At 34.4% G+C, this 72089-nt stretch overlaps 4 protein-coding genes and 1 long non-coding RNA gene across 46 annotated transcripts in view; all 5 read left to right on the forward strand.

Moving 5' to 3' along the window:
- Positions 1-14610: 14610 nt before the first annotated feature.
- Positions 14611-24217, forward strand: LOC122295994 (disease resistance protein RPV1-like). Of its 16 annotated transcripts, none has more exons than XM_043105329.1 (13): positions 14614-14817; positions 14992-15232; positions 15928-17023; positions 17351-17632; positions 17711-18694; positions 18832-19288; positions 19388-19731; positions 19864-20099; positions 20176-21830; positions 22360-22453; positions 22596-22719; positions 23301-23407; positions 23514-24217. In XM_043105329.1, the coding sequence occupies exons 1-6, from the start codon at positions 14715-14717 to the stop codon at positions 19252-19254; spliced, it is 3129 nt and encodes a 1042-aa protein (XP_042961263.1). In that variant the 5' UTR covers positions 14614-14714; the 3' UTR covers positions 19255-19288; positions 19388-19731; positions 19864-20099; positions 20176-21830; positions 22360-22453; positions 22596-22719; positions 23301-23407; positions 23514-24217. The 16 variants fall into 16 exon arrangements, with proteins under 16 accessions (XP_042961264.1, XP_042961263.1, XP_042961254.1 ...); XM_043105320.1 differs by having other exon boundaries at positions 14615-15232; positions 20176-21059; positions 21600-21830; XM_043105319.1 differs by having other exon boundaries at positions 14615-15232; positions 20176-21059; positions 21610-21830.
- Positions 24218-27550: 3333 nt separating this feature from the next.
- On the forward strand, positions 27551-40120 carry LOC122295998. 12 transcript variants are annotated; one of them, XR_006238352.1, is made up of 12 exons: positions 27551-27735; positions 28068-28349; positions 28430-29435; positions 29541-29997; positions 30097-30440; positions 30573-30808; positions 30885-30968; positions 31131-32540; positions 33069-33162; positions 33381-33428; positions 39262-39368; positions 39475-40120. XR_006238352.1 is itself a non-coding variant. In XM_043105353.1 (7 exons), the coding sequence occupies exons 3-7, from the start codon at positions 32494-32496 to the stop codon at positions 39523-39525; spliced, it is 423 nt and encodes a 140-aa protein (XP_042961287.1). In that variant the 5' UTR covers positions 30004-30440; positions 30573-30808; positions 30885-32493; the 3' UTR covers positions 39526-40120. The 12 variants fall into 12 exon arrangements, 4 of the variants coding, with proteins under 4 accessions (XP_042961287.1, XP_042961288.1, XP_042961286.1 ...); XR_006238353.1 differs by having other exon boundaries at positions 31606-32540; XR_006238348.1 differs by having other exon boundaries at positions 27552-27735; positions 30885-31769; positions 32320-32540.
- A 6565-nt stretch (positions 40121-46685) lies between these two features.
- Positions 46686-56404, forward strand: LOC122295996 (disease resistance-like protein DSC1). Of its 16 annotated transcripts, none has more exons than XM_043105334.1 (13): positions 46686-47335; positions 48452-48733; positions 48814-49790; positions 49891-50492; positions 50794-51029; positions 51138-51248; positions 51381-51618; positions 51695-52026; positions 52179-52232; positions 54272-54477; positions 54571-55507; positions 55598-55820; positions 55987-56404. In XM_043105334.1, exons 3-4 carry the CDS (start codon positions 49092-49094, stop codon positions 50428-50430), a joined length of 1239 nt encoding a protein of 412 aa, XP_042961268.1. In that variant the 5' UTR covers positions 46686-47335; positions 48452-48733; positions 48814-49091; the 3' UTR covers positions 50431-50492; positions 50794-51029; positions 51138-51248; positions 51381-51618; positions 51695-52026; positions 52179-52232; positions 54272-54477; positions 54571-55507; positions 55598-55820; positions 55987-56404. The 16 variants fall into 16 exon arrangements, with proteins under 16 accessions (XP_042961268.1, XP_042961273.1, XP_042961276.1 ...); XM_043105339.1 differs by adding an exon at positions 53650-53796 and having other exon boundaries at positions 55598-56369; XM_043105342.1 differs by having other exon boundaries at positions 54571-54719; positions 54809-55507; positions 55598-56369.
- On the forward strand, positions 46821-49042 carry LOC122296807 (disease resistance protein RUN1-like). Its single transcript, XM_043106604.1, has 5 exons — positions 46821-47335; positions 48089-48143; positions 48452-48733; positions 48814-48927; positions 48998-49042. Exons 1-5 carry the CDS (start codon positions 46821-46823, stop codon positions 49040-49042), a joined length of 1011 nt encoding a protein of 336 aa, XP_042962538.1.
- An 11783-nt stretch (positions 56405-68187) lies between the features above and the next one.
- Positions 68188-72089, forward strand: part of LOC122296001 — a 10287-nt gene continuing 6385 nt past the window's right edge. The window contains exon 1 of the long non-coding RNA XR_006238358.1: positions 68188-68344. This is a non-coding gene — a long non-coding RNA (uncharacterized LOC122296001). The remainder of the gene's footprint in view (positions 68345-72089) is intronic.

Here is a 72089-nt window from a genome sequence, read left to right on the forward strand (position 1 = left end):
CAATTGTAAGGAAATATTTGGAACCATCATAGGCAACAACTGAGCAAGGTCCCCAAAGGTCGCAGTGTATTATTTCAAAAGGCCTAGAAGTTTTATGTTGACTATGGGGAAAGGGGAGACGATGGAGTTTAGCCAATGGACAAATGTAGCAAGGTTTGCTATTGATAGATGAAATATTTTTCCTTACAATCGGATCTGTAATTAAACTTAAACATGGAAAGGAAAGATGACCTAGGCGACAGTGCCAAAGGTCAGTGACATCCACATTGTGCTGAACAGAGGCTGAAACAGGAAATTTAGAATTTGGAAATTGTGAAAAAGTGTTGACAAGAGTTGAAGGAGAGACTGCAGTTCTTAACAAGTGGTACAGGCCATTCCTTACTTCACCCTTCCCAATCGTTGTCCAAGAGAAAAGGTCCTGAATAAAGCAGCAATCAGACAAAAAAACTAGACAGCAGGTGAGAGAGTTAGCCAGTTTCTTGGCTGAAATTAAATTAAAATAGAATGATGGAATGCATAAAACGTCATGTAGGTAGAGTGAAGGTGTTAGTTGTACGGTGCCAATGTGAGTGACAGGGGCTTCAGTGCCATTTGGCAATTTAACAAAATAGGAAACATGTGCAGTGATTTTAGTGAACAATGAGGTGCAGCAGACCATATGGTCTGTTGCACCTGTGTCTATAATCCAAGAAATATCAATTCAATGGAGTGTGTTGTGTGTGCAGGTAGAGAGACAAAAAAGAGGTACCAGAGAGATGAGAATGTGCGGAAGGCTGATTGACAGAAGTAACATTGGACTGAATCTGATTAGCAGATGGCTGAGCAGCAATGGAGGGCTCCCTTGGCTGGAGTAGAGCTATTATTTGTTGATACTGAAACCTTGTTAGACCCACTCTTTCATCACTAACTTCCTCAAGGTTAGAAGCAGGAGATATTATGGACTAAGTAGCAAAAACAGCAGGGTTATGGGGTTTGTTGAAAATTTTATGGCCTGGTGGGTAGCCATGCAATTTATAACACTTCTCCATTGTGTGTCCAGATAGATGGCAGTGAGAGCACACAGGGGCCTCTGCATTTCCAGCTTTGAAACAAGTTTCAAGACTATGGCTTGAAATTTTACAATGGGTGCAATAGGCACGTTCTTTCTTTGGAGAGGGTCGTGACTGAGTTGAGTATTTGGTATATGGGACAAGAGGTTTTTTGATGGCTAAGGCCATAGAGTCAGGGGATGGGGAATGGGGAATAAGCTGGTGTTGGTGTTCCTATTGCTGGATGAGTGAAAAAACTCTGGTGACAGATGGTAAAGGATCTAGGAGCATTATTTGGTCACGGACATTAGAGTATTTATCATGTAAACCCATAAGAAATTGGAACACACAGTCACGTTGATGTCTATCTAAAAGTGTTTTCATGGTGCCACAATTACAAGCAGGGATTGGGTCATATATCGAAAGCTCATCCCATAGAGTTTTTAGCTTACCATAATAGACACTTACAGAGTCATGATCTTGGAGAAGGCTGGCTAAGTTTTTCTTAAGCTGGAAGATACGTGGGCCATTCTGTTGGGAGAATCGATCCTGAAGGTCCAGCCAGATTTCACGTGCATCGTCAACGAATACAACGCTAGACTTGATGGAGGGACTGATCGAATTTTGGATCCACGACACGACCATGTCGTTGCAACGCTCCCAAAGCTCAAGGACAGGATCTGTTGGGTCAGATGGTGGCAGGATTGTACCCGAGATGAAACCCAATTTGTTCTTAGCCCAGAGTGCTCGTCGCATAGCACGGGACCATGTGGCGTAGTTTTTGGTGGTGAGTAAATCGGTAACTAGAACCACGGCGGGGTTGTCGCCGTTGTCTAGTCGAAAGGGGTTTCCGGGGTCACTCAAGTTCAAGTAGCGAGCCATAATGATGGCACGAGGGGTGTTTGAGGAATTATCTGTGTGAGTAGAGGAGGAATCGGCAGAACCTTCCAGATGGTCCTCCATGAGAGGTTTCTCTCAGGCTCTGTATACCATGTAACAAAGCATAGAAGAAAAGGAAAAAGGCTAAGTTGCAGAGAGCATCATGCACGAAGGGTCTGGAAAGTTTTCTCTGTATTGAATGAATGAAATGCACAATACAAACGAGGACTCATATACACACTCTGCTCTAACAAACTAACAGAATCCTATACCAAAAATAGAAGCCAGCTAATTAAAGTAATACTTTCTGAGAATACAATAAAATACAAGTAAAGCAAATAAGATAAAATGTTTATCCTTTTCCAGAACGACTTGTAGCTGTTGTAGGAATGAGACGACTTGTAGTTGGTGCATACTCAGTGCGTAATACCGTCAACTGATCTTTTATCTTACCGCTGGAACTTAACGTGTGCACCCTGCAATAGTCCACAAGTCATAAACAATCAGTACATAACGTGTCCTGGAACCATACATTACCCAACACCAGCTAGATAATTGGTTAGGAAAAGGAACATAAATGCTCTGCAATACAAACATTGTGTGAGCAATTTACATTCCCAATTGATCATGATTCATTTAATCACTCAATCAAGCGATTACCATTGGATAAGAGGTACTGCATACTCTATATCCACCGTACAACAATCCAACATCACTCATTCCACTAATTCAGTGTGGAATGAGTGAACCACTTGTAACATACCCACCAACGTTGTTTGACCTATGGTTCTCAGATGTACTTGCTAGTAAATCTATAAATATGCTATATGTACTTTATAGCAACATTCATTTAATCACATTTCCAACATATATTCAACCTTCTTTTTGCTCCACCATTCAATTAATTCGACCATATACGCTTATTCCTTTCACCGAGTTTACTTTTCAAATGTGACTTGATCAATGTTCTGAAAACTGACTGTCTTTGGTTATCTAATAAGCTCTCCCATCAAATATACAACCGACCGCACATCAACAGGGGTAGAGTAATTGCGGGATCCAAGCAATATTTCTGGAGCTCTGTGGACTGTACCAGAGAGTTACCACCTAAAAAGAGCCACCAAAAATCATCAACCAGGTACAGAAATAATTGACTGTTTGAAAATTTCATGCCAGAACGTATGATACACTACCAGATTCCCAGAACTTAATTTAGAATCATTTTGACTCTAAATTAATAAAATCCAACAACAAATTAAATTTAAGATCGTTTCAGCACCATATATTTTCCCAAGATTCTACTGTCCATTAAGGGCTCACAGTTGACAAACGCATTTTACTTCTTATTATTTATTCTATAATATTTCAAATATGTTTTGTTTTACTTATAAAATTGGTAGGTTGCAAGAACTCATATTTAATTATATTTTTTGACATGTACTTAACAATATATGCAATAAATTGGTCCTGTCTTATACTTATAACAGTACTTTCCAATCTCTTTCCGTTTTATTTAATTTATTTTTCATGATTACATATACATATGCAATAAACACATTCTCCACCTTTTGATTTTAATCCATTTTCTATTTACTACTTATTGGCTGTTGATATGCATTAGCTTTTGTTGGTTAGGCAAATGCGTGTTTGAGAGTCTGGTGAGTACATTATACTATATGACCGCAATATCATTTGTTAAGGTGTTCAATCATTTATCATTTGTTGAACAGTAGACTGTTATATTAATATACTTTACTATAAATATAATGATTAAAATGTTTTATATATAGACATTTATTAATGATATTAACTTTATTTCAAGAAACTATTGTAGACATCGATCTCGACATCAACTCAAATACAAAGGAAGAAGATTTTAAATCTCAGACTACATCATCTAAGAGGAGAAAAATTCAGAAAAAATATTAATTGAATAATTGTGTCTTTGTTATAAACTATCTTGAATTGTATGACTACATTTATCTAGTCGTCAAATGCATAGTGCTAGCATAGTGCTAGCATAGTACTGGCATAGTGAATGGCCGACATAGTATAGTGCTAGCATAGTACTGCATAGTAACTGGCATAGTTCCCTTTGTACGCCTATATATATCGTTGAATTCTTTAAGAAATTCATAAGTTTCATAACTTCTCTGAGCTCTATCTCTCTATCTCTCTCCTTTAAGAAAGTTTTATAACACGTTATCAGCACGAAAGTTCTGACGATTTTGAAGCTAGTAGTCCTCTACTTCAAGTAAGTTTTTCAATATATTTTTATATTCCTGATTTATATATGTAAAAAATGTCAAATCTTACAAAATTGGAATTCGTTGCTCTTGACATTTCTGGAAAAAATTATTTATCTTGGATCCTTGATGCTGAGATCCATCTGGATGCGATGAACCTGGGAGATACAATTAAAGAAGGAAATCAAGGGTCCCTGTAGGACCGTGCTAAGGCAATGATTTTCCTTCGGCACCATCTTCATGAAGAATTAAAAACTAAGTATCTAACGGTGAAAGATCCACTTATTTTGTGGAATGATTTAAGGGAGAGCTATGAACACCAGAAAACTGTAATCCTCCCAAAAGCTCGTCATGATTGGATGCACCTGAGGTTGCAAGACTTCAAGAGTGTTAGTGAGTATAACTCTACACTCTTTAAAATTAGCTCGCTATTGAAATTATGTGGTGAAAAAGTCACTGATGATGACTTGTTAGAGAAGACATATACTACTTTTCATGCCTCGAATGTGCTCCTGCAGCAGCAGTATCGAGAGCGAAAGTTCAAGAAATATTCTGAACTTATATCTTGTCTTCTATTAGCTGAGCAAAATAATGAGCTTTTATTAAGAAATCACCAGTCACGTCCTACTGGTTCTATATCATTCCCTGAAGTGAATGGTACTAGATTTACATCATTCCCAGAAGCGAATGGTGCATCTTTTCAAAGAAAACGAGGGCGTGGGCGTGGTAGAAAAAACTATGGAAGTGGAGGTCCTAGAAGTGACCACACTAAAAGGGACAATAATAGATATACACCATACCACCAGAAGTGGTTCAACTCAGAAAAGGGCAAAGGTCCCCAAAACAAATTTTTAAAGAAAGATGAAGATGGATGCCATAGATGTGGTATGACTGGACATTGGGCTCGTATCTGTCGTACAGATAAACAATTGGTTGACTTATACCAATCTTCTATAAAAGAAAAAACAAAGAAATTTGAAACAAATTTTACTGAACCATCATATGCTTTAGATTCTATAGATGGAGAAGATATTACAAGTCTTGATGTTTCTGATTTCTTTGAGGATTCTAGTGGTAGAGTTGATCATGAAAGTGTTCCTTTTTAATTAATGTATTTCCTTTATCTTATTATAAAATATTTTTATATTCTGCAATATTTTGTAGTAATGAAAGTTTTATTTATTCTTTTATACTTGTTATAAATTATTGATGATATGATTTATCTGAGAATGGAAATGGAGCATCCCTGAAGGATCGCCCTAAATCAATAATTTTATTGAGTATCTCATATGAGTGATACTTGTACCAAAAACTCATTATGATTTATGTACCTGAAGTTGCATAATTGAAATTGTGGAAAGAATATATATTTGAATGAACGTCTCGAATGTGCTCCTGAAGTAGCAATATCGAGTATGCTCCTGAAGTAGTAATATGAAATGCAAACGTTCACAATATATTCTAAATTTGTGTCAGGTCTTTCAGTGACTGAGCAAAATAATGAGTTTTTGATAAGAATCATTAGTCACGTCTTACTAAATCTACATCATTCCCTGAAGTGAATGATAATAAATTTATATCATTCTATTCCCTGAAGTGAAAAGAATGATGCGTTTCATTCAAAGAAACTAAGAGATTGGACGTGATAATGAATATCTTTTCGGGCCAGAAGCTCGTATTGAAAAAGCTGTAAGCTTTCTCTTTGAGATGATATTATACAAATTATTGAATCAAATATTATGATGCATCAAAAGGTGATATGATTTAAAATATTTGTATCTTTTAATGGTTATCTTGATCATCCAAAATCAATTATGATAAGTCGAATGATTTTCATATGGACGTCCATAAAAGAACCAAAAGATTCTTTTACTATAAAGTCTTACCATCAGAAGTGGAAAGAAAAATTTGCCAGAAGCAAATAAGATGAAATAATTCGACGTTATCTTGATTATCATATGTGAACCAGAAGTTCAGATGATAATTAAATTTTGGATGCAATAAGATAAAAATGTCTCATATTCTAGCTGCTAAAATCCCAGCGAGGATTGAAGTCCCTGTAGGACAATTAAGAAATTCAGCAGTCTAAAGACATGTTTAAAAGCATGTGAGACGTATTGATACAAAGATAGAGCATCTCAAAAGAGAAAAACACAAATAATTTGGTGCTCCTGAAGAGGTCATACCCACAGAACAAGCAATAAAGTCCATCCAAATTTTCTGTATAAAATTCTCCTATATAAACTCTTGAAGAGTATAAATCTCCTGAAGAGTGCCTCCTGAAGAGGTTTTTCATGAAAATGTCTTCCCTTGAAGAGGGACAGGTACCTGAAAATAACGAGATCTCGTTACATTTCATGAATAATGGAGAAATTATGGATAGAAATAAAATCGTTGTCGACAACGTATTTCCATATGAGATGGCAATTGACATTACCAGAAGTAATGATGAAAGTGAATCAAGAATCGTCGAAGAATACGACGTAAAATATTGGCCAAATTTGAAAGAAACAATTCCTGCAGAATTGATTCACTAGTAAAATATGATGTATCGGGACTTATAGTCCAAACACCTAAAAGAGGTGATACTTGTTGAATGTCAGTGGGTATTTATAGAAAGGAAATAAAAGTGTGATATATAAATCACGAGTCAGTTTCTCAATTCCTGCAGAATTGATATCACTAAGTAAAATGTGATGAATATGGACTTGAAGTCCAAACACCTAAAGAGGTGATTTTTGTTAAATATCAGTGGATATTTATATACATGATATAAAAAGCCTGAAGCTTTTAAATGAAAAGGTGATATAGAAATCACAAGTTAGTTTCTTGAAGAAACAATATTGATATGCTTTTAAAGTGGTTGAAATCATATTGAGATTTTTATTAACTTGAAAGTTACCGAGAGTTTGGATTGCATGATTAACTGCATATTTATATGGATCATTGGATCATGATATATATATATATATATATATATGAAAGTCCCTGAAGGATAGAAAATGCCTGAAACTTCTAATCTGAATGCATCAAGAAATATGTATTCTATCAAGTTTCAAAGATCCTTATATGATCTAAAGCAATCCAAATGCAAAGGGGAACAAGTTATTATTGCAGTTTATATATATGATTTAAATGTCATTGAGGCTCCAGAAGAGCTCATGAAAACTGCACATATTTGAAATATAAATCTGAAACCCTTGCGGCTTCAAGGGGAAGATGGATGATATTATTAGTTCTGAAATACCATCTTTTGAATACAATTAGTATTTCAGATTCATATTATAGGTTTAATATGAAGTGTGCATTATTAAAGAAGAGATAAAAAATGAGCACACAGAAATCTACCAGAAGATAGAAACACAAATATGAATATTTGTGAAATATTATTTTATTATCTTGAAGCAAGAATTACAGAAATTTGAGGCACTTTGCCTCATTCTTCAAACGCTCTTGTTCTTCAAGAATTTGCATGGCATCCCTATCTAAAGGGGTGGGCAATCGAAAAGAAGATTTAAGCAAGGATTTTAAATTCCTATTCTCTTGCTTTATTGATTCTATCTTCATGTTGGACTCTAGAAGAAGTCGCTGAAGTATAGCAATATTCTCGTGGAGATTGTCAACTCCACAAGTTCTGGATTGCAGTCGCTGAGAAAATGCGACAATGGATGATGAGTATCGGGTACCGAGACTCACAAGCTCATAGATAGCTTCATTATCTGACCTATGAGTCAGATCATTATATTGCATGATAGCACCTGTGGTAGTAGCAGGTACAGCTGATGAACTAGGTGCAGAGTACCTCATATATTGGCCACGAGAAGATCGCTGAGCCATTGCAGGATAAGAATGCAGAAAGAGATTGCAGAGTAAAAATGCAGTATGATTACAGAAAATTGAAGAAGATGAGATGCGAATGAAGATGAGCTGAATATCTCTTTTCTAGAGAAAATTATGATACAGCATCTCTCGTGAAGCAAGAGAAAATAGACGAAATATAGCTTCATAGCTCTGCGGCGCCTGACAGCACGTCTGACAGCTGCGGTGCCTGACAACACGCCTGACACCTACAGAGGAGTTGAAAATCCGCGGTGCTTGTCTGATCTTAAAAGGCTGGCCACCGTTTTTATTAAAAAATGAGGTTAGCGGTTTAATGTTAATGAATTCTCCACTAACTGTGTTATTTACAATAACTCCAGAAGAGTACAACTCCAGAAGAGTAGTGATGAGCAGAAAGATCCAGTTGTGATTATTTTATCAACATGGATCAAGTCCACAGTTAGTTGGATGTACAGATGCGAATTATCTTTCAGATACACACAAGAAGATCATTGTAATTCATGAGAAGAAAGTTGACATTGATATCAAGAAGGTACGGTCAAGTAAAAATCTGGCAGATTTATTCACTAAAGCATTACCAACTGCAACATTTAAGAAGATTATGCAGAACATTGGAATGCGGAGATTTGAAGACCTGTTATCATGCACTTTTCAGGGGAAGTAATGTCTTGAAGACTTGTGCTGATTGTACTCTTTTTCCTTCGCTAAGGTTTTATCCCACTGGGTTTTCCTTTGCAAGGTTTTAATGAGGCAATCCTAAAGCACTCGGCGATACACATGAATACTGTACTCTTTTTCTTTCGCCATTGGTTTTTTCCCACAGGGTTTTTCCTTGGCAAGGTTTTAACGAGGCATATTCTTTAAATATGGTCATCCAAAGGGGAAGTGTTATAAACTATCTTGAATTGTATAACCACATTTATCTAGTCGTCAAATGCATAGTACTAGCATAGTGCTAGCATAGTACTGGCATAGTGAATGGCCGACATAGCACAGTGCATAGTACCAGCATAGTACTGCATAGTAACTGGTATAGTGAATGGCCGACATATGCACAGTATCAACATAGTACTGCATAGTAAGCTAGCATAGTTCCCTTTGTACGCCTATATATATCGTTGAATTCTTTAAGAAATTCATAAGTTTCATAACTTCTCTGAGCTCTATCTCTCTATCTCTCTCCTTTAAGAAAGTTTTATAACAGTCTTATATTAATTATATGTATTTTACATTGTTTTAAATTGAACAACCATATATATATATATATGACATTTTTAATATTGTAAATTGACCATAAAATATTTATTGGTAAAGTGAACTCTTTTATATATACATGTTCCATTTTATATATTGATATTCATTTTATTAGTAGTTGAACAATAAAGTTATAAAATTCAGCATCAATAACTGTCATCGCATTGTGCGGGTTATCAGCTTGTTCTAATAAAATGAAGGATAAGGAGAGAAATACGGAAAGAGTTGGGAGAGTTGGTGAAAGTTTGTGGCCTGCTGTGGGGAGAGAATCACAGGAGAAGAAAAATCACGCGGAAGATACGGCAAAAGACAAGGAAGACCGATGATAACAAGATACGCGTGGGTCACGGCGTAAGAAATTGGAAACCAAAGAATAGATTAAACAAGTGGGTCACGGGTGCTACATGTGGGAAACAGCCTTACTATCAATATGACTTTGTGTTCTATTCTTTATTGATTTTCTTGAGTGGGAAACAGCTTTTTTTTTTTTTTAATCTTTTTCCAAATTTTAGTGCTTTTAGAACGATAGCCATGACTATAAATAATATTTGTAATCGTGGTTATACAAACATCGCAATTTTTTTTAAAAAAATTGAATTAATACAGGACCTACATGAAAAAAAAAAAAATTAATTTTTTAATTGTAGACTCTACTTTTTTCAAAATAATCGTGCGGCGTTTATATACTCTACGACTGTACGATTACTACACTCATTATTATCTGCTTTCACATCAAAGCGCATGGAAAGTACTCACAAAAGTATATAACTGGGGAACACATTTTCCATATTTTATACTATCGAATTAATCAAGTTCAGAACACATTTTCCCTTATAAATTTACCGACAATTACAGACTCAAAGGAACATCCCAGTTCTCTCCATTCTTTGTAATTAGACCGAAGCAATCACTTTAAAGAGCATAGAAAGCCACAAAAGGTATAATCACCGGGCAACGTACAGCACATATTCCATGTTTTCAGGCTTTCAGCTCCATCCTTTAGACGAGATTGATGATCAACCGCCTGGCCTACTTGATCAGGATTAACATTCTCAGTAGATATTGTGTGCATTTAAGTATCGATTATTAAATAAAAAAATAATATATTTTATTAAATAACTTTATGGAAATTGTCAAAAAGTTTTATTATTTATTTTCTTTTAACATGTTTGATCCACTTGTCTTACAACAATTATATATAGATATTGTATGCATTTAAGTTTGGACTATTATATAAAAAATAATACATCTTATTAAATAAATAACTTTTATTTAAAACTAGAACTATTAGATGAAAAATATTATATTTAATCAAGTTACTAATTAAAAAAAAATTAATTAACAGTCTTTTATTAATTTTCAACACCAATTTCTTTTATGTTGACGCTTGACTAACTTCGTTATCTGATTATATTGCATAAAAAATGGATTTCTCGCTTTGCTTCTCTATAATTGTACCTCTCTTGTGAAACATTTATCACACATACAGAGAAGATGACCACATCTTATTAAATAACTTTATAGAACTTACCAAGAAATTTCATTCTGTCTTTTTTTTTTTTAACTCGTTTGGCCCATTTATCTACAACAATCATATTTAGAAATAATTATGTACATTTAAGTGTGGATTGTTAAATGAAAAAATCTTATTAAATGACTTTATGAAAATTGCCAAGAATTTTTATTGTTTTTCCTTTTAACACGTTTGATCCACTTGTCTACAACAATCATACATAAATATTAAGTGCATTTAAGTGTGGATTATTAAATATAAAATAATACATTTTATTAGATGACACTTTACCAAAGTTGCCAAGGAATTTCATCCTTTCTTTTCTTTTAACATGTTTGACCCACTTGTTTACAACAATCATATATAGATATAATTATGTGCATTTAAGTGTGGATTATTAAATGAAAAATAATACATATTATTAAATGACTTTATGGAAGTTGTCCAAAAGTTTCATTGTATTTCCTTTTAACACGTTTGATCCACTTGTTTACAACAATCATATATAAATATTATGTGCATTTAAGTGTAGATTATTATATAAAAAATAATACATCTTATTAGATGACACTTTAGCGAAGTTTCTAAGAAGTTTTATTTTGTCTTTCTTTTGAACACGTTTGATCCATTTGTTTACAACAATTATATATACATATAATTATGTGCATTTAAGTGTAAATTATTAGATGAAAAATAATACATCTTTTTAAATGACTTTACCGAAGTTGTCAAGAAGTTTCATTTGTCTTTCCTTTTAATACGTTAGACCCACTTACCTACAACAATCATATATAGATATAATTATGTGCATTTAAGTGTGGATTATTAAATAAAAAATAATATATCTTATTAAATAAATAAGTTTTATTTAAAAGTAAAACTATCATATGAAAAATAATATATTTAATCAAGCTACTAATTTTTTTAAAATAAATTAACATTCTTTTAATTTTCATAACGAATTTCTCTTATGTAAACACTTGACTAACTTAGTTATCTGATTATATTGCATAAAAAATGGATTTCCCGCTTTGTTTCTTTATTTTTTGTTGTATATGGTGTTAAATGAATCCATAAGATTTTATAAATCTAATTATTAAATCATTAATTTGAATTTAAAATTAAATTATTAAATTGGAAATAATATATTTAACGTGTTTCGTTCTTTTAAAGAAAAGAATAAACTTGAAAAAGAATATATCTATAAAGCTATGACTAATTTCATTAATTAATAGATGATATTCTAATAAAAAATGGTTTTACAAATTAAGATGCATGCAAGGTTCCTTGATTTCTTGCAGTATATAATATAAAATAAATCTAAAATATTTTATGCATCTTTAAATATTTAAAAGTATATATATTTATAATATTTAAAAATTAAAGATTTTAAATATTTGCAAACAGTGCATGCAAGAGAACTGTTTATGTATAGGAGAGACAGGAGAGCCCATGTGGGGACTCGTACCCCGATATACGCGGTTTCTGAAACAACCCTTACTTCAAGAAATATCTAGAGTTTGGGTTCTTCTTAATTGATTTTTTTGAGTGGGAAATAGGAAAATGCTATACATCTCGCTCCCAGTCACTGCTGTAAAAAAGTTTTTTTTTTTTTAATTTTTTTTATTTAATGATTAAGAAAGTATTTTTTAATAATGTTATAAATTTTTTTTTTTAAATATTTAGTAATATTAAAAAAATACATCTAAAAAAATATTAAAAAAAATTTTCATTTTACACTAACGGTGGCTCTAGCTGGAAGCGGTAACCGTCTCATGAACCGTGGGAAACAGCCTTTCTTTCTTTTTTTTCCAATTTTCAATTCTTGACACATGGCAAGTCACAAAAGTATGAGAAAAGGTAGTATGCTCCTAAAATGTACCGCCCAATATTTGACCGCTTGGGTAATTATTATTATTATTATTTTTTAATTTAACGATTAAAGAAGTAATTTTAAATATATTGATATATATTTTTGTTTTTTAAAAATATTTAAAAATATTAAAAAAAAAACATACTATTCAGGCTGTAAAGTAGCACTGCTTCAAAAGTATTTCACTTGGAAACACGTTTTCTATATTTTATCCTATCAAGTTAAGAACACATTTTTTCTTATAAATTTACCGGCAATTACAAACTCAAAGGAACATTTGACGACTTAACTCTGTTATCTTGTGTTTATTATTATAGCTCAGGTTTTACTGAAAAAGTAAAAACGAATAAAACAAATGAAAAGTATTGGTGGCTATTTTTATATAAGTAACGCTACAAGTATTTTTGCATATTTCCTGCACACTCCACTGATATGATTGACTGGATTAATTTTTTTTTAATATATAACTAATCATATCACTAGAGTATACAAAAAAGTACGTAAAAATGACTATATATAGAAGTTTTGTTTTTAGATTGATAGGGCCATTCTAATAAGGAAACTGTTACTACATCACAGCCCAAGAATCACGCCACGCATTACAAGATAGGATTGGGTACCAGCTGCTCGAATATGAAAAGTAGTAGTGGGAAGCACCAAAGAAGTCTACTTTTAATTAATCAATACCCATTATCCCTTTGAATGGAGTGGTTGTTGCCAAGAAGTTGCCAACAAGTTTCTAAAATTATTTATTCACGATGAGTAATTTAAAATTGGACCTTTTGGTAATTAAATAGTAATCGCGCATACTCAGAGCATAGCAGCATCTTTCATTGCCTTTCAATCAATTCTTCATAATCATGATCTACTTCCATATATCCATCCATGGAATCATGATCTCTTCTTAAACTTTAGAAGGAAAGATATACACAAACAGATTATACAATATAAACTCACAAACTAATTAATTCTAGTGTGAACTTAATTTAATTTAGACCTTTCATTCTTAATTTATTCATCTGTTCAAGTACATCTTGATATATATAAATTAGATATCCAAAACTTCATATATAAATTAAAAGACGTCTTTTAATTTTCAAAACAAACTTCTCTTGTATAGACACTTGACTAACTTGTTTATCTGATTATATTGCATAAAAAATAGATTTCTTGCTTTATTTATTTATTTTTTCTGTATATGGTATTAAATGAATCCAAAAGATTTTATAAATCTAATTATTAATTTGAATTTAAAACTAAATTATTAAATTGGAAATAATATATTTACGTGTTTCATACTTTTAAAGAAAAAAATAAACCTGAAAAAGAAGACATATATATATATATAAACTAAAAAGCATATTTATAATATTTAAAAATAGTGAATATTATAAATCAGAGATGAAATTAAAGATTCCAAATATTTGCAAGGCAGGTGGTTGATTAACTAAGTGGTGGTTGTGCACGGTAACGATGGAAGAGGGGCTCGCGTGGAGATGGTTTTGTTCTGGAAATGGAGCTCACGCTGTGGAGGAGTTTCAAGGTCGCTTGGTGTGCTGCTGCTTCATGAAGTGAAAATAAAACGAAGGATAAGGCGAGAAATACGGGGAGAGTTGGTGAAAGTTGGTGGCCTGCTGTCGGGAGAGAATCAGAGGAGAAGAAAAATCAAGCGGAATATACGCATTGGTCACGGCGTAAGAAATTGGAAACCAAAGAAGAGAAAATAAACATGTGGGTCACGGGTGCTACATGAGGGAAACAGCCTTCCTATCAATTTCTAGACTTTGGGTTCTTCTTTATTGATTTTCTTTGAGTGGGAAACAGCCATTCTTTTCTTTTTCTTTTTCTTTTTCAAATTTTAGTGCATTTACAATGGATACACACTCATTAATCTCCGCTTTCAGACCGAATTTGCATGGAAAGTCACAAAAGTACATAAGTGGGGAACACATTTTCCCTCATAAATTTACCGACAATTACAAATTCAAAGGAACATCCCCAGTACTCTCCTTTCTTTGACCCACATCACATCTCTATAATTACACCTCTCTTCTGAAACATTTATCACACGTACAGAGAAGATGACCACTTCTTCCATGGCCTTACAAGGAGCTTCTTCCTCTCTCCGGTCCTCTTCTTCTTCCATCCATCCATGGACTCACGATGTATTCTTAAGCTTTAGAGGTAAAGATGTTCGCCAAAAATTTATTTCTCATCTATACCATGCTTTGAATAAAAGGGGAATCAACACTTACATAGATGATGAGCTCGAAAGAGGAGAAGAAATTTCTCAAGCACTTTTTCAAGCTATCGAAGGGTCAATGATTTCCATCATTGTACTATCTAAAAACTATGCAGACTCCAGATGGTGCTTGAACGAATTATTGAAGATCCTTGAATGTATGGGAACAGTAAAACAAAATGTTCTACCAGTATTTTACGAGGTTGATCCATCAGATGTAAGACATCAAAAAGGAAGTTTTGGAGAAGCATTCGCTAAACTTAAAGACAAGTTCGAGGGCAACGAAGAAGTGCTGAAGTGGGAGGCAGCTTTAGAAAAACTAGCCAATATGTCGGGGGTCGAGTTAAAAAATTACAGGTACTTTTGATTCTTTGAATAGATATGTGTGTGTCTGTGTGTGATGTTAAAGCGAACTTTATGAAGAAAACTAAAGCAATTTGGGCATTGATAAAGATATGGTACTACCACATTATTAATTTCACCTTAAAGTTTATTGGAGAAACTGAGAAAATGAAAAATATAAATTTAAATCTAAGAATAGAGGAATATATGAAATTTCGTCGTCCATAAAACAACTAAATAAGGTGGAAAAAAAAAGAAATAAGAAAAAGGATGATGATTTTTTATTTCTTATCAGAATCATATATACCTTCATAAAAAAAATAAAACAACTTTAAATAAGCACTGCTTTTTTGTTGCAATTTGTTTCGATTCATAAATACGTACTGATCTTCAATTATAAGTTTTAGATTAAGGGAGATCCGAGAATGGACAGAATTAAGATAGTTAAAATGTTTGTTAATACACACAAAAGAATGAAAATGTAAGTCTAACAAGGGCACGAGAAATATACAAATTAATATATAAACATTCAGATTAAGGAGGGACAAAGGCTACCCTTTCACATCGTAATCTACTACTATCACTTTGATATGAAGAAAAAAAATTGGAAAAACATGTATTATATTATTATTATATTAATCTTATTCATGTGCCATTTACTGTGAAAAGTACTATTACTCGTTAATTTGTCTTCTTTGTTATATTGATAGGAAAGAGTCAGAATTTATCGAGGAAATCATCCAATGGGCGGAGTTAAGAGTGGTAAACCAACCTCTAAGCGTTGCCAAGTATCCAATTGGGATAGAGTATCGTAAACGAGACATTTATAAACATTTAAGTATTGAAAGGAATGATATTATACGTATTGTAGGGATATTCGGAACTGGTGGAATTGGTAAGACGACTATTTCCAAAGACATCTATAACCAGTTTTACTCTCAATTTGAAGGAAGTTGTTTCTTGAAAAACGTTAGAGAAACTTCAAAACCAGCAGGAGGTCTGATTCAGCTGCAAAATACCATTCTTTTTGAGATTTTAGGAACAAAATTGGATGTTCCTAATACTGACAAAGGAATCAATGTGATTAAGAACAAACTTAGCTCTAAAAGGATTCTACTAATTCTTGATGATGTGGATGAGTTGGTCCAACTAGAAAATCTAGCCGGAGATCGCGCTTGGTTTGGTTTGGGAAGTAGAATTATCATAACAACGAGAGATCAACGTTTACTAGATAACGCTAAAGTTGATTCAAAACATGAGGTGATGATTTTGGATGACAGTGAAGCTCTTCAACTCTTTAGCTTGCATGCTGTTGGGAAAGATGAACCATCTGATGAGTATGTGGACCTCGCTAAACAAGTAATACAATATGCTAAGGGCCTTCCATTGGCTTTAGCAGTGCTAGGTTCGGATCTAAAGGGTAAAAGTGCATATCAATGGAAGAGTGCATTGGATAAGTATAAAAACATTCCCAATAGAGATATTCAGAAAGTACTTTTAGTGAGTTATGAAGGATTAGATAATAATGAGAAGGAAATATTTCTTGATATTGCATGTTTCTTCAAAGGAGAACCTTTGCTTAATATCATGAAAATATTTGACAATTGTGGTTTTTCTCCGGATGATGGTATCGACAGGCTTAAAGACAAGTGTCTTATTACTATTGAAGGTGGATATGTTCGGATGCATGACTTACTACAAGATATGGGTCAAGAAATTGTTCGTCTAGAATCACCCAACGAACCTGGTCAACGTAGTAGATTATTTTTTCACGAGGATGTCCGTCATGTGTTGGAAGAAAGCATGGTAAGAGTAAGAATAAAATATTTAATTTCACATTATTTCCCATTTTTAAAAATGAAATCTAGCGGAAAATTTTGGCCTTATGAATTAATATATAAATGAATATGTAAACATATATATATACATACATATATATATGCTAGAAATCAAAATGAATTTGTAGTTATGTATAATAGATTTTGTTTAACTAAGATCATTAATGAATAAAAGAATCATGTCTAAATTTCCTTTTTGGTTTCTAATATCCTAACATTTTAATAATGAGAAAATTGATGCTTAACTTTATAAAATAATTTTGCTAACAATTTTGTGCTTTCACTTACGTACTAGGGCACAAATAAAGTTGGAGGCATGATGATACAAATGCCTAAAGGTGAGGAAGTGATAAGGTTGAATTCTGAAGCATTTGTACAGATGAAAAGACTTAGAGTGCTTATCAATCGTAATGCAAGTTTTTCAAGTGGACCTAATTATCTCTCCAACGAATTAAGAGTACTTGATTGGTTTGGATATCCGCTACAATCTTTGCCACCCAATTTCCATGGAAATAAACTCATTATCTTTAAAATGTGTGGTAGCTTCATCAGGGAGTTAAACTTCATCAAGTTTAAGGTATCTACAATTATAATCTTCAATAACTTTGTTTCTTTAATCCATGTGCTAAACTCCTTTTATTTTTATTTTTAACAGAATATGACAATTATGGATTTTAGTGACTGTAAGTTTTTAACAAAAGTTCCAGATCTTTCAAGCATCCCAAATTTGAAGGAATTGATTGCTAGATGGTGTAGAAGTTTAGTTGAGGTGCATAATTCCGTCGGATCCTTGGCGTATCTTTGTCGATTGAATTTTCATGGATGCACTAACCTTGAAAATTTTCCAACAAGCCTCAAGTTGAGATCTTTACAATTCCTTCAACTTTGTTTTTGCTCAAGCCTTCGTAGCTTTCCTAAAATTGAGTGTGAAATGAAATTTTTAACTCGGTTGGATCTATCCTTTACTACAGTGGAAGAACTACCTTTATCAATTGGAAATCTTGCTAGACTTGATAGTTTACTTCTAGATGGCTGCAAAAACCTTAAGCGTCTCCCAATTAACTTTATTCTTCGGTTACCACATTTAACTGGACTTGGGATATTTGCTGGTTGTACAAATCTAGTAAAGAAGATGGGGTATGATGGGTCTACAACAATGGAAGACGAGATTTCATCGAATGAAGAACAACTCCAGGAATTGGCGCCTCCAACAAATTCAAGCAATGAAAGCAGTGCATTACAAGTGTTGAATCATCAGAATTGTTTCCAATCAGAATCAAATTTCTTTCCAATATCAAGTTTATTTACCATGTTTGATTCTTCGACCACTTTGACTTATTTAGATCTATCGGGAAGTGAATTTGTTAGCCTTCCCACGATCATCAAAGGATTTGTCGCACTTGTTAGGCTCTGTTTGATGCATTGCGAGAAACTTGAAGAAATCTTAGAACTTCCACCAAATATAGTACTAGTAGAAGTTTTAGGATGCAAGTCATTAGAAAGATTTCCAGAAGTATCAAGAATAATGGAATTCAATGGAAGCCACATTAGATCTCTAAAAAGGATTGACTTGGATGGCTGCGACAAAATGCATGAGAAGATTTGGATTTATAAAGTGCCAAATCCATTACTGTGGAAGGTATGTATGTGTCTCATCCTCTACTTATCAAAAAAAAAATGTATGTGTCTCATCCTCTCTCTCTCTATGAATTCTATATAGAAATAGGATGCATGACTTTAAAATAAATGATGATGACGATGATATTGGTTTAACAGGCCGGACATTATAGAACCAATGAGGACAGGGAGGAAGAAGAATGGGTAATAAATATTGAGGGGCCAAACCATTTGGAGGATATAAGCGGAATTGTGGTGTATGCCTCTATTTCTTATACAGGTCATATTGATTGCTCTGTATATGATTCCGCTATGGTAACCATTAAAACCTCAAATTGTGTATGGCGATTCAAAACTAATGAAGCTGTACGCTTGTCTAATACTGATAAAACGAATGAATTTAATAATGAAGTAATGGTGTTGTACTCCGATTTAGAATCGTTTGAGCCAAAGGTTTTGGACGATTTGGTTGTTCAACTTGATATTCCTACTTTTTTTTCGGGACTGTATTATGGGAGTTTGGGAGCCAATATTGTATACATGCATGAAAGCAGAGCACATAAAAGAAGAAAAATGGATTGAATTAAATGATTGGCCAAGTGGTATGGAATTTCAGGTGAGATTTTCATTTCATTTTTGTTTGTGCTCTCTGGTCTTAAAGACTTAATTTGGTATGGAATGCACAAGAAACTAAGAAGTTTGCTAAATCTTGTAGTTGTAGCAGGATTTTTCAGTCCATCCAAATCAAAGGACAGAGAAGAAATTGAAGAAAGTGAACACGGGGTGTTTGATGAAATGCCCCAGTTAACTTGAGAGAACCAAGAGTCTACTGTTTCTATTTATAATGTGCATTACATCAACACAAGAGATATTTTGCCGTTGGAGACTTGTGTCTATACAAGGTTACTTGCAGAAATGAAATAATACAAAGTTGACAAAGTTGGAATTAGCCGTTGCATGGATTGGGGTTGCCATATGGATGATCGGGAGAATCTTTAGCAAATGGGGATGCGTTAACCATCGTTGTGGCTATTTCTGTGAGAGATGGGTCTTCATTTGGTAAGTCTTCATTTCTGGATATAGCAGTCGATGGATTATCGGTGTTATTAGATGGATAGTAACTCAAACTATCTCTTTATGGAGAGCTATACCGCTGTATTGCTAATACAAAAGGAGCTTTTGTGCATCCAGCATTGTACGAGAATTTTGGACTAATAGCCGTTGAAGTAATGAGCAGCGGATTACCCACCTTAATTTGCAACAGAGGAGGTCTAGCAGAAATAATTGTTGATGGAATCTCAACGTTTCACATTGTATAATGGTGACGAATTGAGCCACAAGATTGTTGATTTCTTTGAAATGTGCAAGGCGGGTCCTGAAAATTGGAACAAGATCGCAAAAGCTAGTCTCTGGCGTATAAATTAATCGTAAGTATTTCACGACCAGATATAGAGAACTAACCATGACGATTTCCTTTGACACTTGGTTGTTCTTGGATTGCAGCTACGCATGGAAGATTTAAGCAAACAAGCTGCTGAACATGGGAGCAGCGTATGGATTATGGAGGCAGATGAACAAGGAACAAAAGTTAGCTAAACAAAAACATATCAACATATTCTACAATCTCCCATTTAGGAATTTGTGGAGTTTTTACAACTATATTTAGGCATGTTGAAACTTATCAAAAAAAATATTTAGGCAAATTGAAGTCATAAACATTTATATTGAGTTCTATTCATTGTATCATAGGGAAGGAGTTTGCTCATCCCAAGCGAAGAACCCCAACAAGCAACACCAGCTGCGACGTCTAAAGCCTAAACAACCAGCCATAACGTCGACAACTGAATCCTAGTCCAGACCAAGGCATAAAAGCTAACTCTTAAGAAAATATAATTTTTTTTAAAAAAATTTACTGAACAAAAGTTATTTGATTTCCTTCCATGGTTGCAAGTTATGCAGAAGGGGGCATAGAACAAGTTAGAGAAAATGGTGGAATTAAGAAGAAATTAGTTTTCATGTTTTTATTAATGCATATTTCTTATGCAACAAATGGTCCTTTTAAATAGTAAGAGAGGAAATGCTATAAATGGACCATTCTTGGTTCTCGGTCTTTTAATTTATTACCACCCAATATGAAACTGTATCTTTTGTTCATATAGCTAAAGTGGAAGCAAGATGTAGTGAGGAAATATATCACTAAATATAGAAAATGTATATTGTCAGGCAAGCAAACCATTAGAAAGACTTCAAGAAATATCAAGAATATTGGAATTCAATGGAAGCCATATCAGATCGCTAAATTGTATTATCTGCAGTGGCTGTGACAAATTGCATGAGAAGATTTGGACTTATAAAGTGCCAATTTCATTGCTGTGGAAGGTATGTATGTACGTGTCTCATGCTCTCTCTCAATTCTATATAGGATGCATGCCACTATGTTACCAGAAGATTAGATTCCATAATGGTTTCGGCATCAGAAAGAATTTTTAGAAAATGAAATTGTCAAGTTGGGGTATGAAGAAGGGGTAATAAATATTGAGGGGCCACACCATTTGGAGGATATAAACGAAATTGTAGGATATGCTTTTATGTTTTTTAAAGAAGAATGTGAGCTTGGGGTTGTTTGTATCATGATGCTAAGGTAACCATTAACAGCTCAAATCGTGTAGGCCATATCGATTGTAATGAAGTGCTATATTTCATTAAGGATGAGCTATAATGATGATGTAATGAATAAAACCAGAGGCCAATAAAATGATCTTTCTTCGTCCTTGAAACCAAATTGATCAACACAGTACTTTCGAACAAAAATTACTTTATACGTAAATTAAACATAAGTCTATATAGGTTTAGGTTTACTGATAAGTAATTCCAGTGTGAAGTTAATTTAGACCTTTGATTCTTCTTAATTTATTGATTTCTTCAAGTACTGGCCAGGGATCATATAAATTAGACATCCAAAGCTTCAATTATTTCCATAGGAAGAGAAGTGCTTTTACCGTTTATATTCCAAACTATAAAGATTTACAAAAGTACCAAGAATATTGGAATGCAATGGAAGCCACATCAAATCGCTACAAGTGATTGGCTTGGAGGGCTGCGACAAAATGCATGAGAAGATTTGGAATTATAAAGTGCCAAATCCATTACTATGGAAGGTATGTATGTGTCTTATCCTCTCTCTGAATTCTATATAGGATGCATGACTTTAAAATAAATGATGATGATGATATTGTTTTAATAGGGACATTATAATGCCATTGTGTTACCGGAAAATGAGATTCTAGAGTGGTTCCGGTATCAGAAAGAATTTTTAGAAAATGAAATTGTTAAGAGAGTGGATGATGTTGTCCAATTGAAAGGAAATGAAGAATGGGTAATAAATATTGAGGCGCCGGACTATTTGGAGGATATAAGTGGAATTGTAATATATGTCGTTCCATTTTTTAATGACGACTTTAGGGGTGAGAGTTTTTTATGGGAAGCTGAGGTAACCATTAACAGCTCAAATTGTGTATGCCGTATCGATAGTGAAGAACATCTACTTTTGTATGGTCATAATGTAACGAATAATATTGTAGCCGTAGACCAATATGAAGTATGGATGTGGTACTCTGATTTAGAATCATTTGAGGTAAAGGTTTTGGACAATTTGAGGGTTCAACTTTGTATTCCTCCCAATCCTAGGGATCCTCTTTGGGAACGGTATTATATAAGTTGGGGAGCCAATGTTGCATACAAGCACCAAAGTAGAGCACAAAGAAGTTCTTTGGAATTTCAGGTGAGATTTTCGTTTGTTCTCTCTAGTCTTTAAGACTTAGATGATTTGGTATTTGCCATTCATTTATTAGCTCAATGATTTTAGCACTCATCTATTTTTGCATTTTCAAGAATGGATAAACGTGTCTTTATTTCTTTTGTAGATTTTGATGACCTGTCTTTTCTTTTGTAAAATGATCATTTTCAAGAATGTTCAACCTTTTGATTCACATGTAGCATGGAGTTTGTGTCAGCCCAGATTGGTGGGTTATACAGAGGCTCGGGAAGGTACAAATCGATCACTTGTTCCTCATTTGTTGATAACAAATGTAACTTCACAAACGTCATATATCGATTTCTCCTGAAGAATTTTTCTCGATTAAGATTGATGATGACTGATTAGCAAAAGCCAAGAAGTATTTTGGTTTGGTTTGAGTAAGACAGCACATAGATGATATTCTTTTCTTTAGTTTCTTAGCCACATTTGTTTGTTTTCTTTCATCTTTGGCATTGGTAAGAGAATATATATCCCAGATGTTAGGACAATGATTTTCTTTTTCCCCTGATTTTTATTTTCTGACGGTTCAGTATTATGGAGCTATATTCGTTCATTGTAGGTCATTCTTGCATTATCCTTAGTCATTAAATCACATTACATTTTAGTGATTTAACCATATTTACATTTGAATGACTTTAATTCTCATGGACTGAGATGTAAAATCGAAGGATATAGAAGGAAAATACAACTTGAGACATCTGGGGTTCGAAACTTTAACTTTTTTGTAATTTGGCTAAGTGATATAGTTTGATGATTACATTTTAATTGATAGTGTTGTTGATGGTCTATATGATTGGTGAATCTGCTGCAGATCATCGAGATAATGCGAGACAGAGTTGGGGCAGAAAGGGGCTTGGGCGGGCCAATGTGCATGCCTACGAGCAACAAGGTCTTGTTGTGAAGCCTCAGATTCTTGTGGTGAGCTATTAACAAAAGAATATTGTGAGAAATAATTCTTAAGCTGTAGAAGGTTAGCCAGGATCAGGATTATTTATGCATTTCACTCCTTAATTTCATTTTACAGGTAACAAGATTCTTGTGGAACACAGGATATTTCCATGACAGGTGCATATAACTAACAGTGGCCTCGTCTCATCTTCAAAAACCCCTAAATTCACTGTCCTGCAGCTTGCTGACGCTGAGGGAGGGGGACGACCTCAAATGGCTCGCTTTATCCGAACCGCTCAAAGAACGCTTCGCTATTCTTCTTCCTGGTCTAATGCCACCCAAATTCACCATCTTTCTCTCCAATCGCGTTTTGCCATTTCTCGTTCTCTATTCCAAGCCTTTTGAATCCACAACCAAATCGCCCTTCGAAGTTAACATCCTCAGAATCCTCCGCACTGAGATCCAGTATACAGAGGCAATGTGCGCCTTCACCTTAGCTTGCTTGTTAATATCTCTAGGGGCAATGGTTGTAATGAATTGGAGTTTCTGTGCTCGTCTTGGCCCGACTCTTTGGAGGTTCAGAAAGTTTATATACTTAGGCGCAATCGAATGCTGGCTAAGAGGCAATGGGAGTAAATGACGATCTCTCTGTTTTCTTGCATGTATATATGAACTTATCCGGTGGTTAGGAAGTGTCAAGACTTTTGTACAAAAATAGGAGAAAACGCTTTTTACGGTTTGTCTGAGATTCATTGATCCAAATTTCTAATTTTGATTTTGAGTGGAGAAAGTCACTGTAGTGGGTACTCAATTCCACTGCAGCAGGTACTCAATTTTCCATGCTTTGGGGGCTGATTGGTTTAGTAGTATTCTTTTGGAGATTTTTTTTTTTTGTTTTTTGAGAATTTTTAGTGCTTTATTAGTTTTGATGAAATGTGTCATGAGGTCAATGAAAGAATGACACATGGCAAATTGGTTAAATAATTTGGTTAAAATATTAGATGGATTTGAAGAAGGCCGTGATTTAAGAAGGACCCTAGTTGATGAACACAAGATATTAGGCTCAACTTAAAAAGATATAAGAATATTGCGCCTATATATATCACTTTTTATTCGGTCTATTGGACGCTGGGCTCAAAACTCAGGATAAAAGTTCACCTAGACTTGTAAACTTGGTAAGACTCTGTATATATGGTATCTACGCAGATTCACTGTCAGGACCAGGCCGGCTTCTTATTTCTTTTTTGAGAAAGCTCTTTTTCAATATCTAAACTTGTTTTTATCTTCTTCGACCGCCAACATACATTACATGTATATATGTTTGATAAGCCAACTTGCACCCATTTACGCACGGTTTTGAACTAAAATAGGATGAATTTATAAAATAGGATATATGTTTAATAAAATAGGATGAATTCATGGAGGATGGATTGGCTTAAGAAAAAGAATATAGTAAATAAAAATTTAGCCTTGTTTTAATTTTTGGAACGCGTTTCTTTTAAAGAGAAAAATAAACCTAATAAAAAGTATTAGGATATAATTAACTTCACCATCTTAAATTATTCAACCATTTACTAGCTAGGCAGGTGCATGCAACAGTTATGTCCTCGTCTAAAAAATCAACTTGAATCATGTTTACCTAAAATATTTTATCGACAAAGAGATTACACAAAAATAAACCTATAAATTGATGTGGTACATCAGACTGTAAAGTTACTTTTATTCTAAAGTAGATCTAACGGATTCATTGAAGTCACATCATTAGTTTGTTAGTTTAATTTGTATAATCTCTTTGTATCTATAGTAGTTCTCCTATCTAAAGGGAGTTACAGTATGTAGAAACATGATTAGGTTGACTCAGATGATCCACATACAAGGTATTTGAACCAAATAGATTACTTGTGCGTAAAACACACGCCGAAAAAATAATCATTAGATTTAATATCAATTTCAAGTTGTGTGAACTTTAGAACGTAGCAGCCAACTTGCAGCCATTTACTCGGTTTTGAACTAAACTCATTCTACTTACAACAAATGCGCTATCTAATACAAGCATGCTTGTATTAGATACCCACTAATTAATTCTCTCCATAAACTTTAGACTTTGGAATTTTTCGATTGAAGATTTATCAGGTCTTGATTCAACTCGTTTTAATCTCTCCACACTAAGAATGTCGTTTGAAGATATGATCCAGCAATTTTTAATTCGGAGACTTTACCAATTGCAAACTTAGTGGCGAGACCTATCATAATCATAAAATATTTAAATTACCAATTAATACTCTTTGATTACCTAACTTGAAGAAAAATAACTATATTTTACAAAAAAAACTATTAGATTTATTTTTAATTTCCTCTAGTGTGAACTTTAGACCGAATAATCAATTACTTTAAAGAGCATAGAAAGTCACAAAAAGTATAATATTCGATATTTTCTCCTTCCTTCAGACGAAAAATTACTTTATACGTAAATTAAACACAAGTCCATATATATTTAGCTTGGTTTACTAATAATTAATTCCAGTGTGAACTTAATTTAGATCTTTGATTCTTCTCAATTTACAAATTAAGATGCATGCATGGTTCCTTGATTTCTTGCAGCATATAATATAAAACAAATTAAAATACTTTCTGCATCTTTAAAACATTTAAAATATATATTTATAATATTTAAAAATAGTGAATATTATAAATCAGAGATCAAATTAAAGATTCCAAATATTTGCAAGGCATGGCATGCAAGAGTATTGTTTATGTAAATGAGTCGAATTAATCACGTCAAAGCACAAGAAAAGTCACAAAAGTATGTATGTGATATTCCCTTTTTACGTGTATTTTTATTGTATATTTTTTTTAAATTATTACAATTAGTGGTTTTCTTATTTAAAATTACATGTGAATTTTCATGGTATTATTATATGATTTTTAAGTTGTGAACTATTTTAATATGCTTTCTTGTTATTTATTATTGTTTTGTATTTAAATTGCTTGTTAATTTAAATTAGTTATCTTTGGGCTTTAAAATTATTGTGTTTTTAGATTTTAGTATTTTATTTTATTTAATCACTTTGTTTGAATTATTTTATTTTATTTGTTATTTTGAAAATAATTTTTGTTGGATCAATTTCTTGACCCAAGATGTGAGGGTTGGACCTCATTTCTTCCCCTTTTTCTTTTTCATCCTCTTTTTCATTTTCCCTTTTTTTTTTTTTTTTCCTTCTTTTCCTTCCCTTTTTCCCCCCAGCCCGTGCAACCCTCTCTCTCTCTCTCTCTCTCTCTCTCTCTCTCTCTCTCTCTCTCTCTCTCTCTCTCTCCACCCATTTCTTCCCCTCACCTAACACCTCCACCTACACCGTCGTGCATCTCATCGCCCCCACTAGGGCTGTACACCAAACCGATAAACCGACCTAAACTGACGGAGAACGACCGCCGGAGGCCGGAATCGGCGAAGAACCGGTCGGCATTCGAGTTAAAAATATAGGAACCGACGTCAGCTGGTTCGGTTCGCGGTTCGACCCCAGGGAAAACCGCTGAATCGGCCGACGTCAACGGTAACTTTTTTTTTTTGTTTTCTACCTGTAAAGAAACGACGCCGTTTCACTCATTAAAGTGAAACAGCGTCGTTTAATACCCTTGGATGGGAAAAAAATTTAGTGGAACCAACTCGCCCCCTTCCTTCTTCGTCGTCTTCTTCGTCAAGCTCTAGGGTTTCGTCTACCAGAGCTTCGTCGCACTCCCATGGCAGAGTCGCAGACGCTGCTCCTCTGTCCCAGACGACACCGACAGCGAACCGAAGACCGCGCCGACGCTAGTCGAGACCGATGGAATCGGTTCTCTCTCCCCCAGTCGATCGGTTTCGGCCGGTTGTAAGCAACGTTTTCCCACGTCAGTGGGGTTTCGATTTGACGCCAAAACCGATGCCGACGCATCAATTTACACCCCTAGCCCCCACCATTCGACTCCCCACCGGCTGACGCATCTACCCACCAATTTTCAACCTCAACTGATCCACCATTAAGCCACACGTGCCCCTCCAAGCCACGACGTCTATTTGCTCTAGCGTCGTCGTCGCTTCACCTTCGGCCACCATTTTTCTTGATATTGCATGTTTCTTCAAAGGAGAACCTTTGCTTAATATCATGAAAATATTTGACAATTGTGGTTTTTCTCCGGATGATGGTATTGACAGGCTTAAAGACAAGTGTCTTATTACTATTGAAGGTGGATATGTTCGGATGCATGACTTACTACAAGATATGGGTCAAGAAATTGTTCGTCTAGAATCACCCAACGAACCTGGTCAACGTAGTAGATTATTTTTTCACGAGGATGTCTGTCATGTGTTGGAAGAAAGCATGGTAAGAGTAAGAATAAAAAGATTTAATTTCACATTATTTCCCATTTTTAAAAATGAAATCTAGCGGAAAATTTTGGTCTTATGAATTAATATATAAATGAATATGTAAACATATATATATATATATACATATATATATATGCTAGAAATCAAAATGAATTTGTAGTTATGTATAATAGATTCTGTTTAACTAAGATCATTAATGAATAAAAGAATCATGTCTAAATTTCCTTTTTGGTTTCTAATATCCTAACATTTTAATAATGAGAAAATTGATGCTCGACTTTATGCAATAATTTTGCTAACAATTTTGTGCTTTCGCTTATGTACCAGGGCACAAACAGAGTTGGAGGCATGATGATACAAATGCCTAAAGGTGAGGAAGTGATAAGGTTGAATTCTGAAGCATTTGTACAGATGAAAAGACTTAGAGTGCTTATCAATCGTAATGCAAGTTTTTCAAGTGGACCTAATTATCTCTCCAATGAATTAAGAGTACTTGATTCGTTTGGATATCCGCTACAATCTTTGCCACCCAATTTCCATGGAAATAAACTCATTATCTTTAAAATGTGTGGTAGCTTCATCAGGGAGTTAAGCTTCATCAACTTTAAGGTATCTACAATTATAATCTTCAATAACTTTGTTTCTTTAATCCATGTGCTAAACTCCTTTCATTTTATTTTTTTTAACAGAATATGACAATTATGGATTTTAGTGATTGTAAGTTTTTAACAAAAGTTCCAAATCTTTCAAGCATCCCAAATTTGAAGGAATTGATTGCTAGATGGTGTAGAAGTTTAGTTGAGGTGTATAATTCCGTCGGATCCATAGCGTATCTTTGTCAATTGAATTTTCGTGGATGCTCTAACCTTGAAAATTTTCCAACAGGCCTCAAGTTGAGATCTTTACAATTCCTTGATCTTTCTTATTGCTCAAGCCTTCGTAGCTTTCCTAAAATTGAGTGTGAAATGAAATTTTAAACTGGGTTGAATCTATCCCACACTACAGTGGAAGAACTACCTTTATCAATTGGCAATCTTGCTAGACTTGATAGATTACTTCTAGATGGCTGCAAAAACCTTAAGCGTCTCCCAATTAACTTTATTCTTCGGTTACCACATTTAACTGAACTTGGGATATTTGCTGGTTGTACAAATCTAGTAAAGAAGATGGGGTATGATGGACAATCCATTCTAGCTATTGGGTCTACAATAATGGAAGACGAGATTTCATCGAATGAAGAACAACTCCAGGAATTGGTGCCTCCAACAAATTCAAGCAATGAAAGCAGTGCATTACAAGTGTTGAATCATCATAATTGTTTTCAATCAGAATCAAATTTCTTTCCAATATCAAGTTTCTTTACCATGTTTGATTCTTCGACCACTTTGACTTATTTAGTTCTATCGGGAAGTGAATTTGTTAGCCTTCCCACGATCATCAAAGGATTTGTCGCACTTCATGAGCTCTGTTTGATGCATTGCGAGAAACTTGAAGAAATCTTAGAACTTCCACCAAATATAGTAATAGTAGAAGCTGCAGGATGCAAGTCATTAGAAAGATTTCCAGAAGTATCAAGAATAATGGAATTCAATGGAAGCCACATTAGATCTCTAAAAGGGATTGGCTTGGATGGCTGCGACAAAATGCATGAGAAGATTTGGAATTATAAAAGTGTCAAATCCATTACTGCGGAAGGTATGTATGTGTCTCATCCTCTCTCTCTCTCTCTATGAATTCTATATAGAAATAGGATGCATGACTTTAAAATAAATGATGATGACGATGATATTGGTTTAACAGGCCGGACATTATAGAACCAATGAGGACAGGGAGGAAGAAGAACGAGTAATAAATATTGAGGGGCCAAACCATTTGGAGGATATAAGCGGAATTGTGGTGTATGCCTCCATTTTTTATACAGGTCATATTGATTACGCTGTATATGATTCCGCTATGGTAACCATTAAAACCTCAAATTGTGTATGGCGATTCAAAACTAATGAAGCGTTATGCTTGTCTAATACTGATAAAACGAATGAATTTAATAATGAAGTAATGGTGTTGTACTCCGATTTAGAATCGTTTGAGCCAAAGGTTTTGGACGATTTGGTTGTTCAACTTGATATTCCTACTTTTCTTCCGGGACTGTATTATGGGAGTTTGGGAGCCAATATTGTATACATGCATGAAAGCAGAGCACATAAAAGAAGAAAAATGGATTGAATTAAATGATTGGCCAAGTGGTATGGAATTTCAGGTGAGATTTTCCTTTCATTTTTGTTTGTGCTCTCTGGTCTTAAAGACTTGATTTGGTATGGAATGAACAAGAAACTAAGAAGTTTGCTAAATCTTGTAGTTGTAGCAGGATTTTTCAGTCCATCCAATTCAAAGGACAGAGAAGAAATTGAAGAAAGTGAACACGGGGTGTTTGATGAAATGCCCCAGTTAACTTGAGAGCACCAAGAGTCTACTGTTTCTATTTATAATGTGCATTACATCAACACAAGAGATATTTTGCCGTTGGAGACTTGTGTCTATACAAGGTTACTTGCGGAAATGAAATAATACAAAGTTGACAAAGTTGAAATTAGCCGTTGCATGGATTGGGGTTGCCATATGGATGATCGTGAGAATCTTTAGCAAATGGGGATGCGTTAACCATGGCTGTGGCTATTGCCGTGAGAGATGGGTCTTCATTTGGTAAGTCTTCATTTCTGGATATAGCAGTTGATGGATTATCGGTGTTATTAGATGGATAGTAACTCAAACTATCTCTTTATGGAGAGCTATACCGCTGTATTGCTAATACAAAAGGAGCTTTTGTGCATCCAGCATTGTACGAGAATTTTGGACTAATAGCCGTTGAAGTAATGAGCAGCGGATTACCCACCTTAATTTGCAACAGAGGAGGTCCAGGAGAAATAATTGTTGATGGAATCTCAACGTTTCACATTGTATAATGGTGACGAATTGAGCCACAAGATTGTTGATTTCTTTGAAATGTGCAAGGCGGGTCCTGAAAATTGGAATAAGATCGCAAAAGCTAGTCTCTAGCGTATAAATAAATCGTAAGTATTTCACGACCAGATATAGAGAACTAACCATGACGATTTCCTTTGACACTTGGTTGTTCTTGGATTGCAGCTACGCATGGAAGATTTAAGCAAACAAGCTGCTGAACATGGGAGCAGCGTATGGATTATGGAGGCAGATGAACAAGGAACAAAAGTTAGCTAAACAAAAACATATCAACATATTCTACAATCTCCAATTTAGGAATTTGTGGAGTTTTTACAACTATATTTAGGCATGTTGAAACTTATCAAAAAAAATATTTAGGCAAATTGAAGTCATAAACATTTATATTGAGTTCTATTCATTGTATCATAGGGAAGGAGTTTGCTCATCCCAAGCGAAGAACCCCAACAAGCAACACCAGCTGCGACGTCTAAAGCCTAAACAACCAGCCATAACGTCGACAACTGAATCCCAGTCCAGACCAAGGCATATAAGCTAACTCTTAAGAAAATATAATTTTTTTTAAAAAAATTTACTGAACAAAAGTTATTTGATTTCCTTCCATGGTTGTAAGTTATGCAGAAGGGGGCATAGAACAAGTTAGAGAAAATGGTAGAATTAAGAAGAAATTAGTTTTCATGTTTTTTATTAATGCATATTTCTTATGCAACAAATGGTCCTTTTAAATAGTAAGAGAGGAAATGCAATAAATGGACCATTCTTGGTTCTCGGTCTTTTAATTTATTACCACCCAATATGAAACTGTATCTTTTGTTCATATAGCTAAAGTGGAAGCAAGATGTAGTGAGGAAATATATCACTAAATATAGAAAATGTATATTGTCAGGCAAGCAAACCATTAGAAAGACTTCAAGAAATATCAAGAATATTGGAATTCAATGGAAGCCATATCCGATCGCTAAATTGTATTATCTGCAGTGGCTGTGACAAATTGCATGAGAAGATTTGGACTTATAAAGTGCCAAATTCATTGCTGTGGAAGGTATGTATGTACGTGTCTCATGCTCTCTCTCAATTCTATATAGGAGGCATGCCACTATGTTACCAGAAAATTAGATTCCATAATGGTTTGGGCATCAGAAAGAATTTTTAGAAAATGAAATTGTCAAGTTGGGGTATGAAGAAGGGGTAATAAATATTGAGGGGCCACACCATTTGGATGATATAAACGAAATTGTAGGATATGCTTTTATGTTTTTTAAAGAAGAATGTGAGCTTGGGGTTGTTTGTATCATGATGCTAAGGTAACCATTAACAGCTCAAATCGTGTAGGCCATATCGATTGTAATGAAGTGCTATATTTCATTAAGGATGAGCTATAATGATGATCTAATGAATAAAACCAGAGGCCAATAAAATGATCTTTCTTCGTCCTTGAAACCAAATTGATCAACACAGTACTTTCGAACAAAAATTACTTTATACGTAAATTAAACATAAGTCTATATAGGTTTAGGTTTACTGATAATTAATTCCAGTGTGAAGTTAATTTAGACCTTTGATTCTTCTTAATTTATTGATTTCTTCAAGTACTGGCCAGGGATCATATAAATTAGACATCCGAAGCTTCAATTATTTCCATAGGAAGAGAAGTGCTTTTACCGTTTATATTCCAAACTATAAAGATTTACAAAAGTACCAAGAATATTGGAATGCAATGGAAGCCACATCAAATCACTACAAGTGATTGGCTTGGAGGGCTGCGACAAAATGCATGAAAAGATTTGGAATTATAAAGTGCCAAATCCATTACTATGGAAGGTATGTATGTGTCTTATCCTCTCTTTGAATTCTATATAGGATGCATGACTTTAAAATAAATGATGATGATGATATTGTTTTAATAGGGACATTATAATGCCACTGTGTTACCGGAAAATGAGATTCTAGAGTGGTTCCGGTATTAGAAAGAATTTTTAGAAAATGAAATTGGTAAGAGAGGGGATGATGTTATCCAATTGAAAGGAAATGAAGAATGGGTAATAAATATTGAGGCGCCGGACTATTTGGAGGATATAAGTGGAATTGTAATATATGTCATTCCATTTTTTAATGAAGACCTTAGGGGTGAGTGTTTTTAGGGGAAGCTAAGGTAACCATTAACAGCTCAAATTGTGTATGCCGTATCGATAGTGAAGAACATCTACTTTTGTGTGGTCATAATGTAACGAATAATATTGTAGCCATAGACCAATATGAAGTATGGATGTGGTACTCTAATTTAGAATCATTTGAGGTAAAGGTTTTGGACAATTTGAGGGTTCAACTTTGTATTCCTCCCAATCCTAGGGATCCTCTTTGGGAACGGTATTATATAAGTTGGGGAGCCAATGTTGTATACAAGCACCAAAGTAGAGCACAAAGAAGTTCTTTGGAATTTCAGGTGAGATTTTCGTTTGTTCTCTCTAGTCTTTAAGACTTACATGATTTGGTATTTGCCATTCATTTATTAGCTCAATGATTTTAGCACTCATCTATTTTTGCATTTTCAAGAATGGATAAACGTGTCTTTATTTCTTTTATAGATTCTGATGACCTGTCTTTTCTTTTGTAAAATGATCATTTTCAAGAATGTTCAACCTTTTGATTCACATGTAGCAGGGAGTTTGTGTCAGCCCAGATTGGTGGGTTATACAGAGGCTCGGGAAGGTACAAATCGATCACTTGTTCCTCCTTTGTTGATAACAAATGTAACTTCGCAAACATCATATATCGATTTCTCCTGAAGAATTTTTCTCGATTAAGATTGATGATGACTGATTAGCAAAAGCCAAGAAGTATTTTGGTTTGGTTTGAGTAAGACAGCACATAGATGATATTCTTTTCTTTAGTTTCTTAGCCACATTTGTTTGTTTTCTTTCATCTTTGGCATTGGTAAGAGAATATATATCCCAGATGTTAGCACAATGATTTTCTTTTTCCCCTGATTTTTATTTTCTGACGGTTCAGTATTATGGAGCTATATTCGTTCATTGTAGGTCATTCTTGCATTATCCTTAGTCATTAAATCACATTACACTTTAGTGATTTAACCATATTTACATTTGAATTGTTAGGACGTTGTGGTACGGGGCATACAATTACAACTGAAGTAGAAATGAGAAAGAATAAAAGAAATAATAAGGAACTCCAATTGTAGAAGAATTTCACTTATAGCAAAAGGATTACAAGAATTTCTCTCTTGAATAAGGAGAGCACAATTGACAATACCCTCTTTTATAAAAGGAGAAAACTCACTCTTTTCTTATAAAAGGAGAGACAATATATAGGAGAAACCTCACTATTTTTCTCTCTAAAACTCTCTCTCTTTCTCTAAATTTTTCTTTCAAAATGGGATAGGTTTCTTAAAGCAAAAACATGTATTTATAGGAGTTAAAGGAGGTGGAAGATGGCGGAAGCAACTGGAAGATAGCGGAAGCAAATGTGAACGCAAGCTTGATGTAGGTTGTCAACTAGCCACCATTTTTGACCCATAAAGGTGGCGGTGGAAGATAGCGGAAGCAAGTGGAAGATGGCGGAAACAACTGGAAGATGGCGGAAGCAAATGTGAATGCAAGCTCAACTAGCCACCATTTTTTACCCATAAAAGTCCATAAAAGTGGCTTTACCGCTACATATCTCCCACTTAAAGTCACTTTTGTAATCCTTCTATCTTTTCTACACTTTCCATCTCCATGCCGCTTACATATCTGCTAGGCCTAAGGAGGATCGACACCAGATAAACTTGTCATTATTAATTGGCTTTGTTAATATATCTGCTAGGTTGTCTTTTGTATGGATTTTTTGTATATCCACACTTCCTTCTTCCACCTTCTCACGAACGAAGTGATACTGAACTCGTATGTGCTTTGTCCTTGAATGAAATGCTGGATTCTTTGCCAAATGCAAAGCGCTCTGACTATCACAAAATAAATCAACCTTCTCTTGTAAGTGTCCGAGCTCTTCCAGTAGCATTTGCAACCATATTGCCTCTTTGCTAGCTTGTGTAGCTGCGACATATTCTGCCTCCGTTGTAGAAGTAGCCACGATAGACTGCAATTTGAAACCCAGCTTACAGCTCCTCCAGCAAGAGTAAACACATAACTTGAGGTGGACTTGCTCTTGTCAAGATCACCTGCATAATCTGAATCAACATAGCCTCTGACAGTAAAGTCTGATCCTTCATAACATAATGCGACATTTGAGGTACCCTTGACATATCTCAGGATCCTCTTTACAGCACTCTAATGCTCTTTACCAGGATTCGCCATATATCGACTAACCACTCCCACTGACTGTGCAATGTCTGGTCTTGTACAAACCATAGCGAACATTAAGCTACCCACTGCTGATGTATACGGTACTCGAGACATTTCCATCCTCTCTGCTTCATTGCTAGGACTCATACTTGAGGATAACTTGAAATTAATAGGAAGAGGGGTAGAAATTGGCTTACAATCTTGCATGTTGAAGCGTTGCAAGATTTTCTTCAAATAATTTTTCTGAGAAAGCCATATCTTCCTATTATTTCTGTCTCGGTAAATTTGCATCCCTAGAATCTTGTTTGCTGGTCCCAAGTCCTTCATTTCAAACTCCCTAGCCAACTGTGCCTTTAAGTCTGTAATACGATCTTTGTTGGGGCCTGCTACCAACATGTCGTCAACATACAACAACAGAATAATGAAATTACCATCACCAAATCTCTTGTAGTAAACACAAGGATCTGAACTATGTCTGTTGTATCCAAGGCTCATGATAAAGGAATCAAATCTCTTATACCAACATCTCGGCGCCTGTTTGAGACCGTATAGAGATTTGTTCAACCTGCAAACCAAGTTCTCTTTTTCTTTTTCTTCAAAACCTTCTGGTTGGAGCATGTAAATTTCTTCTTCAATTTCTCCATGAAGAAATGCAGTTTTCACGTCCAGTTGTTCTAAGTACAAGTCAAATGTAGCACACATCGCAAGGACTGCTCGAACCGTTGAGAGTCGAACAACAGGAGAGAATATTTCGTTAAAGTCTATGCCTTCTTTCTGAGCGAATCCTTTCACCACCAATCTAGCACGATACCGCTCCAATTGATCATTGCCATTTCGTTTGATCTTGTAAACCCATTTGTTTCCGATGGCCTTCCTTCCTTGTGGTAGTGGTACAAGATCCCATGTTTTGTTTTTATGGAGAGCTTCAATTTCTTCTTGCATTGCAACCATCCACAGAGAAGCTTCTTGACTATTTGTAGCCTCATGGAAATTTGACGGTTCTCCATCTTCTGTTAGTAGACAGTATGCGACATTTCCCTCCATGATGTACTCTGAGTGTCAAGCTGGTTCTCTTCTCTCCCGAGTTGATCGTCGAACTTGTGGAATTGCACACTCAGCTTGTTCTTGTTCTTCGTGCTCTGATATTGCTTCAGAAGAATCTGGAACTTCTAATTCTTGTCTTTCTTCAACTTGAACTGTAGTAGTCTCTGGTTTCTCTTTTGAAGCGCTATCATTTTCTTTTTCTTGTACCTTATCTTCTACAAATACAACATCCCTGCTGATTAGCACCTTGCGGGCAGTGGGATCCCACAGGCGATACCCCTTGACTCCATCAGCATACCCTAAGAAAATACATTTTCTAGATTTTGGATCTAGCTTTGATGTTTCTTGGGCGTTGTACATAACATAAACAGGACTTCCAAATGTATGTAAGTGAGAATAATCAGCTGGCTTATCAGTCCACATCTCCATCGGCGTTTTCAGATCAATTGCGGTTGATGGTGACCGATTGATCACATAACAAGCAGTCTTGACTGCTTCTGCCCAAAATGACTTGACCATTCCCGCAGTTCTCAACATCGCTCTTGTTCGTTCTAACAACGTTCTGTTCATCCGCTCTGCTACTCCATTTTGTTGTGGAGTGTATGCCACCGTGAGCTGCCTTTTGATACCTTCTTGTTGACAGAAGCTATCAAATTCAATGCCAGTATATTCTCCTCCATTGTCTGTCCTTAAACACTTGATCTTCTTTTCAGATTCAAGCTCAACCCGCGCTTTGAATATTTTGAAAACTGGAAATACATCTGCTTTATTTTTTATTGGATACACCCAACATCTCCTGGAGTAATCGTCAATAAATGACAAAGTATTTTGCTCCTCCTAGGGACAAAACTGGTGCTTGCCAAACATCAGAATAGATTAGTTCTAAGATAGCTTTACTTCTAGCAGAGGAACTACTGAATTTCAATCTGTGCTGCTTACTAGTAACACAATGCTCACAAAAGGGTAATGAAACCTTTTTGAGCCCTGGAAGAAGCTTTTGTTCAGCAAGAATCTTCAAACCTCGTTCCGACATGTGGCCAAGCTTATGGTGCCACATCATTGTTAATTCTTCTGCCGAACTTGCCAACGCAGTGGATGCTTCTCCTTCTTGTTGTGTTTCTCCTTTAAGCATGTACAAATTTGCAGCTATCTTTTCCGCTTTCATCATTACAAGCGCGCCTTTAACTATTTTCATGATCCCATCTTGAATATGGGTTTTACACCCACTATTATCTAATTGTCCTAAAGACAATAGATTTTTCTTCAGGCCTTTCACATGTCGTACCTCCTGAATGGTGCGAACTGTACCGTCACACATCTTCAATTTGATGGTACCAATACCAGCAATCTCCAAGGCATGATCGTCTCCCATGAACACAGATCCTCCTGAGATAGGTTCATATTGATAGAACCATTCTCTTCGGGGAGTCATATGCCATGTTGCTCCTGAGTCAATAAGCCAGACATCAGCAAATCTTCTTCTACCTTCAGTAACTGTTGTTGCCTCACTATATAAAATTTCACCATCATCTGAGGTGCTTGCTACACAACCCTGAGCTTTTGACAACTCAGGGCCTTTTCCTTTGGCTTCTTCGTTCTTCTTGAGATGCCAACACTCCCTTTTGTAGTGCCCTTTCTTGCCACAGTGATGACACTTGACATTCTTCTTACTTCTGGATTTTGATCTACTCTGATTTTGACTCCCACTGGGGCCACGTTCCGTTGATCTCCCTCTCGTCATTACCAAAGCTTCGGCTTGTTGTGAACCTCCTAGTCTATCTTCTTTGCTTTTGCGCCGACTTTCTTCGTCAAGAACCGCAGCTGCAATATCATCGAAGACTAGAACTTCAATGTTGTTGGTTAAGTTGATGATGAGTTGATCATACGAATCAGGTAGACTTTGAAGTAGAATTTCAGCACGTTCACTCGTCTCTATGTTATGCCCCATTGCTGTGAGCTGTGAAAATGAAGTGTTGAGGGTGTTGATGTGGTCTGTCACCATAGTTGACTCCATCATCCGAAGGGTGTAGAGTTTTCTTCTCAAGAAAATTTTGTTGTGTAGTGATTTGGCCTCGTACAATTTTGTCAGAGTATCCCATATCTCTTTTGCTGTCTTTTTCTCCGCCACACTTGACAATACTCCATCAGCTAGTGCTAGGTGCAGATTAGCAATAGCATTGCCATCCATCTCGTTCCACTTGTCGTCGTCAGTGATCTCATCTGGCCTATCTCCAATTGCCGTCAAGCAATTATCTTTCCTCAAAATTGCTTTTATTCTCATTTTCCACAATGAGAAATTACTCCCATTGAACTTCTCTATTTCGTACTTCGTCGCCATTATTGAAGATGCCTCCTTTCCACTAACTGGATCTAACTGTAGCACGAAAACCAGCTATAAACCTGATGCTCTGATACCACTGTTAGGACGTTGTGGTACGGGGCATACAATTACAACTGAAGTAGAAATGAGAAAGAATAAAAGAAATAATAAGGAACTCCAATTGTAGAAGAATTTCACTTATAGCAAAAGGATTACAAGAATTTCTCTCTTGAATAAGGAGAGCACAATTGACAATACCCTCTCTTATAAAAGGAGAAAACTCACTCTTTTCTTATAAAAGGAGAGACAATATATAGGAGAAACCTCACTATTTTTCTCTCTAAAACTCTCTTTCTTTCTCTAAATTTTTCTTTCAAAATGGGATAGGTTTCTTAAAGCAAAAACATGTATTTATAGGAGTTAAAGGAGGTGGAAGATGGCGGAAGCAACTGGAAGATAGCGGAAGCAAATGTGAACGCAAGCTTGATGTAGGTTGTCAACTAGCCACCATTTTTGACCCATAAAGGTGGCGGTGGAAGATAGCGAAAGCAAGTGGAAGATGGCGGAAGCAACTGGAAGATGGCGGAAGCAAATGTGAATGCAAGCTCAACTAGCCACCATTTTTGACCCATAAAAGTCCATAAAAGTGGCTTTACCGCTACATGAATGACTTTAATTCTCATGGACTGAGATGTAAAATCGAAGGATATAGAAGGAAAATACAACTTGAGACATCTGGGGTCCAAAAATGTCCATTGAATATAAAGATAGGGTTCGAAACTTTAACTTTTTTGTAATTTGGCTAAGTGATATAGTTTGATGATTACATTTTAATTGATAGTGTTGTTGATGGTCTATATGATTGGTGAATCTGCTGCAGATCATCAAGATAATGCGAGACAGAGTTGGGGCAGAAAGGGGCTTGGGCGGGCCAATGTGCATGCCTACGAGCAACAAGGTCATGTTGTGAAGCCTCAGATTCTTGTGGTGAGCTATTAACAAAAGAATATTGTGAGAAATAATTCTTAAGCTGTAGAAGGTTAGCCAGGATCAGGATTATTTATGCATTTCACTCCTTAATTTCATTTTACAGGTAACAAGATTCTTGTGGAACACAGGATATTTCCATGACAGGTGCATATAACTAACAGTGGCCTCGTCTCATCTTCAAAAACCCCTAAATTCACTGTCCTGCAGCTTGCTGACGCTGAGGGAGGGGGACGACCTCAAATGGCTCGCTTTATCCAAACCGCTCAAAGAACGCTCCGCTATTCTTCTTCTCAGAATACTCCGCACTGAGATCCAGTATACAGAGGCAATGTGCACCTTCACCTTAGCTTGCTTGTTAATATCTCTAGGGGCGACGGTTGTAATGAATTGGAGTTTCTGTGCTCGTCTTGGCCCGACTCTTTGGAGGTTCAGAAAGTTTATTTACTTAGGCGCAATCGAATGCTGGCTAAGACTTAAGAGGCAATGGGAGTAAATGACGATCTCTTCGTTTTCTTGCATGTATATATGAACTTATCCGGTGGTTGCCGATTGGGAAGTGTCAAGAATTTTGTACAAAAATAGGAGAAAACGCTTTTTACGGTTTGTCTGAGATTCATTGATCCAAATTTCTAATTTTATTCGATCTATTGGACGCTGGGCTCAAAACTCAGGATAAAAGTTCACCTAGACTTGTAAACTTGGTAAGACTCTGCATATATGGTATATACGCAGATTCATTGTCAGGACCAGGCCGGCTTCTTATTTCTTTTTTGAGAAAGTTCTTTTTCAATATCTAAACTTGTTTTTATCTTCTTCGACCACCAACATACATTACATGTATATATGTTTGATAAGCCAACTTGCACCCATTTACGCACAGTTTTGAACTAAAATAGGATGAACTTATAAAATAGGATATATGTTTAATAAAATAGGATGAATTCATGGAGGATGGATTGGCTTAAGAAAAAGAATATAGTAAATAAAAATTTAGCCTTGTTTTAATTTTTGGAACGCGTTTCTTTTAAAGAGAAAAATAAACCTAATAAAAAGTATTAGGATATAATTAACTTCACCATCTTAAATTATTCAACCATTTACTAGCTAGGCAGGTGCATGCAACAGTTATGTCCTCGTCTAAAAAATCAACTTGAATCATGTTTACCTAAAATATTTTATCGACAAAGAGATTACACAAAAATAAACCTATAAATTGATGTGGTACATCAGACTGTAAAGTTACTTTTATTCTAAAGTAGATCTAACGGATTCCATGAAGTCACGTCATTAGTTTGTCAGTTTAATTTGTATAATCTCTTTGTATCTATAGCAGTTCTCCTATCTAAAGGGAGTTACAGTATGTAGAAACATGATTAGGTTGACTCAGATGATCCACATACAAGGTATTTGAACCAAATAGATTACTTGTGCGTAAAACACACGCCGAAAAAATAATCATTAGATTAAATATCAATTTCAAGTTGTGTGAACTTTAGAACGTAGCAGCCAACTTGCAACCATTTACTCGGTTTTGAACTAAACTCGTTCTGCTTACAACAAATGCTTGTATTAGATACCCACTAATTAATTCTCTCCATAAACTTTAGACTTTGGAATTTTTGGATTGAAGATTTATCACGTCTTGATTCAACTCGTTTCAATCTCTCCACACTGATAATATCATTTTTCAATTTCTCTTTTATACTTTTCAATTTAATCATTACTGATCATTACGACTTTTCTAAACCTCCATGTAAATTACAAAAAATAATTTCAAATCTCAAAACAAAAATAATATTAAAAATTATATTCTAACAATATTTTAACTTTATAATATTTTTATTCAATTTTTTCTCTCATCTCCCAGAATCTAGTAAAAATCTTAATTTAAACTATTTCACTACTATTCAGAAACTATTTAACTACTAATACTCTTAACAGATTTCTTATTTATGCATCTCATTTGACTATATCCAAGCGAGGGCCTTATTTTCAATTTTTTGCCGTGTGAATTTAGAAATCTTAAGTGATATTATTTCACTCCTATTTACAAATTATTTTATTACCATTAACAAATTTATCATCTTATCTTGTTTGAATTTCAAACGAGACCTTATTTTCAAACAAAGTCTAATTTTCACTACTATCCAGACATGCCTTATTTTCTATTTCCCCCAGTACTGTAAATTTAAACCAAAGCAATCACTTTAAAGAGCATAAAAATTCACAAAAGGTATGATCATTGGGCAACGTACAAGACATATTCCATGCATGTTTTCAGGCTTTCAGCTCCATCCTTTAGACCAAATTGACGATCAACCGCCTGGCCTACTTAATCAGGATTAACATCCCCCGTAGTCAACACGGTTTCGAACAAATTTACAAGTCCATATATATGTATTTGGGTTTACTTATAATTAATTCCATTTAGACCTTTGGTTCTTCTTAATTTATTGATTTCTTCAAGTACTTAGACATCCAAAGCTTCAAATATTATTTCCATAGGAAGCGAAATGCTTTATATATATCACAAACTATTAATTAACTTTGTATCATTTTTTAAGTTTCACTTATCTTTTATTTATCTTAACATGTAGAATCAAAGTTTTAGCACTTATGTTTCAATAAACTTAAGTTGCTCTTTTGGTTCAAATAATGAACTTTAAGAGTTGCTTTGGTTACACAAAATCAAACTATCTCATCTCATCTCATCTCATATAATTATTATAACTTTTACAAATTCTCATATATAATATATATAATAAACAATTCAACTTTTTCAAATCTCAAAACAAAATTAATATTAAAAATTTATATTATAATATTATTTTATTCAACTTTCAACAAAACATCCCATCTCATTTTATCCAAACTGTGTAACCAAACTAGGCCTAATTATCTCATCTTATTTGTTGACACTTTATATGTACTTCGGTATTGCTATTTCATAAATTAATCATCCAACAACAATCCCTAATTATTAGATGACACTTTATGAAAGTTGCCAAGAAGTTTCATTATGTCTTTCTTTTTAACACGTTTGACCCACTTGTCTACGTACAACAATAATAAATAGATATTATGTGCATTTAAGTGTGGATTATTAAATGAAAAATAATACATCTTATTAAATGATTTTACCGAAGTTGTCAAGAAGTTTCATTCTATTTTTTCTTTTAACACGTTTGACCCACTTCATGTCTACAACAATCATAAATAGATATTGTGTGCATTTAAGTGTGAATTATTAAATGAAAAATAATACATCTTATTAAATAACTTTACATAAGTTGCCAAAAAGTTTCATTCTATATTTCCTTTTAACACATTTGACCCACTTGTCTATAACAATCATATATAGATATTGTGTACATTTAAGAGTGGATTATTAAATGAAAAATAATACATCTTATTAAATGACTTTACGGAAGTTGCCAAGAAGTTTAATACATCTTATTAAATTAATAAGTTTAATTTAAAACTTAAACTATTAGACGAAATATAATATATTTAATAAAGTTATTAATTTTTTTTTTTAAAATAACAGTCTTTTAATTGTCAAAATGAATTTCTCTTATGTAGACACTTGACTAACTTTGTTATCTGATTATATTGCATAAAAAATGCATTTCTCGCTTTGTTTCTTTATTTTTCGCTGTATATGGTATTAAATGAATCCGCAAGATTTTATAAATCTAATTACTAAATCATTAATTTGAATTCAAAACTAAATTATTAAATTGGAAATATTATATTTAACGTGAAAAAAATAAACCAGAAAAAGAATATATACTGACCGAGGTTCTTCAAATTGATACAGAGACCAAAAAAAGTAAATTCTGGTCTTATTTTCTTCACCTTTTCATTTTCTTTCTTTTTCATTATCGATGCTGAGGTGACATGAAAGTTATCCACTTCTTGATCATCAACACCATTACATATATCATTATTGAACTTTTTCAATAATGATTTAATTTCCAATCACTTGAATGCAAATGTTATTAATTCAGCATGTAGAAATCTGTGAAATCATCTTTGTATGACTCATTATTCTCTGCTTTCACATCAAAGCGCATAGAAAGTCACAAAAGTATAGCACTAGGAAACACATTTTCAAAATATGAGATCATGATTTTGGATGACAAAGAAGCTATTCAACTGTTTAGCTTGAATGCTTTCGTGGAATAAGAACCATTGAAGGATTATGTGCACCTGTCTAAATAAGTAACGAAACATGCTCATGGCTTTTACTAGTTTTAACAGTGCTATGTTTGGATTTAAAAGGTCAAAGTATACATAAATAAAAAAAGTGCATGGGATAAAAAGTATAAAAATATTCCTAACAGTAATACTCAAAAAGTACTCTTAGTCAAGAAAATATTTGGCTAATGTCATGAAAATATTTGATAGCTGTGATTTGTTTCCAATTGATTGCGTATTTTCAAGAGTATTTTTTTAACACTTTGCTTTATTTTAAGAAACTCCTATCTCTCACACACGAAAAGATAGGCACCACAAAAGATGAATAGATGGATAATTAGACTAACAGAAAAAGAAATTTAAATCCTTTAGCGGACGTTTTAGACAACCGAACCATAATGGCCAAAAAACACAGCCGCTTGGAGGTTGGACCATAAATGTACGTAAGCCGTAGCTCTCCAAGCGACCAACCTCAGTTGGAGAACAAAAATCAAGGCTAAAAAGCTTAGAGGAGGCTGCCAAGAAATTATGAGAAAAAAAGAAAGAGGATGATCCTCTGTTTTAATAAGAACTCTGTGACTAAAAATTAATTCAATATAACTTACTAACTCCCAATTAATTCAATTATAGGACATTAAAAGTAAAAAATTAAGCTGATTGGAGATTGAAAAATTGGAGATTGAGTACTCATCGGTCTACAGCCTATAATTGAGTCATCAGTCAAGGTCTTCCCAACTTTATCATTTTTCTATGAAATAATTTAATATATAATGCATATAAATTTTATAGTCTTTGGCCTTATTTTCTAAGCCATCGGTCAAGCTCTTCTCAATGTTGAAGATTTATCACGTCCTGATTCAACACGTTTCAATCTCTCCACACTAATAATGTCGTTTGAAAATATGATCCAACGATTTTTAATTCAGAGTTTTTACCTATTGCAAACTTGATGGTGAGACGTATCATAATCACAAAATGTTTAAATTACCAAGGAATACTCTTTTATTACCCAACTTGAAGAAAAATAACTATACTTTACAAAAAAAAAACCATTAGATTTATTTTCAATTTCATGCAGTGTGAACTTTCTTGAGTGGAAAACAGCCTTTATTTCTTTTTCCAATTTTTAGTGCTTTTAGACTCATTATTCCCTGCTTTCACGTCAAAGCTAGACACTTGACTAACTTCTCTTACTATCAATTTCTAGACTTTGGGTTCTTTCTTTATTGATTTTCTTGAGTGGGAAACAGGCTTTCTTTTTTTTCCAATTTGTAGTGCTTTTAGACCGGATACCCATGAGTCATGACTCATCCTTTACATAAATCAGACATCAAAGGTTCCAAGTATTTGCAAGGCAGCTGAATGGAAGAGTATTGTTTATGTAAAGGAGGGACAGGGGAGCAGTAGGACTCAGACCCACATACGCGGTTTCTGCATATACTATCGATGAGTAATGCTAGAAGATAAATGCTAAACCCACTGAAAGATGGTCTCGATTCTTTTTTTTAGTTAGTGATTAAAGAAGTGTTTTTTAATCATGTTATAAATTAAAATATATATATATATATATATTTAAAAATGATAAAAAAAATACACAAAAAAAATACAATAGATGAAATAAGCTTCAAATGTATAAGTGTTGTAAGTCTTTTTTACAAAGACCTACTCGAAGTTTGTCTATTTGATATTTTGTCAATAAATCATTTTTCTATTTATAATAGTGTGAACTATAGACTTTGGTTTTCTTGATTGATTTCTTTTATCATGAGTAGCTAGTGTCTGCTTTATAGTCCTGTCATATGGAACCTATCAAACGTAGCATTGAGATTCACAAAAGTATGATCATTGGAGAACACATAATTGCTCAGGTCCTTCATATATTTTTAATGGACTAGACGTTGCTGCTAGTGCTGATCAAAGAAAATTTATGCGATGCAATAAACTATTGCAAATCAAACTGTCACTTGTCCCGCGTTACAGATCATTGATTGGGAAACAGGCTTTCTTTTTTTCCCAATTTGTAGTGCTTTTAGACCGGATACCCATGAGTCATGACTCATTATTTTCTGCTTTCACGTCAAAGCTAGCGCATGGAAAGTACTCACAAAAGTTTAGTATATCACCGGGGAACACATTTTCGATATTTTCCCTTATAAATTTACCGGTAATTACAGACTCAAGGGAACATCCCCTGTTCTCTCCTTTCTTTGACCCACATTTGATATATATATATATATATATATAATCTAAAAAAAATTGACAACCTAACTAGTTCTGCCGATGCATCTTAATTCTTTAGAGAAAGCCCATGCCCCAAATCAAGTGTCGTTTAACAAACGAAACAAACGAAGTCTTTTACGTCGAGATCATGAATGCATTCTTCTTATCTATAGCTCTGTTATCATGTGTTTTTTATAGCTCAGGTTTTACTGAAAAAGTAGAAACGAATACAACAAATGAAAAGTATTGGTAGGGCCATTCACCAGCGCATATGAAATGTAGTAGATACAATCCCCATTATCCCTTTGAATGGAGTGGTTGTTGGCAAGAAGTTGCCGAGAAATTTCTAAAATTATTTATTTGCGATAAGTACTTTAAAATTGGACTTTTTGGTAAATAAGAATCGCGATCATCATCATGATTGCCCTGTTGTGGGGAGAGAATCAGAGGAGATGAAATTTCCCAAGCACTTTAGGTTCAAATCTAAAAGATCAAAGTATTCATCAATGGAAAAGTGTATTGAATATATATAATTAAATAAATACCCGACGTAAATATTCAGAGTGTACTTCAAGTAAGTTATGATGGATTGGAAGATAATGAATACATACATTCGTATTTATAGAAAAATTACATTGAAATAAAACAAGGTAAATATTTTAAATATTACGAAAATAATATCAAATTAAAGTGATTTGATAATTATGAAAATCAAATCAATATAATATTCAAATCAAATTATCTTCAACATATAATATATAAGTCAAATTGATAAATAATACAAATTTTCAGATGTACGTGCATGCGCAAAAACACACGTCCAGATGGTGCCTGGCCACTTCACCACTTCCTTTCTATAATTGGTTAATTAATTAATTAGCATGGTCGGCGTTGTTGCAACTTGCATGCCAAGAAGACGTTGCAATAATTGCCGAGAAGTTTCAACCCACTTCCCTATAATTTTTTATTTGCGATGCGTATTGATCTATAATTCGACCTTCTTCCTCTTCTTCTTCATCATCTCATTCCATGGCCTTTCAATTAGGAACTTCTTCCTCTTCTTCATTGCCATTATCTCCTTTCATCCCTTCACAAAATCATGATGTATTTTTAAGCTTTAGAGGTAAAGATGTTCGCCACAAGTTTATTGCTCATCTAAACCGAGCTTTACGTCAAAGTGGAATCAAGACTTACATGGATGGTGTCGACCTTGAGAGAGGGAAACAAATTTCATCAGAACTTTTTAAAGCTATTGAAGAGTCAAGGATTTCGATCATTGTACTTTCTAAAAACTATGCAGAATCCAAATGGTGCTTGGATGAGTTATTGAAGATTCTTGAGTGCAGAAAAACATTCAAACAAACTGTTCTACCGATATTCTATGAGATAAAACCATCAGACGTACGAGATCAAAAAGGAAGCTTTTTAGAAGCATTTACTAAACTTGGAAAGAAAATCAAGGATGACATAAAGCTACTAGAGTATTGGAAGGAAGCTTTAGAAGAAGTAGCCAAATTGTCCGGGTTGGAATATATAGCGTTCAGGTAAGCTTTGCCTATATGTTCTTTGCGTTTGTGTGTGAGCATATATATATATATATATATATGATGCTATTGAGATATAAGGGGATCTAATATATATTACCACTACCACGTTAGTTTTACATCTAGTTCATTGGAGAAATAGAAGAATATGAGATAAATAAAAATACATAAATTTTCTTTCTTTTTGCCTTTTGGGTATTTTGATCATGAATTGCAAGCAAAATCAAGGAAATAGGGGAATATATATGGAATTTCATCTATCAAATAACTAATCATCGATTGGAAAAGATAATTAAGAAGAAGGGTGGGAATTGTTTATTATTTATGTTATAGCTAATGAAAGAATAAGATTTGGAGTACTGATGACAAGAAAAAAGGGCTTTAAATTATGAGTACTGGTTTTTAGTTTCATTTTGTTTCTACGTATAAAGACTCACAAATACTCTTAAATTAATGTAAGTCTAATATTCTAAGGGAGGGACAGATTCGAGAATGGAACCAAAAAAAGTTAAAAAGTTTATTAATAGATACAAAAAAATGAAAAAGTATGTCTACCCTTTGACCAATGCATAATCTAACATTGAAACACTCAGATTAAGGATGTAGAAAGGCTACCTTTGTCACGGAGAAAAAAAAAAAAACAAAAAAAAGTAGAAACAAGATATAATTTCACATAAATCATATTGATATATGTCATTTACATGTGAAAAAAAATCTGATTCTTTAAAGTTTTCTTCTCTTTTTTATTGATAGGGATGATGAGTCAGAATTTATCCAAAACATCATTGGGTGGATCAACTCAAGAATAGTAAACCAAACACCTCTAAGCGTTGCCAAGTATCCAGTCGGGATAGAGTCTCGTAAACAAGACATTTATTTCCATTTTAAAAGTGAAATCTAGAAAATTTTGGCCTTATGAATTAATATATAAATGAATATGTAAACATATATATATATATATCCTGTAAATCAAAATGAATTCGTAGTTATATATAATATATCATTCTGTTTAATTAAGATTTGTCGAAGTCTCATCTCTAGTTATTTTTAGAAAGTCGATGCTTAACTTTTGGCAGTAATTTTGGTAACACTTTTGTGTATTATCCTGCGTATTAGGGCACAAACAAAGTTTCAGGCATGATAATAGAAATGCCTAAAGGTGAGGACGCAATAAGCTTGAATCCTGAAGCATTTGTACAGATGAAAAGACTTAGAGTATTTATCAATCGTAATGCAAGTTTTTCAAGTGGACCTAATTATCTCTCCAATGAGTTAAGAGTACTTGATTGGTTTGAATATCCGCTACAATCTTTGCCACCCAATTTCCATGGAAATAAACTCATTATCTTTAAAATGCGTGGTGGCTTCATCAAGGAGTTAAGCTTCATCAAGTTTAAGGTATCTACAATTATAATCTTCAATAACTTTGTTTCTTTAATCTATGTGCTAAACTCCTTTGAATTTTTTTTTTTTTACAGAATTTGACAAATATGGATTTCAGTGATTGTAATTTCTTGACAAAAGTTCCAGATGTTTCAAGCATGCCAAACTTGGAGAAATTGATTGCCACAAATTGTACAAATTTAGTTGAGGTGCATGATTCCGTCGGATCCTTGGGGAATCTTTTTTTTTTTTGAGTTTTTGGGAATGCTCTAACCTCAGAATTCTTCCAAGAAGCCTCAAGTTGAGATCTTTATATGCACTTGAACTTGATGGTTGCTCAAGCCTTCGTAGCTTTCCTGAAATTGGTTGTGAAATGAATTCTTTAACTAGTTTAAATCTATCGGGCACTGCAGTGGAAGAACTACCATTATCAATTGGCAATCTTACTAAACTTGATAAATTATATCTAGATAAGTGCAAAAACCTTAAGCGTCTCCCAATTAACATTATTCTTCGGTTGCAACATTTAAGGGATGTTGGGATATTTGTTAGTTGTACAAATCTAGTAAAGAAGATGGGGTCTACAACAATGGAAGATGAGATTTCATCGAATGAAGAACAACTCCAAGAATTGGCGCCTCCAACGAATTCAAGCAATGGAAGCAGTGCATTACAAGTGTTGAATCATCAGAATTGTTTCCAATCAGAATCAAATTTCTTTCCAATATCAAGTTTCTTTACCATGTTTAATTCTTCAGACACTTTGACTGATTTAGATCTATCGGGAAGTGAATTTGTTAGCCTTCCCACGAGCTTCAAAGGATTTGTTGCACTTAAAATGCTCAACTTGGAGGATTGCAAGAAACTTGAAGAAATCTTAGAACTTCCACCAAATATAGAATTAGTAAATGTTAGCGGATGCAAGTCATTAGAAAGATTTTCAGAAGTGTCGAGGATAATGGAATTCAATGGAAGCCACATTAAATCGCTAGATAGAATTGACTTGAGTGGCTGCGACAAAATGCATGAGAAGATTTGGAATTATAAAGTGCCAAATCCATTACAGTGGAAGGTATGTATGTGTCTCAACCTCTCTCTCTCTCTCTCTCTCTTAATTATATATAGGATGCATGACTTTAAAATAATTGATAATGATGATATTGTTTTAACAGGGACATTATAATGGCACTGTGTTACCGGAAAATGAGATTCCAGAGTGCTTCTGGCATCAGAAAGAATTTTTAGAAAATGAAATTGCCAAGAGAGGGGATGATGATGTCCAATTGATAAGAAATGAAGAATGTGTAATAAATATTGAGGGGCCACACTATTTGGAGGATATAAACGGAATTATAATATATCTCGTTACATTTATTAAAGAAGATTTTAGTCAAATTCGTTTTTTTCCTGTTGTTGAGATATGCGGAATGTATACAAAAGAAAGAGTACTTTTGTCTAATCAAGATGAAGCTTATGATGATCGGTATAGAAGAAAGAGTATCATAGACCAATATGAAGTATGGATGTGGTACTTTGATTCAGAATCATTTGAGGTTAAGGTTTTGGACAATTTGAGGGTTGAACTTCGAGCTCATTTTTCTCCCGATCCATCTTGGGAGCAACTTTGGTATATAAGTTTCGGAGCCAATGTTGTATACAAGCATGAAAGTAAAAGAGAAAGAAAAAGAAAAGAAAAATGTATACAGGCATGAAAGCAGAGCACATGACAGAAGAGAAATGAAGTGAATTAAATGATGGCCAAGTGGAATTTCAGGTGAGATTTTCGTTTGTTCTCTCTGGTCTTTAATTAAGACTTACTTGATTTGGTATTTGCCATTCATTTATTAGCTCAATGATGTACTCATTTATTTTTGGATTTTCAAGAATGGATAAACCTGTCTTTATTTCTTTTGTAGATTTTGATAACCTGTCTTTATTTCTTTTCTAAAATGATCATTTTCAAGAATGCCAACTCGATACTAATCATTTATGAGAATTCTGTGGTAACCATTAAAAGCTCAAATCGTGTATGCCAACTCGATACTAATCAAGGGGTATATTTGTCTAATTGTCAGGTAACGAATAAATTTGGATGCTATTATAAAGCAAGGGTGTGGTACTCCGATTTAGAATCATTTGAGCTAAAGTTCAACTTCCCGGTGATAGTGCTTTTTTGCGGATGCCATATTATAGGAGTTGGGGAGCCAATATTGTAAACAAGCACGAAAGCAAAGCACATAAAAGATGAAAAATGGATTGAATTAAATGATAGGCCAAGTGGCCTGTTGCTACTATTTCTTTGGAATTTCAGGTGGGATTTTCCTTTCATTTTTGTTTGTGCTTTCTGGTCTTTAAGACTTGATTTGGTATGGAAAGAACAAGAAACTAGGAAGTTTGGTCAATCTTGTAATTGTAGCAGGATTTTTCAGTCCATCCAAATCAAAGGACAGAGAAGAAACTGAAGAAAGTGAAAATGGAGTGTTTGATGAAATGTCCCAGTTAACTTGAGAGCACCAAGAATCTTCATTTGGTAAGTCTTCATTTCTGGATATAGCAGTTGATGGATTATCGGTGTTATTAGATAGATAGTGACTCAAACTATCTCTTTATGGAGAGCTATACCGCTGTATTGTTGATACAAAAGTAGCTTTTGTGCATCCAGCATTGTACGAGAATTTCGGACTAACAGTCGAGGTAATGAGCAGCAGATTACCCACCTTTGCAACAGATTGGGGAGGCCCAGCAGAAATTATTGTTGATGGAATCTCAGCATTTCACATTGACCTCTATAATGGTGATGAATTGAGCCGTAAGATTATTGATTTCTTTGAAATGTGCAAGGCGGATCCTGAAAATTTGAACAAGATCTCAAAAGCTAGTCTCTGGCCTATAAATAAATCGTAAGTATTTCACGACCAGATATAGAGAACTAACCATGACAATTTCCTTTGACACTTGGTTGTTCTTGGATTGCAGCTACACATGGAAGATTTATGCAAACAAGCTGCTGAACATGGATGAACCATATTTGTATAATGATGATGTAACGAATAAAACCAGAGGCCAATATAATATTGGTGGGGCGCTCTGATTTAGAATCGTTTGAGCAGCTAAAGGTTTCGGATAATTTGATGGTTCAACTTCATATTCTTCTCTATAATGGTGATCATTTGTGGGTACCATTTTATATAAGATGGGGAGCCAAGATTCTATACAAGCATGGAAGCAGAGCAGATAAAAGAAGAAAAATGGATTGAATTAAATGATGGGCCAAGTGGCCTGTTGCTACTATTTCTTTGAAATTTCAGGTGAAATTTTCCTATAATTTTTTTCCAACTTAATTTGGTATTTAGGGGTGTTTGTGGTATTGTTTTTGTTCATTCATTGGAAAGGAAGGATTATTTACCCTGCAATATTCCTACTTATGTTTTCTTCAAATTTTCCCTGCTAAATTTTGTAGCGCCTTCCATTCACTGCTATTGGTGTTGGGCTCAGCACATTTGACAAAGCATCTGTGAGTATATTATGCTATCTTGAATCTCCTTAACTTTCACAATTATAAAGTTGCATTGGATTAACGGGCCGGGATTTGTTGAATAATTGAATACATGTATCGTATTTGCATTTACGATTTACCATATGTTAATTCGAGGAATTGGTAGACAATGGAATACAGGTCTTACTTACTGATAAAAAAAAGTGTAATGATCCAAGGAAAGTCCAAACCACAACTAGGCATATACTACAAAATCACTAATCAAAGTTAGAATTTGTTCATCTTCAAATCATTATAAACCACAAGAACTTCTCCCTCTCAAGAAATGCATCAACCTTCTCATAAATATGTAACATGCCAAGTATTAAGTAATCAGAAGTCAGGGAGATGATTTTAGTTTAGCAAAACACAAGTTGTTTGTAGTTTCACTGATCCTAAATTACAGATACATTCTCAGTTTGTACAGAATCCAGAATTTGTGGATGGGGCTGTAGCTCTTTATCTGTTTGCATAATATTCATAATATTTATTTGTTTGAATATATATATATATATATATTTATTCAATAGGCCAAACTACAAAATGTTTCTAGTAAACTGCTTCTTTTTTGTTTGCTGTTTCTTGCTTCATCTTCTGCAATTATACATGCATGTTTTGGCCATGCTATATCAGGAACATTTCTCATATTCTCTGGGATCAGGGGTTTGAGTGTTTGATTTGATTTGATTTAGGGTAATATCACAAAGAGAAGCTTGGTCGAATGAGGCATTTAATTTTGTCATATATGTCAAGTCATGATTCCATATATGATGTTCCACGTATATGCATTTTGATGCAATATAGGCATTTAAATCTGAGTTTTTTTTTATTTTATTTTATTTTATTTTATTTTTTTTTTATCAAACCCAGATTTACAAAACAACAAACTAAACATAATTAATATGAATATTGTGCAAATTAAAGCAAAAAAGTAGTACTGGACCCAGGATTAATACAATATTGAAGAGAGAGAAATCAAACTGCTTGGTTTAAAAACGGACAATAAAGAGGCAATGGTTCAGCCATTTAAAAGATTATTTAGCAACTGAAACATAAGCCCAATTAATGATAAAAAAAGAAACGATCAACTCATCCATAAGCACAAACTTTTATTAGTTGGAATTTTACTTCAACTCATCCATGTCCTAGGGATTGATTCTAAGACTCTGCATGAGGTAAATGCTACTTGGCCATGTGAACTAAAAGGCCTCAATTAAATTTGTGTGTGTATAGCTTCATAATCTAGCTTTTGATGCTGCCAGATGTGTGCCTTCTGAAATATCTATGCCATATTGTTTGTTTGTTCGAAGTCTAATTTGACCCATCAGAGCACAGTCTAGTGGTCAAATCGAGGGTAGGCTTGGGATGAGTTTTAAACATGGTTTTGGTGCACTAGGAGTTATCTTGGATACCTAATACATGGTTTTGGTGCAACGGCTACTTGCTGCCCCACCGAGGAGGTCATAGATCTACTCAGATAAATTGTGGTCCTCAATATGGATTGAAGACTTAATGCTATAGCTCTGTTTCGGAAGTTTATTTAGTAAGATTCCTCCTAGTCTCAATTGTTTTTTCAGAAAAATAAATTTATATTGAAAAAGAAGGCACTTAATTAAGGCTGCTGCAATTGATTCGTTATATTCGATCAACATTGACAGCAAAATCAACATATTAATCTAAAAGTAGCTAAACCAGGAAAATGTATAGATTCAATTAATATTTGAGAATGGTAGTACACCACAAACTCAGATGTACAGCAGAATGTTTAAGAAAAATAGAGGGGAGAGGGAAGATAAAGTATCCTTCACAAGTTTAACACAAATCTGATATGCCCAATGTGAATTTATTGTCTACTTTGGATACAGAGTTACTCATCTCAATTTTTAATTACAATGCTCATTTTCAAGAATGCCAACTCGATACTAATCATATATGAGAATTCTGTGGTAACCCTTAAAAGCTCAAATCGGATATGCCAACTCGATACTAATCAACGGGTATATTTGTCTAATTGTCAGGTAATGAATAAATGATTTAGAATCATTTGAGCTAAAGGTATCTGTAACTTCCCGGTGATGGTGCTCTTTTGCGGATGCCATATTGTAGGAGTTGGGGAGCCAATATTATATACAAGCATGAAAGCAGAGCACATAAAAGAAGAAAATTGGATTGAATTAAATGATAGGCCAAGTGGCCTTTTGCTACTATTTCTTTGGAATTTCAGGTGAGATTTTCCTTTCATTTTTTTTTTTGTGCTCTTTGGTAAGTATTTCACGACGGGATATAGAGAACTAACTGTGAGAATTTCCTTTGATAGTTGGTTGTTCTTGCGCATTGCAGCTACACATGGAAGAGTTGTGCAAAAAAATTGCTGAACATCGAAGCAGTGCCTGGATTTTGGAGGCAGATGAACAAGGAAAAAAAGTTAGCTAAACAAAAACATATCGACATGTTCTACAATCTCCAGTTTAGGAATTTGGGGAGTTTTTACAACTATTTTTAGAGAAATTGAAATCATAAACATTTTATATTGAGTTCTATTCATTGTATCACAGGCGAGGAGTTTGCTCATCCCAAGTGAAGAACCCCAACAACCAACACCAACTGCAAAGTCTAAAGCCTAAACAATCAGTGGCAACATCGACAACTGTATCCCAGTCCAAACCAAGGCATATAAGCTAACTCTTAAGAAAATTTAATCTTTTTTAAAAAACGTTACTGAACAAAAGTTATTTGACCTCCTTCCATGGTTGTAAGTTATGCGGAAGGGAGTTATGCGGAAGGGGGCATAGAACCGGTTAGAAGAAATTAGTTTTCATGTTTTTTCTACTGCAAATTTGACTTTTGGAAATTAAATTCAAAGGATCTTTTATGCAACAAATGGTCCTTTTAAATAGTAAGAGTGGAAATGCAATAAATGGATAAATGAGTGGTCATAATAAAGTGAAAAGGTTGGAATTGGTGCCGCTTCATTCTTGGTTCTCTGTCTTTTAATTTATTACCTCCCATATGAAACTTTCTTTTGTTCATATAGCTAAAGTGATAGTAAGATGTAGTGAGGAAATATGTCACTAAATATAGAAAATGTATATTGTCAGGGAAGCAAGTCATTAGAAGGATTTCGAGTAGTATGAAGAATATTGGAATTCAATGGAAGCCATATCAGATTGCTAAATTGTATTATCTTGAGCGGCTGCAACAAAATGCATGAGAAGATTTGGAGTTATAAAGTGCCAAATTCGTTACTGTGGAAGGTATGTATGTACGTGTCTCATCCTCACTCTCAATTCTATATAGGATGCATGACTTTAAAAGAAATGATGATGATGATATTTGTTTTACAGGGACACTATGATGCCACTGTGTTACTGGAAATTCAGATTCCATAATGGTTTGGTATGAGAAAGAATTTTTAGAAAATGAAATGGTCAAGAGGGGAGATGAAGAAGGGGTAATAAATATTGAGGGGCCACACCATCTGGAGGATATAAACGAAATTATAGTATATGCCCCTATGTTTTTTAAAGCAGATCGTGAGCTTGGGTTTATTTGTATCATGATGCCAAGGTAACCATTGGCAGCTCAACTCGTGTAGGCCATATCGATCATAATGAAGTGCTATATTTCGTAAAGGATGAGCTATATTTGGATAATGATGATGTAACGAATCAAAGTTAAAACCAGTGGTCACTATAATGTTTTTAACACTAAAGTTGATGTATGTCTGCAACAGATGTGGCCAATGATGTGCTCCTGATCTTGTAGCTACCACTTCTCCTGCTTCAATGAACAATTTTCAATACAAGAAAATCTACACGCTTCAGAACCAAGTCTCTTCAACCCAATGGAACTTGAAGGTCATGAGAAAGCAACAGAATCGGTAGTGTGACAATCTAGAATATGCGCTTTCTCTGTAAAAAGTTTTTATTTTGGGGAGCTTGAGATTGGATCATTGGCACATATTTAATATCTCATTTTCAGTCATGATAGATCAAAACATAGAAAACTTTAGCATTTTAAAATTATAAGTGGGATCCATGAGGTCAGATGCAGTTTGGGAATTGGGATGTAATTTTCTTGGCTTAATCTCATCTGAAATCAAACATTATTACACCACATTGAGATGCATAACATATAGTAATGTCTCTGTATTTTGCTCTGTTTTCTATATAAATTCAGCATCCAACATCAGCCTCCCTCGTATGGTAATTACCATTTTGTATGTTGTGCCAAAACTTACCCATAAAGTGCACATATAACCTCTGTAAGATTATTTTGTGAATAGTATATTTGATACACTGTAAGGACAAGAGCTTCTCATGTCTTTCCGAGAATGTTCTTTGACAATACCTAAGCTTGTTTTATCTTCTTCTAGCACAAACATGCCTTGCAAGTATGCTGGTAAGCCAACTTGTAGCCATTTACACAGTTTTGAAATAAAGTCATTCTGCGTAAAACAATCTTCAGTACTAAATAATTTGTCCGCGTGAACTTTAGATTTTGGAATTTTTCGACGTAGGAGGATTGAAGATTTATCACCTCTGACCCACATGATGAGTAATGATAGATATTAATTATGTGCATTTAAATTTGGAAATAATATATTTAAAGTTTCAAGCTCCACTTTTTGAATGATTTATTGTACAATATATCATGGTCATACAAATCAAGGCTACGTGGTTCTCATCTCCGCACCTGTAATTCTGTTTTTACTAAACTTGACTCAATGCATGACTCATATTTCTCCTACTTGGCTTAAAACCTTTGGACTTTATATAATATCCCTTATAGACCCAACTCAAACTTAGAGCACAGCAAAAGGAATGGTCACGACTCGTTTCTACTGCTATTTTTTTAAAATATAGCCTGTATGTTGCGATATATATATTGGTATTAGTCATAAGTATTGACATATCATTTAAAAACTTATTTGTTGATTTAGCATATTACAAAAATTGGAAACATTGCAGAAAAAGTTATCTAAAAGAACAAAAGAATGAAATGAGTCAAATTCACCATTCACCATTCCTTTTAACACGTTCGACAAGTATCTTATTAAATGACTTTATGGAATTTGCAAGAAGTTTTATTCTGTCTTTTCTTTTAGCACATTTGACCCACTTGTCTATAACAATCATATATAGATATTGTGTGCATTGAAGTGTGGATTATTAAATGAAGAATAATACATCTTATTAAATGACTTTACGTAAGTTGCCAAGAAGTTTCATTCTATCTTTTATTTTAACACGTTTGACCCACTTGTCTACAACAATTATATATAGATATTGTGTGCATTTAAGTGTGGATGATTAAATGAAAAATAATACATCTTATTAAATGACTTTATGGAAGTTGTCAAGAAGCTTGATTATGTCTTTCCTTTTAACACGTTTGACAAGTATCGTATTAAATAACTTTACGGAAGTTGCCAAGAAGTTTTATTCTGCCTTTCCTTTTAATACGTTTGACCCATTTGTCTACAACAATCATAAATAGATATTAAATGAAAAATAATACATCTTATTAAATAACTTTATAGAAGTTGCCAAGAAGTTTTATTATGTCTTTCCTTTTAACACATTTGACACATTTGTCTATACTATTCACTATATCATAGCATTATCAGAAAACCAAACCCCTTCATTGCTGATATTTTTAAAATTTAAAAGGGGTGAGGGGATGCTATTTCAAATACGTAATTGCACCCATGTTAAAGTGCTGGTACTAATCTTCATGCCTCAACTTCCACACGGGAGACAGACAGTAACAAGATACTTGGAATTAACTGGAATGGAAGTAATTTCTTTTGCTTGAATGCCATGTGGAGTAGGTAAAGACAAACGATCTTTGCTTGAATGATTTTTAGTTTTGTTAATTTGCTACGTAACAAGTTTTATCACTTTATATGCTACTTTGCAATCAAGTTTGCTTGGAATGATTGTGTCCTGGTACATGTTAGTGTTTTGACAATTAGTGTTGAAAATTATCATACCATCATTGTGAATGTAGGGCACTGTTATATATATTAAAAAAAAAATTGTGAATGTAGGATCTATTGTAAATCAATCAAAATAAAGAGAGAGTTTCAAACATAGAGAAAGAATGAGAGAGAACTCAGAGAGGTTGAGAGAGAATGAGAGATGTTCTCTTATTGATCTGTATATCAAACTTATCAATTTCTTAAAGAATTCAACGATATATATAGGCGTACAAAGGGGACTATGCTAGCTCACTATGCTAGCACTATGCACTATGCATTTGACGACTAGATAAATGTGGTCATACAATTCAATATAGTTTATAACACTTCCCCTTTGGATGACCATATTTAAAGAATATGCCTCGTTAAAACCTTGCCAAGGAAAAACCATGTGGGAAAAAACCAATGGCGAAGGAAAAAGAGTACAGTATTCATATGTATCGCCGAGTGCTTTAGAATTGTCTCATTAAAACCTTGCAAAGGAAAACCCAGTGGGATAAAACCTTAGCGAAGGAAAAAGAGTACAATCAGCACAAGTCTTCAAGACATTACTTCCCCTGAAAAGTGCATGATAACAGGTCTTCAAACCTCCGCATTCCAATGTTCTGCATAATCTTCTTACATGTTGCAGTTGGTAATGCTTTAGTGAATAAATCTGCCAGATTTTTTACTTGACCGTACCTTCTTGATATCAATTTCAACTTTCTTCTCATGAATTGCAATGATCTTCTTGTGTGTATCTGAAAGATAACTCGCATTTGTACATCCAACTAACTGTGGACTTGATCCATGTTGATAAAATAATCACAACTGGATCTTTCTGCTGATCACTACTCTTCTGGAGTTGTACTCTTCTAGAGTTCTTGTAAATAACACAGTTAGTGGAGAATTCATCAACATTAAACCGCTAACCTCATTTTTAATAAAAATGGTGGCCAGCCTTTTGAGATCAGACAAGCACCGCAGATTTTCAACTCCTCTGTAGGTGTCAGGCGTGCTGTTAGGTGCTGTAGCTGTCAGGCGTGCTGTCAGGCGCCTCAGCTGTCAGGCATGCTGTCGGGTGCCGCAGAGCTATGAAGCTATATTTCGTCTCTTTTCTCTTGCTTCACGAGAGATGTTGTATCATAATTTTTTCTATAAAAGAGATATTCAGCTCATCTTCATTCACATCTCATCTTCTTCACTTTTCTGTAATCATACTGCATTTTTACTCTGCAATCTCTTTCTGCATTTTTACTCTGCAATGGCTCAGCGATCTTCTCATGGCCAATATATGAGGTACTTTGTACCTCGTTCATCAGCTGTTCCTGCTTCTACCACAGGTGCTATCATGCAATATAATGATCTGACTCATAGGGCAGATAATGAAGCTATCTATGAGCTTGTGAGTCTCGGTACCCGATACTCATCATCCATTGTCGCATTTTCTCAGCGACTGCAATCCAGAACTTGTGGAGTTGACGATCTCCACGAGAATATTGCTATACTTCAGCGACTTCTTATGGAGTCCAACATGAAGATAGAATCAATCAAGGAAGAGAATAGGAATTTAAAATCCTTGCTTAAATCTTCTTTTCGATTGCCCACCGCTTTAGATAGGGATGCCATGCAGATTCTTGAAGAACAAGAGCATTTGAAGAATGAGGCAAAGTGCCTTAAATTTCTGTAATTCTTGTTTCAAGATAATAAAATAATATTTTACAAATATTCATATTTGTGTTTCTATCTTTTGGTAAATGTTCTGTGTGCTTTATTTCTTCTTTAATAATGCACATTTCATATCAAACCCATAATATGAATCTGAAATACTAACTGTATTAAAAGATGGCATTTCATGACTAATAACATCATCCATCTTCCCCTTGAAGCCGCAAGGGTTTCAGATTTATATTTCAAATATGTGCAGTTTTTATGAGCTCTTCTGGAGTTTCAATGACATTTAAATCATATATATAAACTGCAATAATAGCTTGTTTTCATTTGCGTTTGGATTGCTTTAGATCATATAAGGATCTTTGAAACTTGATAGAATACATATTTCCAGATGTATTCATATTAGAAGTTTCAGACATTTTCTATCCTTCAGGGATTTTCATATATATATATATCATGATCCAATGATCCATATAAATATGCAGTTAATCATGCATATCCAAACTCTCGGTAACTTTCAAGCTAATAAAAATCTCAATATGATTTCAACCACTTTAAAAACATATCAATATTGTTTCTTCGAGAAACTAACTTGTGATCTCTATATCACATTTTCATATTAAAAGCTTCAGGCTTTTTATATCATGTATATAAATATCCACTGATATTTAACAAAAATCACATCTTTAGGTATTTGGACTTCAAGTCAATATTTATCACATTTTACTTAGTGATATCAATTCTGCATATCAATTCTGCAGGAATTGAGAAACTGACTCGTGATTTATATATCACATTTTTATTTCCTTTCTATAAATACCCACTGACATTCAACAAGCATCACCTCTTTAGGTGTTTGGACTATAAGTCTCGATGCATCATATTTTACTAGTGAATCAATTCTGCAGGAATTGTTTCTTTCAAATTTGGCCAATATTTTACGTCGTATTCTTCGACGATTCTTGATTCACTTTCATCATTACTTCTGGTAATGTCAATTGCCATCTCATATGGAAATACGTTGTTGACAACGATTTTATTTCTATTCATAATTTCTCTATTATTCATGAAATGTAACGAGATCTCGTTATTTTCAGGTACCTGTCCCTCTTCAAGGGAAGACATTTTCATGAAAAATCTCTTCAGGAGGCACTCTTCAGGAGATTTATACTCTTCAGGAGTTTATATAGGAGAATTTTATACAGAAAATTTGGATGGACTTTATTGCTTGTTCTGTGGGTATGGCCTCTTCAGGAGCACCAAATTATTTGTGTTTTTCTCTTTTGAGATACAATACCTTTTGTATCTATAGGTCTCACATGCTTTCAGACTGCTAAATTTCTTAATTGTCCTACAGGGACTTCAATCCTCGCTGGGATTTTAGCAGCTAGAATATGAGACATTTTGATCTTATTGCATCCAAAATTTAATTATCATCTGAACTTCTGGTTCACATATGATAATCAAGATAACGTCGAATAATTTCATCTTATTTGCTTCAAGCAAATTTTTCTTTCCACTTCTGGTGGTAAGACTTTATAGTAAAAGAATCTTCTGGTTCTTTTATGGACGTCCATATGAAAATCATTCGACTTATCGTAATTAATTTTGGATGATCAAGATAACCATTAAAATATACAAATATTTTGAATCATATCACCTTTTGATGCATCATAATATTTGATTCAATAATTTGTATAATATCATCTCAAAGAGAAAGCTTACAGCTTTTCCAATACGAGCTTCTGGCCCGAAAAGATATTCATTATCACGTTCAATCTCTTAGTTTCTTTGAATGAAACGCATAATTCTTTTCACTTCAGGGAATAGAATAATATAAATTCATTATCATTCACTTCAGGGAATGATGTAGATCTAGTAAGACGTGATTAATGATTATTATCAAAAGTTCATTATTTTGCTCAGTCACTGAAAGACCATATATAAATTTAGAATATATTGTGGATGTTTGCATTTCATATTGCTACTTCAGGAGCATACTCGATATTGCCACTACAGGAGCACATTCGAGACGTTCATTCAAATATATATTCTTTCCACAATTTCAATTATGCAACTTCAGGTGCATAAATCATAATGAGCTTTTAGTACAAGTATCAATCATTTAAATTATGAGATACTCAAAAACTGTTATTGATTTAGGGCGATCCTTCAGGGATGCTCCATTTTTATTCTCAGATAAATCATATCATCAATAAATAAAACTTGTATATAAACTATGTAAATAAACATAGAGTTTATCAAGTAATAATAATGAATATAATCATAAATATTCATCTCAACAATAATATATTAAAAAAATTACTTAAGTTCAGAATCATCAGAACCATATACACACAGCGTACTGAATGATTCCTCACAGCCCCTTTTCCTTGTTGATCAGTCTGTCTCCATGCTTTCTATCTTAATACAAAATTTTATTTATAAACAAATAATCAAATAAGATAAAGAAAGCATACAGTAGCAGGCTGCAGGAGTGTAGGCGGGCAGCAACCATCATAGGGCCAAAAAGTCCACCCACCAACCTATTATATTTATTTTATTTTATTATAAAGATAGTTGGTTAGTTGCATGCTTTGAATCTGATCATAGTTCTATTTTTGTCATGTGCTCAGCAACCAAAAAAATGAGAGAGATGTTGGTTCACATGCTCAACTTGCATGCATGGACCTACAAAATAAAAGATAAAATGTGATAGTAAGGTAATTGAAATAAAGTCTTATCATAAAATGTGGACTTATCTCGTCGGGTAGGATGTGCTATAGCACCAAGCACCAAAGCCACCTCCATGGACAAGGACAAAATAGTTAGTGAAGAGTGGGGTCATCTCCATGACTTGGTCCCGGAGAATATTATTTGTGGATTCGATCACTACGTAGGCTTGCTCCTTAGCGCTGATGCTCTGCACCAGTTGACTGTTCGCCATTTGTAACTGGCTGGTCTCGTTTGTCAGATCCTCCGTCTCTTCTTCTAGCTTTTGCAGCTAAAGCTTTCGCTGTCGTTCTTCTCTGGTCTATCTATCATCTTGCTTGTTTTTTTTTTCTTTTTTTTTTCTTTTCTTTCGGACGTGAGACTCGTACGAGAGAGTAGCTGGCTGGTCTCCATTCACCACAACAATACCTCTTTGTTCTATGACCAGATCAAGTCCAAGCTCTAGCTTGGCTTCAATAAGAACCAACTCGTCGAGAAGCTACACCGTTTGAAGAAGAAGTACTACAACGTCGTTTCGCCCGTCGACGGAGACCCCATATCTCTCAGCGCCTCTCCTTTAAGATCCTGGTCATCAGACCGGTAGGTTGAAACGTACGATTCAATGACCTCCAACCTCAAGGACTCCGCTGCTTCGACGTCGCCGAGGAGCCATATAAAAGAGAGGAGGAGCTCAGAATCGAACACAAGAAGCCATGGTACTAGCCCTGGCATGGCTCTGGTTTACAGATCTTGGAAGATAAAAGAGACTCTGTAGTAAATCAAGAAAGCCAAACCCGTGGAGTGGAGGGAATCCATTGCTTGCTTCGATGCTCTCTGCTGGAAAGAATTTTCGGTCCGGGGCCGAGTTGGTTTTATGTGCTGTTAGTGATCAAGGAATTTGCGGTGGATTTTGGCATCTATTTCCCGAAAGATTTCGGATTAGTGCTCATCGATCTTTGAACCGAGTACCATGGACAGCATCATATTGGTGATTTTGTGAAGTCCAGAGACGAGCACTCGAAGAACATGGCCATGGAAACTGGCGTGCCTTGCCGGAAAAAAAAAAAAATTGGCCTTTAGAGATGGGCTAAATATTCTGGAGACAGGAAGAAGATGAAGTTTGGAGAGGCGAGGAAGAACACGAGAATCGTGCTGATAACGTATTGTAAATCAATCAAAATAAAGAGAGAGTTTCAAACATAGAGAAAGAATGAGAGAGAACTCAGAGAGGTTGAGAGAGAATGAGAGATGTTCTCTTATTGATTTGTATATCAAACTTATCAATTTCTTAAAGAATTCAATGATATATATAGGCGTACAAAGGGGACTATGCTAGCTCACTATGCTAGCACTATGCACTATGTATTTGACGACTAGATAAATGTGGTCATACAATTCAAGATAGTTTATAACAGGATCCTTATATTAAAAAGCTCATATGTTACTATCATTGTCGATGCAGTGTCCTTTGGGTAGAAACTTAAAGATAGCAATCATTGCGAATGCTAGCCTATCTAGGTTCAACTTGTAATTTTCTTTATTTCTTGTTCTAATTTTTATTTGTTCACATACGTTCAGCTTTAATAGGCTTTTGCATTTGCTTTCTAATGTTTCTAAGTCTCTATTTTGGATTATGTTTCTAATACTTTATTTTTAAAGATTATTTATAACATTTAAAAATAGTGAATATTATAAAAATATATTTTATTTTTAATCAAACAATCTTATATTATTCTTAGGTCCCATGACTCAGATATCAAAGGTTACAAATATTTGCAATGCAGTTCTCCATATTCCGCTTAGTCAGGGTATAGGGTTTTGTTAACTCTATTGTTGAAGAGTTGTGCGATCTCTTAGATTTGGGTCTTGAGAGATTTGGAGTCTGGATTAGACCATATCAATCACGGAAATGTGTTGGGAAGCTATATTTTGTAATTGTCTTATTTTTAATTCAAATTTGTATGTCCTCTCTATTAGGCCTGAACAACAGCCCGCCCAGCACGTATATTGACCCGACCCATTGTGGCCCGCAACCCAGGACCTGCCATAATGACCCGACCCGACCCGAATGGTTCGGGTAGGGTTAAATTCGCGGTTTTTTTTTTTTTTTTTGCAGGGCCTTTCTCACTAAATATTTTCAGTTTTTTCTTTCCAGAGCCTTTCTCAATAAATATTAGTCCATCCATCTACTACATTATATCCCATAGGCAATCCATAACATAAACAATAAACAATAAACATGAATATAATGTCCATATATATATTATGATCCATAGCAAATATTCCAGCCCTTTTAAACAAATTCATGAACTAGAAATAAACATGAATATAACGTCCAGCCTTTCTCACAAATTCATTCATTCATCCATTACATTACATCCCATAGGCCATCCATAACATAAACAATAAACATGAATAGAACGTCCATATATATATTATCAATGGAAAATATTACAACCCTTTTAAACATATTCATGAACTATAAATAAACAGTCCTCGAACAAGAATCTTTAACAACAAATATAGAATAGACCATAAGTCTTGAGTCACTCATCATCAACATAAATAAAGCTTGATTAGGGATCAAATTCTGGAAAAAAAGAAGAAGAAACAAATATTATTAAATTATATATAAAAAAAAAACATTATGAAAACTTCAATAAATATGGAAGACCCACATTTCCTTCTTACATAAAACCAACAAAACAATACCCTTTTCATCTCTTAGAATTGCCCCAACACCAACAGAGTCAAGCTCCAGAAATAAGGACCACCGACTAAGCAAATAGGCTGAAAATCCTTAACATGAAAGGTCCTGGACTTCTTTGAAATAAGGCAATGAATGTGAAATAAGAATCATCACAATGTTGCTTTTTACCTTCATAATGTCTTCCTTCAAAAGATCCAAACAAGTTTGGGAAAAATCCATGAATACCCCTCTGTGCTTGGTGCCTTAATTCTATTTTGGGATTCACTACCACCCCGACATCACTCTTTTCAAAGGATCTTTCCACCCATTCATTCTCAGCCTCCTCAAGGGATGCAAAAGAATCATAGGGTTGCTAGCCACCCCGACAAACCCAAAGAGTGATCAGACCATCCCTAGCATGGGTTTTCAAGGGTGCTCCAGCCATCCCCAAAACTTTGTGCGGGTGGCAGCCAGCCCACGAAAGTTTTTCTTTTACTTTTTTAGGTTTAAAAAAGTACAATAGATAGTTTTTTTTATAAAAAAAAGGTTTGGTGCTTATTGGAGTTCCAATCAAGAAGACATCATGTATTGTCCCCAAATAAAAAGAATAGGAATGCCCATTCTTTGCACTAAACATTACCTGATTTTGCAAACCTCTGCTTTTCAATAATGATACATCATTACTCAAAAGTAGAGCACACAAGTAAATGATAATTTCTACACGGTAGTATTACATGAGAATACCAAAGAACAAAGCCAAAACAAGCTCCAAAACACAGCCCCAATTCATAATAATCTACCAAAAATTCATAATCACAGACTCAAACAAAAACCAGCTCTAAATTACATCACCATTGGCTTCCAATACAAAACCAGAGCATCAAAACACCATGGACTTGGATTTTTTCACAAACAAGCTCCAAAACACAGCCCCAATTCATAATAATCTACCAAAAATTCATAATCACAGACCCAAACAAAAACCAGCTCTAAATCACATCACCATTGGCTTCCAATACAAAACCAGAGCAGGACACCACCAAAATCACCCACAAAGTTCCTAGCAAACCACATCTTAAACCTAGAACTAGCAAAAAAACCAATTAGCCAAACTCGAAAATCAGTAAAAACCAGAATCATCATCTCAGCAAAATATCATCAGCAAAAATCCGTAAGCAAAATAATATTGCAGACTTGTAGTCAATCGATCTATTAACAATTCTTGGAGACCCATGCTGTAAGAAAAATCCAAACACATCTATCATCAGGAACATACCTCCTTGGAGACCCACGCCGAAGCTGATCTTGGAGCTGCGGTCGAAGAGAGAGAGAGAGACCCACGCAAGAGTCTGTGAGAGAGAGAGAGAGAGAGAGAGAGAGAGAGAGAGAGAGAGCGAGAGAAAGAGAGATCACGTTGGTGAGAGAGAAGTCGAGAGAGAGAGGGAGGGGGGCTAGGGTTGAAGACGAAGGAGATGGAGTCGGGACTGAGGTGTGTGAGAGAGCACGGGTTGTTCTTCAACTGTGGTTTTGCCCACATAACATTTCAAATGACCCGCTTCAATTATAACTCGACTTTTATCGGGTGGATTTGATCGGGTCAAGCGGGTTATAAAAATATATGCACACCCCTATGAGTCTCTATGAATGCTCTCAATGAATGAAAAGTGATCCGTTCTTAAAAATAAAAAAATAAAAAAATAAAAAAAAAAGGTAGTGTTTATGTAAATGAGGGACATGGGAGCTCATGTGGGGACTCGGACCCACATACGCAGTTTCTAAACAACCATTACTATCAATTTCTAATAGTACACTTAATTTTTACATGTGCATCACATGTATAATTTATTTATTTTTTTAACAAAGATAACATCCATTCATAAATTATTTTTGAAACAAAGATAACATTCATACTTGGCCAATCAATGATCATTACAAGTGACCAAGCTAAAACCAGTTTACCAAATTCACAGCTTATTCCCTCTCATGCCAGCTCCCTCTTAAAATTGAAGCTGTTTCTTCTAACATTCTTTATCTATGGTGCTACACAACTGGTCCCATAACTCTGTACCCATTTGCAACATTAACTTCCACTTCTGCGGCTTACTACTAGCAATTGCCCAAATATCATTTGCAGCTATACGTGTACTATATACATGTCCATAGTACACGCATAGATTGGACAGTATGGGTTTTTGTTGTTATTTCTCTTCAAATGTATACACTAAACTTCTTCTCAACTAGAGATTGGACAGTATGGGTTTTTGTTGTTATTTCTCTTCAAATGTATACTTTAGTGTATAAGGAATCATTATTTGCCCTCGTGAGGAATTGTTTTATGACATTTGGAACATTTAAATTCCATATCTTCCCCCACCTCTCTTCATTTTTTCCTATTTTAGAGCATTCTCCCCTTTGCTTCCTCTCCCTCTGTTTAGCCAAGCAATAAGCACTTCCAACAGAGAAACACTTATTTAGGCTCAAAGGTCAGTACAAATTCATGAACCGTTCATTGAAAGGTTAATGAAAAGGAACAAATTCTTAGCCAGCCACTTCCTAGAGTTTAAGCAGATATTTGTGCATCTAATCAGCAACATATTCCAAAACATGCCTCAACAAGGCTTGAATGTTGAACATAAGAGTTTTCTTACCCCATCGCCAATGGTGAAGTAACTAACAATTTTACATTTCCTCCTACTTCGTCTCACCAGAATGGCATGTATATCAACAATTGCTAGTGACAAGTTCCACAAACTTTGCAAGCTGACAGCAACAACAAGGTAGCTGATGCAGAAAACAAATTAAAAACTCATGTTATCTAACTTATCTACTCTTCAAAGAGAGCCAAAAGAATGTAATATTTGTTCAAGGTATAAAGTATGATGAACAACCAAACATGTAGCAAATTCATCTAGATTCCTTCATAATCTTGAGGAACAACCTTTAAACTTGGAATATAAGTCTGCATTAGTCATCATCATGGACTCAGAAGAAAGTTTCAGCAGAAGTTTGTCTTAGGATTTTGCTATAATAGCAAATTGACAGGAACACATTAAGGTAATCTGTGTACTTGTGCCTGAGTTGGTTTCTAGGAAAGGAAAAGTTGCTATTTTTTTGTATTAGGGTTTTGAAAAGCCCGAACTTTGGTGGTTGCAACATTCTGGTTGCTGTATTTTAAGTTACTTCAGAGGGAATAATTAGAAAAATATGCAGCCTTTACTGTTTGAACCGGGGATGAATAATTTCTGTTGAGGTGATCTTAGATTAATTTGTGAATAATAGTAAAAAAATAGTGAATAGTTTGTGAATAGTAGTGAGGTAGTTTGAGGTATTCTGACCTCATGCACTAACCAAAAATAGGTGGATGTACTTCCTTTTAGGAATGATTTCAAAATATCCAGTTGGAATAGAGTCTCGCGTATGAGACATTTATCAACATTTGAGTATGAGAAGGAACGATATTATATGCATGGTAGGGATATTTGGAGCCGGTAGAATTGGCAAGACATCTATTGCAAAAGAGCTCCATAACAACAAGAGATCAACATTTATTAAATATCTCTAAAGTTGATTCAAAATACAAGTTGAAGATTTTGGCTAACAATGAAGGTCTTAAGCACTTTAGCTTCCATGCTTTTGAGAAAGATGAACCACTTGACAAATATCATGTGAGTAGGCATAGACTTTGCTCTAAAAGTGTTCTCCTAATTCTTGATGATGTGGATGAATTGGTCGAACTAGAAACATTACCTGGAGCTCTTGATTGGTTTGGTTCAGGAACTAGAATCATCATAAGAACAAAAGATTAGCATTTATTAAATATCTCTAAAGTTGATTCAAAATAAAAGTTGAAGATTTTGGCTAACGATGAAGCTCTTAAGCACTTTGGCTTTCATGCTTTTGAGAAAGATGAACCACTTGACGAATATCATGTTAAACTCTCTAAACAAGTAATGCAATATGCTCAAAGTCTTCCACTTGCTTTAACAATGCTAGGTTCAACTCTAAAAGATCAAAGCATTCATCAATGGAAAAGTGTATTGAATAAATATAAACAAATACCCGACATAAATATTCAGAGGGTACTTCGAGCAAGTTATGAAGGATTGGAAGATAATGCGAAGGACATGTTTCTTGATATTGCATGTTTCTTCAAAGGAGAAACTTTGGCTGATGTCATTAAAATATTTGACAATTGCGGTTTCTCTCCTGATCATGGTATTCAGAGGCCTAAAGATAAGTGTCTTACCCCTATTGATGAGTGTAATAAATATTTTTGGATGCATGACTTGCTACAAAATATGGGTCGAGAAATTGCTACAATGTATTCTCTCCCGTACCAGGGTACCAACAAAATCTAAGGCATTATAGTAGAAATGCCCTTTGTCCTTTTCCCAATGTTTGGGATCCTTTGTGGGTACCGTTTTATAGAAGTTTCGGAGCCAATGTTGTATACAAGCACTAAAGCAGAGAACATAAAAGAAGAAAAATGAATTGAATTATTTTGGGATTTTCAGGTGAGACTTCCCTTTCATTTTTGTTTGTTTTCTCTGCCTTTTAGACTTGATTTGGTATTTGCCACTAAAAACAAGAGCCCAATTTATTAGCTCAATGATGTCACTATCACACAGTACTCTTGGAATCCAATCCATAGCCTTACACAGAGGGAAAGAGGGATTCTTAAACTTGGGGAATCAACTTCCAGATCTGGTGCAGAAAGACTATGATGATCCAAAGGTAAACTTGGAGTTAGAACTTCGACTTGGTATCAAGCATGAATTACAAACATTAATTAGCTTGTATGCTTTTTACTTTGTTCATTTACTGATAGCCATTAGTCTGTTTTCTTGGATGATGAATTCAAGTGATTTGCTGCCCTGAAAGTTTTCTTCTATATCCTTATTACAGCAAGTATATGCTAAAAACACTCTGTTGAAAAGTCAAAAAACACCTATTCTCATTCCATTAAAAAATTCCCATTAAGTTGGAGTGCAACATATTTGAGAATGTATAAGAATGTATAAGAAAACACCTCTAAACCAGGAAAATGTATAGATTCAATTAATATTTGAGAATGGTAATGCACCACAAACTCAGACGTACTGCAGAATGTTCAACAAAAATAGAGGGGAGAGGGAAGATAAAGTCCTTCACAAGTTTAACACAAATCTGATATGCCCAATATGAATTTATTGTCTACTTTGGATACAGAGTTACTCGGCTCAATTCCATCCTGGGGACTAGTACCATATTTAATTACAATCTTATATATATATATATCTATTCATATATATTGATTGTACCATTTTTTGGGTTGCGGCAATAAATTTTTACATTTGCATCACATGTATAATTTTTTTTTTCCTGAACAAAGATAACATCCATTCATAAATTATTTTTGAAACAAAGATAACATTCATACTTGGCTAATCAATGGTCATTACAAGTGACCAAGCTAAAACCAGTTGACCAAATTCACAGTTTATTCCCTCTTATGCCAGCTCCCTCTTAAAATTGAAGTTGTTTCTTCTAACATTCTTTATCTCTGGTGCTACATAACTGGTGCCATAACTCTGGAGTCATTTGCAACATCAACTTCCACTTCTGCAGCTTACTACTTGCAATTGCCCAAATATCATTTGCAGTTAACTTCTTCTCAACCAGAGATTGGACAGTATGGGTTTTTGTTGTTATTTCTCTTCAAATGTATACTTTAGTGTATAAGGAATCATAATTTGCCCTCCCGAGGAAATGTTTTATTACATTTGGAACATTTAAATTCCATATCTTCCCCCACCTCTCTTCATTTTTCCTATTTTAGAGCATTCTCCCCTTTGCTTCCTCTCCCTCTGTTTAGCCAAGTAATAAGCACTTCCAACAGAGAAACACTTATTTAGGCTCAAAGGTCAGTACAAATTCATGAACCGTTCATTGAAAGGTTAATGAAAAGGAACAAATTCTTAGCCAGCCACTTCCTAGAGTTTAAGCAGATATTTTTGCATCTAATCAGCAATATATTTCAAAACATGCCTTAGCAAGGCTTGAATGTTGAACATAAGAGTTTTCTTACCCCATCGCCAATGGTGAAGCAACTAACAATTTTACATATCCTGCTACTTCGTCTCACCAGAATGGCATGTATATCAACAATTGCTAGTGACAAGCTCCACAAACTTTGCAAGCTGATAGCAACAACAAGGTAGCTGATGCAGAAAACAAATTAAAAACTCATGTTATTCTAACTTATCTACTCTTCAAAGAGAGCTAAAAGAATGAAATATTTGTTCAATGTATAAACTACGATGAATAACCAAACATGTAGCAAATTCATCTGGATTGCTTCATAATCTTGAGGAACAGCCTTTAAACTTGGAATATAAGTCTGCATTAGTCATCATCATGGACTCAGAGGAAAGTTTCAGTAGAAGTTTTTCTTAGGATTTTGCTATAATAGCAAATTGACTGGAACACATTAAGGTAATCTGTGTGCTTGTGCCTGAGTTGGTTTCTAGGAAAGGAAAAGTTGCTATCTTGCCTTTTATTTTATTTTCATTTTTTTGTATTAGGGTTTGAAAAGCCCAAACCTTGGTGGTTGCAACATTCTGGTTGCTAGATTTTAAGTTACTTCAGAGTGAATAATTAGAAAAATATGCGGCCTTTACTGTTTGAACCAAGGATGAATAATTTCTATTGAGGTGATCTTAGATTAATTTGTAAATAGTAGTAAAAAAAATAGTGAATAGTTTGTAAATAGTATTGAGGTAGTTTGAGGTGTTCTGACCTCATGCACTAACCAAAAATA

Source organism: Carya illinoinensis, chromosome 15 (assembly GCF_018687715.1).
Source record: "Carya illinoinensis cultivar Pawnee chromosome 15, C.illinoinensisPawnee_v1, whole genome shotgun sequence".
In the NCBI taxonomy this organism is placed as follows: domain Eukaryota; kingdom Viridiplantae; phylum Streptophyta; class Magnoliopsida; order Fagales; family Juglandaceae; genus Carya; species Carya illinoinensis.

What these genes read in the sequence shown, in the direction of transcription:
- LOC122295994 (XM_043105316.1), top strand. Translation starts at nt 14,715, where the DNA reads ATGACCACTTCTTCCATGGCCTTACAAGGAGCTTCTTCCTCTCTCCGG. An exon ending in GTCGAGTTAAAAAATTACAG is followed by an intron (nt 15,233 to 15,927) that starts GTACTTTTGATT and finishes TTATATTGATAG; the next exon opens with GAAAGAGTCAGAATTTATCG. An exon ending in ATGTGTTGGAAGAAAGCATG is followed by an intron (nt 17,024 to 17,350) that starts GTAAGAGTAAGA and finishes CTTACGTACTAG; the next exon opens with GGCACAAATAAAGTTGGAGG.
- LOC122295998 (XM_043105352.1), top strand. Translation starts at nt 32,986, where the DNA reads ATGTGGTACTCTAATTTAGAATCATTTGAGGTAAAGGTTTTGGACAAT. An exon ending in GAAGTTCTTTGGAATTTCAG is followed by an intron (nt 33,163 to 33,304) that starts GTGAGATTTTCG and finishes TTTCTTTTATAG; the next exon opens with ATTCTGATGACCTGTCTTTT. An exon ending in TGAAGCCTCAGATTCTTGTG is followed by an intron (nt 39,369 to 39,474) that starts GTGAGCTATTAA and finishes TTCATTTTACAG; the next exon opens with GTAACAAGATTCTTGTGGAA.
- LOC122296807 (XM_043106604.1), top strand. Translation starts at nt 46,821, where the DNA reads ATGGCCTTTCAATTAGGAACTTCTTCCTCTTCTTCATTGCCATTATCT. An exon ending in TTGGAATATATAGCGTTCAG is followed by an intron (nt 47,336 to 48,088) that starts GTAAGCTTTGCC and finishes TTTTATTGATAG; the next exon opens with GGATGATGAGTCAGAATTTA. An exon ending in TAAGCTTCATCAAGTTTAAG is followed by an intron (nt 48,734 to 48,813) that starts GTATCTACAATT and finishes TTTTTTTTACAG; the next exon opens with AATTTGACAAATATGGATTT.
- LOC122295996 (XM_043105334.1), top strand. Translation starts at nt 49,092, where the DNA reads ATGAATTCTTTAACTAGTTTAAATCTATCGGGCACTGCAGTGGAAGAA. An exon ending in CAAATCCATTACAGTGGAAG is followed by an intron (nt 49,791 to 49,890) that starts GTATGTATGTGT and finishes TTGTTTTAACAG; the next exon opens with GGACATTATAATGGCACTGT.